Raw genomic sequence first — 72,089 nt, 5'->3', positions numbered from 1 at the left:
CAGATGTAGAGGTGTATGCTAAAGGCTAAGTCCCTTTCCCAGAATGGGTATCAATGAAGAATTCTAAATATAGCCACCTCAGAGAGCGAAAAGAAAACTGAAAAGAAAAAGAAAAGGGAGAAGGAATAAACAAGTGCTTTCTGAAGAAGCTGATCTCAGTCAGATGCTCCCTCCAGCCTGCAGACTCAGTCAAGCACAGACAACCCAACAAATTTATCCAGTCCAGATCTCGGTCCATAAAATAAAAGAGACTCTATTTGGTAACTACTTTTCCTGATTATTAACTCCAGCCTTGTTGTTGCCAGTTGGAGCTTCACTCTTACTTGCCCTGCCCTCTTATAAAGTCTACCTGAGAGAGGAAACCTCCTCTCCTTGTGGACTCCTCTGCCTTTAATTTTCCTCCTCGGCTAAGTTTTCTCCACCCCTTACTTGGATTGATCAGTCAACCACTTTCCTGTAATTTTTTCAGGGTCTGAACCTCTTGAAATGGAATTTCCCTACATTCCTCACAGGGACTAGCAGGGAATCCAAATGACACAGGGTAGACTGGAAAGTTGGAAAAGATCTTCCAGAAGAAGGCAATGGCAACCACTTCCCTAAATTTGCTGAAAAAATAGCACAAAGGGAGCTCAACTTTATGGCATCATTCTCTTTATGGAATAGCAGTTATCATTTACATTTTCCTTATTGCCCTGGTGTGATGCTGTGCTGGGAGCACTGTGCACTTAACAAGATGAGTGATGTACATGTATTCTGCTTATTCATACATGGCTCCCAAACCTACAATGGGAGATTTATCTACTTATCATTGTAACTGTGATGCTTTCCAATGAACAAGGACAGAAAAAGTGTATTATTCAAGGGAGAGCTTTAAGGAATTCTAGATCATTCTCCTTTCCATATTTTCTCACCACTGGAGGTCACTATAATCTTAATGTTTTGACTTGTCAGGTCCATGGCAGGAAGACACTAAATGCTTGAAGTACTAAATGCTTGAAGCTTGTACTCAGAAAGGGAATGAGAGATTTGTCTACTGGAACTGGCTATTAGTAGCTTCTGATCTCCTATACTTTATTTTTTACTACTGTTTTATCGACTAACAAAGCTTTTAAATATACTCTGCTCTGGGTTCCTATCTAGCTACTGTATATTATACTGATATTGCCTTGCAATTATGTACATTATTTATTTATTTTATTTATTTATTCAGTTTATATAGCCACCCGTCTCAGACCAGTGACTCTGGGTGGCTAACAATAATAAAACAATAAAACAATAAAAACAATACAGAAAATTAAATATAAATACAGCCAAGAGATCTTAAAAACCATCAATGTCAGCACAACCATGAAATGGGGCCCTTCGCACAATCAGGGCCCCAGGCCCAGGCACAAAGCCAAGTCATCAAGGCCTTCCAAAAAGCCAAAAGGGTCAAAGCCATCCTAATCTCAGGAGGGAGGATGTTCCAGAGGGCAGGCACCATAGCTGATATTTCTTGGCTGACGGGACCCAGAGCACGCCCATCCTGCTGGACTGGATTGGACGGATAGAAACAACTTGGAAAAGATGGTCCTTCAGGTAAACCAGTAACATTATCCCACTGAATCCACTGTTTCTTGAGTACACTGGGTTGATTTTAGGCAGGGAGCTGGGAAGGTCAGCAGATGACAGCCTACTCAGTCTTCTTTTTCCAAAAAGAAAGCTTTAGTTATACCGAAAATGCAAGAATATGACCATATAGTGCAGTTGACTGTATATTAATAACTGGAAGTTGACAATCAAAAGTTTTCTAACTATTATATCTGTTTCAAAACACGTTTCTGTTACATTATGGCATGGTTAATGTAAAATAAGGTTTTGCCAAAAGGTAATTTCTGGTGATAACAGACACACAAAGTGTGGGATGTTGATCATCTGTAGCATCTGTCCAGGGTATGAGGAGAATGCTATATCATAAGTATGCTTGATAAATCTGAAGAAGCTACAAATTGCTGGCTTTCCACATGACTTAATTTCAACAGTAAAAGCCATATGAAAAACTCACCCATTTTCTCATCACATACATTTATCCAACTCAATTGATATTTTTAGGAAGCCAGTCTCAGGACGACCATTTCTAAAAGCTGAAATAACCTAATTTAAGTCTCGTGATTCCTATACACTTCACATAAATCAGAGATAATGTTAAGAAGTGCTGTAGCTTGTAGAACACAAAACCAGAATGAAATGTTATGGGACCAAGTACAGATCTCCTGCATGTCATGTCAGCATTTAGAAGCCATACAGCTAGAGTTAGAGACTGTAGTTAAATAAGAATGAATATTCTTCTGTGAGGAGAGAACAAAGCATCATAAAGTGATCAAGCAATCATAGAGAAACATCCTGTTCTGATGGGACTAATTAACAAATTCCTACATCTTATTTTTATTCAGCAGACAAGTGGCTGACACATAGCAAGCATGATATGTAACAGGAAACGGATGCCAAGCCTCAAGAAATGCAAGGAACATAACTTTCTTTTGATGGGCAGGCACAGATGCTGAAACCTGTGTACAAATCCTCTTTCTAGCAAATTGTCATTAACCAAATAAAAATGCATCCATGCCTCGTGAACCTTTCAGATTGTTTTAAGTTATTTAAAATTTCATTAGCCAAGATGCCAATTAATAGCATTGTATTGACATGCATTCAAAAGTAAACTCCTCCAGATTAGTGTTAGGCTGGAGCCAGGTTTTATGATTTGATGATCCTTGTATCACCATGTATGGCTAAGCATAGAAGCCCTGTCTGAGAAACAGTACTGAAGTTACAGACTTCCTTGCGATGTTGGACAGAATTAACACTCTGTGAAGCATTTTACTAGTTTAAGTCATGCATTTCTTAGCTGCCTTTCATAATCACTTTCTTCCATGATAGTTTACAGTATAAAACATGCAATACCAATATTACAAATTCATAGAATGATACTGTATATCAGTTCTAAGCTTTCTGTTGAAAATCAGCCAGCTACAATAAAATAGTTTAAAACTAGGCATGCCCCAGACTTATTAAGTAATAGCAAGTGTAATACACTCGTTATTAAAACTCAGAGAAAATATATAAGCTTTCAAAGATCTCTTTAAAACGTGGTACATCTTTGCAGAGAATTCCATCAAGTAAGGGGTCTTCATCTATAGCCTACACTTTTGTTGTTTATTCGTTTAGTTGCTTCCGACTCTTCGTGACTTCATGGACCAGCCCACGCCAGAGCTTCCTGTCGGTCGTTGTCCCCCAGGGACAAGTCCGTCACCAGCCTACACTTTAATGATTGTTTAAACTACAGAATGTTTTTTTTCAGATAAATTCAAAACCTCAACCTTATAGCTGCTTAAGTAACCACAAGTAACCTATTAAACTTATTTATGAGTAAATATGCAGATCTGTTGTTCAGTGGTAAAAAAGACACTCTCAAGGAGACCTCAGCACATGAAATCTGCACCCATGCAATCTTTGGGGATGCTTTTTGGGGTCAGCCAGTATAGGCTAGTGATAGTTGTTAATCATGCAGATGGTCCTAAGTATGGACCCCAATATCTTCCAAAAGGGCTGTGAAAGATTTTCCCCTGAAATGTTGGAGCAGTGCTGCCACTCAGTATAGACAACACACTGAACAGAGAGACAGAAGTCTAACTCCAGGGAGTCTCCTAAGATTGTCCTGTAGACATTAGCAATTGGACCAAAGCAAACTTATTTACATTGAATCAAATTACTTTATGTCGCTGTATCTGACATGCTAGATTGCTCAGACTAATTATTCTGCACAGTACAACAATTTTATGGAGAAAGCTTAGCACCTACTATGTGGACTGAAAGCATGAAAATACAAAGCATATTGATATTTTGCATTTAGTGTAACATTAACAATAGGAGGATATTAGCTATGGTATTACTAAAACATCCTGCTTTTCTTGAGCTTCCTTTAGTCAAGGTTCAAATGCTGTGATCAATGGAGGCAGACTCAGCACCAAAGGTGGCAATAAGGAAGTCCTATGTATGTAAGTAGAGCTCTTTTGCTCCAAAGGCAAACTTCTCAAATGTGGCCTCTCCATGGTGAGAGAGGTCAGGTTCCAAGCCATTCCCCTGTCTGCAGCAATTGAGGGTGAACAGGAAAAGGAAAAGAGAGTAATCACATCTGAAGAGCTCCTTATGACTCAGGCTAGTAGCCTTCCATGCCTTCACTGTATTTATGCCATTTCCCACGTACCAATCAAGCAAGCTGTGCGATGGCCTTGTGTCAGCCCTTCAAGGTAGACCATGTCAGGAAACAGACTCCACAAGAAATACTAGAACTCTACATTATTGATGTAAGCTATAATAACAGAATCTTGAAAGCCTGACAGCATTTCTTTCCCTCCTTCTTATACTAAAAATAGTCAAGGTGGAGCTATCTTGAGTTTCTTTCTCACCCTTTCCTGTATTTCAGGGCTAAGCTCATGTTTTCCTAATGGCTGGCACATATCTTCTTCAAGGATATTTCCATATTCCTTTACACTCAGTGATAAGCACAAAGCAGCTGCTGAAGCCCACACAGAAGGAAAAGAAAAACAGATGCAAAGAGATGCAAAAAGGTGCAGTTCAAGGACAGACATCAAACTTACACTCAATCAATACCATGGGATAAACATTAGGATTTAACAATCAAAAACAACCTTGATCAAGCAGAATAGAATACAATATAATGGGATGCCTCCATTCCTTTCACTAATGCCCAAACTATAAAGATCAGTCTTTCAAAAGGATATTAATTGTAAGCCATTTAGATTAACATCCAAGGCCACAGTCAAAATTATAGATGCTGGGCATAATATTCTTAAAACAACAAGATAGTAACATGAATTATTTCACTTACTTCTACTACTGAGAATCCTCTGGCTGTCCCTGTTAAATGGAACATCTGCCTAAAACTCTGGCCTCTTTATAGGTCACAATGACCATCAATTTGAATTAGGCTCAGAAAAGAAGAAACACTGGAAAAATGCCTATCATTCAAAATATAAATCTTTGTTTTCTAGCTCAGTGAGGAACTCCACAATTTTACCTGGTATAACAAGATCCTTTTAGAATGCTTTTTAATAGCTGTCTTTGGGCTTAAAAACCAGATAAGTATGATCATGGAATGATTTTAGAGAAATAATGTTACTAAATGTTTAATTAATAGCAAGAGATTAACTTTTATGTGCTTTTATATCTGTGTTGGAAAAGGTCGGAAGTCACCTGTCTTTTATGTTTTTCTGTCTATTCTTGCACTGTTCTAGTTTGTCTTGTTTCTTTTTTAGACTTGTATTCTGTCTGTTCTATATTCTGTATTTTGTGTTTTAATTATATTCTGAAGAATTAATAAAGCTTTATGAAAAAAAATAGAATGATAGCATATAAAAACAGATGGGTATACATCCCCTTGTGTCTCAGAATGAGATCACTTCCACAACTGGATATAACTGGATGCTTTCACTGAGTAACTGTCTGTAGGGCAATATTTTCAATGCTTATAATTTAATAGAATTATATATTTTATTATGTAGAAACCAGTTGTATGGAATCCAGGACTGATTACCTACTTACTTACTTACTTACTTACTTACTTACTTACTTACTTACTTACAGAATTTCTATGCCACTGACTTTGTAAAGACTCCTGGCAGTTTACAACCATGTAAAATCATAATGCCATAAAACAGTCTCCACAACACACACACACACAGCCCTCCTTTAACAACCAAACACCTTAATGCAGCTTCCCTGAATTTTCTTCCCTTGCAGCTTTTTGTTCTGCAGAAAGGCAACATATGGGAAAGGAGGCAGAAAAAGCTCAGAAGGTTATAAGTGGAAGATGATGAAAATGTCTGGACTCTCCATAAAATACCCAGGTACAGAGATTTCACAAAAGCCTCATCAGAATACACCCTTAGGGATCAATAAACAGATCCTCAAGGATCTAACCTAGACCCTGTGAGTAATATTAAACCAAACATTAAGTCCTCCTGCATCGCCTCCCAGAGATGTTAACTCAGAGCCAACAGGATTATGTAAGGAGCAGATGAGTATTGCAACAGAGCTGGTTAGTGATTGCAATAGCTGGAAGAAGTGCCCTTGTCTGCCCTCTGTCACCTCTTCAGGAAAGGCCACTTATAAAAGTAGTTGCTGGCTGGATTTACAGCTTCTCCCAATGGGGCAGCCAGTGTGGAAAGATCATCAGGCAGAGAGAGATCCAGACTCAGTTCTTCATACTGCCATGTCTTTTATGGGTATCGTTGAGCTGGAACTTCTATCACAGTTCTGTAACATACCTCTCAGAATTTTCTGAAGGACTCTGGGTGTGTGTGCACATGATAGCCTCATTTGTCTGTGATAAGATGGTGGCTTGCTGCTCTGATGGACTAAATGACTGCTTCCTTATAAGCAAGCTAGCCAGAGACATAAAAGAACCCAGAGAGACAAAGGGAGGCGAAATTTGATCTCCACTTCCTATTTGCCTCACAGTGAAGATGGATCACCTACTATTTTGGGAGGGCAGGAATGAATAATATTGTGGTCAGCCTCCCTCCCTCAGGATGCCAGGAGGGCAGCCTCCACCTGAGCTTTCTTGCTCTGCATCAAAAGTGGTGCAAGCAGGGAAGAGTGGATGGCCTAAAATGCTTCATTCCATCTTATGCAAATGTATCCATTCCAATTGGCTGGTGTGTGTTCTGATGGGTGTGCCCCTCCCATCCCCACTCTCTGCCTTCAACGGCTATTTCATATTAGGCTTCTGGGCTGCCTGCGATGAAAGTCTGGACTTTTGTGGGCTTCCCCGCCCCGCCTTGGCACAGGAATAGCAAAATGCTGCCAATTTCTTTGTGACATGCCCAATTTCCCCTTCTAGCCCAAGGGAGAGGAAGAACTCTACCACTGTTTTACATTTTGGGTTTTTTTTCCTACCAGTCCTCAAAAGACATGGCCATAAGAGAGAAAGCAATTGGCACTTATTTTCCTGGCCTGGGTGGGAGGGAAAAGGAAGCAGGAGAATCCACCAATCAGGAACCTTGTTCATGGTGGTCCAGATAGAACACCTGGCTGTCTTGGCAGCCAAGTGAAAGAAGAGGATGAAATCTGGGAAAGGATTTCTTAAACTGGCTTCACTTCCAGCTATTTAATGCATGAGAGAGAAGTGGCTGAAGACTGCAGTGCAGAAAAGCCAGAGAGAGAGAAATTGAGAGATGTACCTGAAGGTGGATAGAGGTAGAAGAAGAAAAGAAAAAGAAACCAGAAACAAAACAAAAGGAAGCCTTTGTGTCAAATGAAACAATCATTCTGTAAATAAGTAAAAAGAGGTTTTGTTGATGTATCTGTTTCTCAACCTTAGCAACTTTAAGATTTGTGGACTTCAATAGCCAGAATTCCCCAGCCAGCATGGTTGGCTGGGGAATTCTAGGAGTTGAAGTCCACATATCTCAAAATTGCCAAGGTTGTGAAACACTGATGTACTGTATCTGTTTAAAAGGAAGCAACATATACCCTACATTAACTTTGTTATTGTTAATTAATTAGTTGCTCACAATTAATGTGGCACCTTCATAGGGCATCTCCATTGAAGCAATTCAGTAGTGTAAATGAGAGAAGCAAAAATAAAAATACTGCCCCCCATCTAAGACACTGTGCTACTGGAAACTAACCAGTAAGATGAGATACAATATCAGTGTAAGTTATTATTGGGGTGAGGCAGGTTGCAGCAAGGTTCTAAGTTGCATTTATTTGTCCTCTAAATAAACTTAGAAAAAATTCTGCCACTTCTGAGCAAATAAACTCACTCTTTTGCCATGCTTCCCCAGGTGGTTGTGGAGATGAAGAATATATAGGAGGTCCTTATACATATTGTACAAATTTCACTTAAAAGCAAACTTGCTTCCAGCTATCAGATGCCTAGAACTGCAGAACCATAGTTGAAAGCCTTCCGTTGTTGTGAGTATTTCTCAATGGCATTACAGCAACTTAACAGTTGTCTTGGAAGAACTTATAGATAACTCAGCCATAGTTTGTACAATGTATATAGTAGGTAATTAGAAATAATGCACACAGAGAAACACATACCTCTTTATCCGTTGTGAAACTTTTCACTGTTTCCAAACTATGAAAGAACTTCATTCTGTTCTCTCCACTGTTGTAACATTGTGGGTTCATGTCGTCTAGCTGGTTAAATCGATAGAACTCAGATTGGTATTCAAATATATGTTTATTCATTGTAGTTTTATGAATCAGTGTAGAAGCATCTCTCGCAATTTCTCTTGTTTATTGTCTGTAAAAAGGGAAACAAATAGAAAATATTGGAAATGAGATAAATGCTTTTTTTGCAACCCTCAGAAAAACAGCTGCTGAATGATTTATTTGTTTATTTATTTATTCAATTTATATTGCCGCCCATCTCAAACTAGTGACTCTGGGCAGCTAACAACAATAATAATGTAATGTCCAGGCTACCAAATGGGACACCTCCATTGAAGCAACAGGACTGGCTACCAATTGCCTAACAAGCCAGGTTCAGGGTTTCACTTATGTGATGTTGTTGTTGTTTATTCGTTTAGTCGCTTCCGACTCTTCGTGACTTCATGGACCAGCCCACGCCAGAGCTTCCTGTCGGTCGTCAACACCCCCAGCTCCCACAGGGACGAATCCGTCACCTCTAGAATATCATCCATCCATCTTGCCCTTGGTCGGCCCCTCTTCCTTTTGCCCTCCACTCTCCCCAGCATCAGCATCTTCTCCAGGGTGTCCTGTCTTCTCATTATGTGGCTAAAATATTTCAGTTTTGCCTTTAATATCATTCCCTCAAGTGAGCAGTCTGGCTTGATTTCCTGGAGGATGGACTGGTTTGATCTTCTTGCAGTCCAAGGTACTCTCAGAATTTTCCTCCAACACCACAGTTCAAAAGCATCGATCTTCCTTCTCTCAGCCTTCCTTATGGTCCAGCTCTCGCAGCCATATGTTACTACGGGGAACACCATTGCTTTAACTATGCGGACCTTTGTTGTCAGTGTGATGTCTCTGCTCTTAACTATTTTATCGAGATTGATCATTGCTCTTCTCCCAAGGATTAAGCATTTTCTGATTTCCTGACTGCAGTCAGCATCTGCAGTAATCTTCACACCTAGAAATACAAAGTCTTTCACTGCTTCTACATTTTCTCCCTCTATTTGCCAGTTATCAATCAAGCTGGTTGCCATAATCTTGGTTTTTTTGAGGTTTAGCTGCAAGCCAGCTTTTGCACTTTCTTCTTTCACCTTCATCATAAGGCTCCTCAGTTATATCACTTATGCGATATAAGGTCCTAAACAACCTTCGGATTAGAATGCCTGATAGATAGCCTTTGCTGTTATGGTTGATCACAGAAATCACTGGGAGAGGTGTCCAACAGACCCACAGATTAGTCTCCCCAGTGAAATTCACTATTCTTACATCTTTTAGATATCTATTGAGGACCTCTCTCTTCATTCAGGCTTTCCCTGTACAGATGTGGCATGAATGTGTTTTGTTTCTGGTTTTATTCCCTCCTCTTTTTTCAAAACTGTATATGGTTTCTATATTGTTTTGAATTAATTGTTTTGATTGCACAATTTATATTTTGTAAATTGCTCCAAGATGCTTGAAGCATCCTAAAAATAAATTAAATAATAATTTTATTTAACTTCTTTGATTCCTTCCATTCCTTTCTCCTTACCCTCTATTGGACTAGGTAGGGTGGTTACTGAATGATTTCATAACTGCTAAATCCTTGAAACTAAGATAATGTGCCATGGAGAACCTCTTTAGAAAGAAATATTAATATGACCAGACAGATTACAGTGATGAGGTGAAAGAAAAGAAAAATTGGCCAAGGTGCACTGAGCTGGATTAGCCAAATATGGAAGAGAAACAAAACATCTGGAATAAGGGATCCTCTATGGAATAGACTTAGCATGAAACATGGATTTTCAAAGATTGCATGTTGAATTCCCAACCACTTCAACAGTAAATAACTGCCCGGAGTTGCTGGGAGTCAGGTGGCATATACATTTAATAAATTGTTGTTGTTGTTGTTAAATAATATTTTCAAAAATGTGTTAATCTAAATTATAATATTCTCTCTGTAGTGAATTGATTTTGGATTTTGGATTGCAGTAACAATAACAACAATAATATCCCAAATGTGTGTTAGTGCACTGCATGTATCTCCTAGTTAATGCTATGCAGATAAAAATATGTTGGCTTGCAAGACAGTCTCTGGATAAGAGATCATAGAAAAGTCTGGCCATGCCTGGGTAAAACTGGTCCTTTGTGGCATCCTGGCCAGTGCTGTCTTCTAATAATGAGAATGCTGCATACAGCAAGGGTGCAACTAAGGCTGATAACCTAGTTTGCATCTTCCCTATTTTATTAAAAAGAATTATGTTAAACAAACCATGATGAGCAGAGAGGTCGCTAGGCCCATCAAGAGTGGATCTTGAAGGAAAGAGGGCAGGGAAGAAAGGGCAATAAATGAAAGATAGTAGAATAAAAGTAAGATGACCAGTAAGAGAAAGGATAAGCTCCGTATGAAAAAGTAATAAAAGGTAGATCAAACTCTTAAAGAATGAATGAACATGAGGAAAAAGGATGTGGAAGTTGCTTGGAATAGAGTAGAGAAAATATGTCAGAGTGTAACAGAACTGTATGAAGTTACCCTAATGAGAAGTATGAAAAAGAATGCTTGGTGGAATAATGAAGTGTTGTATAGGCATTGCAAGGACGGAAAGATACTGAGAGGTGTAGTGAATTGTCTTGGTGTAAAACGAGATTTAACTAAACCTTCTTTTCTTATGATGTCTTTAATTTTTTGGCTTACTATTTCTTACTAATGTTTTTGCACTTTGCATAGTAGTGCTTATCCTGACACAGAATAGTGTGATGGGTATATATGTAAGTTTGCATGCAATAACAATTACTCTAAACATGTCTTCATTGCATATATATCTCCTTATTTCTTCTGAGATTCAACATACTGTGTATACTCCACCCAGCCTGTCTCCCCATGCACAGGCATGTGCACACACATGTTTTTCTCCCACCAATCTTAAATTATCTGAGATGTAGTAAGCTCAGCTAAGTGCAGGGACTGTCCCAAGGCCACTGAAAGAGCTTCATAGCTAAATGGGAATTTAATTTAATTTATTCAATTTAGATGCTACCTGATTCCAAACCAACTTTGGGCAGTGTACAATAAAACCAACAGACTAAAAATACAAAACAATAATTATGAAAGAAATAGAAAGAACCGATAGTAAGAAATAACAAGAACTGATGCCAGATCCAGCTAACACTACCCACACACAACCCAGCAGGGATGCCAGCCAGCCTAATCAGAGGCCAGGGAGAACAGCCAGGTCTTGGGCTTTCCAGAATGCCAGCAGGGTGGGAACCATATGGATAATAGTGAATCTCATTCCAGAGGGCAGATGACATGACAGAAAAGGCACACTTCCTGGTTCCCAATAAATGGCATTAATTGTCATTTATCACACCAACCTTGGAGCTCACCAACACTGTCAGATTGAACTGGCTGGGCTGATATCATGGGAATTAGATGGTCCCTCAGGTAACCTTTGTAGGTTATGCGCAGCTCCTCCGCTGTGTTAAGCTCTGCTCCAATTCAGTTGGTCCTAGCTGTCCACTAATTGGCTTCAAAGTCCACTTCAGCTGCTCCAGAATACAGTGGCCCAGTGATCAGCCTCAGTATCCCCATGTGATACTTCTGCTTTGCGAGCTGTATTGGTTATATATCTTATGTCATGTAGGGCTTTGTAGGTCATAATCAGCACCTTGAATCCAGTCTGGAAAACTATTGGTAACCAGTACAGCTTGCAAAGCACATGGGGATACTGAGGCATGCCAATCACTGGGCCACTGTATTCTGGAGCAGCTGAAGTGGACTTTGAAGCCAGTTAGTGGACAGCTAGGACCAACTGAATTGGAGCAGAGCTTAACACAGTGGAGGAGCTGTGCACACAGAAAAAGAATATTATCTTAAATAGCTTCAATGAGCATGTCAGAGAAACACAGGTTATTGATCTTACACACTCAGCCCTCCCAAGCCTAAAGAATCACATGCTTAGACATAGTAGGTTTAAAAGTAAAGTAAAAAGAGACTTACTGACTTTTATTCTTGGCTCTGTTACATCCATCTTTGGTGGGAAAATGATGTTCCTTGTTTCTTCTGTTCTTTAACTATACTTAGTGATCTCTTAGCCCTATAACTGCTAAGAGCTGCATGGAAGAAAGGGCTAGGCACATGCCTTTAGGCCCAAGATGGAGACAGAGGAGAGCAGCATGCTTGCTGCCTCCTCAGTAGGTGGAAGACGGAGGAAGAGAGAAAGAGGAAGTGGGAATGGCAACAAAAAGCTTCCTCAAAAGCACAGACAGCTTGCATCCTAGAGCAACCATCCATACGCTAATGAGGCATGCTGGATTTGCCAGGATCTCCAACAGTCTTCAGGGGCAGCCCCACATAGAGTGCATTACAATAGTCAAGCCATGAATTGACTAGGGCATGAGTGACCATCTGAAGAAAAGGGTCAACTGGGGCACCAGATGAAGCTGTGCAAAGGTCTTCCTGGCCACAGCTGCTACCTGCTTGTCAAGCAGGAGATGTGAATCCAGGAATATCACCAGAATACCCCTTTTCTTGAATGAGGAAGTGTGACCCCATCCAAGGTTAAAGATGCACTATCCCAAGGTCTAGGTGGCCCTAACATTCACAGCTGCTCAGCCTTGGTAGAATTGAGTCAGAGATGGGTTCTCCTCATCCAAACCCGCACAGCCTCCAGGCACTGGGGCAGAACCTTGACAGCCTCACTTGGCTGGCCTGGGGTTAAATATATAATTGGGTATCATCAGCATATTGATGATACTAAACCCCAAACTGGTAGATGACCTCACCCAGAGGTTTAATGTAGATGTTGAATAAAAGGGAAGATAGAGTTGAACACTTGAGATTCCACAAAGGAGGGGCTTAGGGAACAACCTCTCCCCACCAACTAACACCAACTGAAGGAAGGACGAGAACTACTGTAGAGCGGTGTCCATATCCCCAACCCCAGAGTCAGCTCAGAAGGATACCATGGTCAATGGTATCAAAAGCTGTAGAGATCAAGGAGCCCAAGGATGGATGCATCACCTCTACCCTGCCTCTGCTACAGGTCATCTACAGTTGTGTCTAAGCTAAATCCATGCTAAATCCTGGCCTGAAACCTGACTGAAACAGGTCTAGATAATCTGCTCCCTCCTGGGTTCTCATCCACGGCAGACTGACCACCTCCTCAACCACATTCCCTAAAAAGGGAAGATTGGAGGCAGGACAATAGTGGACAACACCTCTAAAAGTGTTGGGTCCAAGGACAGCCTCTTGAGGTATGGCTGTACTATTGCCTCCTTCCAGGCAAGAGGTACCATCCCCTCCCTCAAAGAGGCTCTCACCACAGCATGGACACAATCACAGGTCACCACTCTGACTGCTTTCATAACCCAGGATGAGGCTCGGTCCAATAAACAGGTGGCCAAACTGACAGCATAGAGAACCCTGTCCACTTGAATTGAGGCCTCCATAATTCTCTACACCAGCATCCTAACCACCACACCACAATGGCTGTTTCAGCTCTTTACTTTAGAGAGGAACCATCTGCAGCATCAATTTGGGCAAAGCGGTTATTTCTTCACTGCTCCAGTCCAGCACTTTTCACCACATTTAGGCTGAATGGTAGGTAGGCAATTAAGAAAAAACAGGCAGTTCTAATACAATACGTACATGCATTTAACTTCCACTTACAATAAAAGTTATATAAATTATGATTTACATTCCATGAATCTTATTCTTTATAGAATACACACAAAATAGAGTAACATCTCCAAGCCTCTCACAGCCCAAGGGGTAGCTCGGGAAGGCGGTAGTGGGCATGTCCTTGTCTCTAGCATCTACTCTCCTGGAGCCCCTTAACCAAGTTGTACCCTCCAGAATAACAGAGAATAAATCTTAGCCCTCTTCTGTGTGCCACTTTATATTTGACAATATATCCCCTTTCATTCTTCTCAAGTAAAAATTACTCAACTCTTGAATTTTCCATTTTCCTAACCATCTTCATTCTCCTGCTGGATTTAATTATATCCTGATTGATGTTTGGCACCAGAACTGACCATGAGATGAGATGCATCAGTGAAGAACAAGACAAAGGTATTATTTCTCATGACTTGTAAGCAGGGGAAAACTCAATTAACCCTTTTAGCAATTTTACAGCACTGTCAACTCAACTTCAGTTTAAGATTTGACTATCATCTTAAAATTGCAGCCAATCACATTTGTTTTTGCTTTCACACGTTGCATCTGCTGAGGAATATATTTTTTGAAACTGTAAAATTACTATAACCCAGGAAATAATTTGCTGTCCTGTCATGACCCCTGAAACCGGTTAAACCCAAGATGCTGTTTTCTTCTCAGTGTTTCTCAAATCATGCTGGCTGAGGAATTCTGGGAGTTGAAGTCCACACATCTTAAAGTTCCCAAGTTTGAGAAACACTGCTCTAACTAACGCAGGGTCATTTTTGCAGCCAATTTCGCCACCTTCGTTTCTGTGTGTGTAACGTTTCTCTCGCCCCAGCAAATGATTTCATTGGGAAAACAGGCTGTGTGTGTTAAAAGTCCACACAAGCTATCGTATTTCCTTCCTTGAAATATAGAGGTAAAGAAATATCCCCGCGCCTTTCTAAAGTTCTAGCAAAAGAGAAAGTTAACGTGCTGCATTCAGAGCAATTTTGGAGCCGGGCGGAAGAACTACAATTCCCGAAAGCCTGCAGGTCTGCAAGCGGCCCGCCAATGAAGGGGGCGGTGACTTTGCGGCTCTTCCTTCTTGGACATGTGGGGTTTGTTTGGAGTCCAGCAGCAGGCTTTTCCTTGACTATGCTTTTTTCGTCGGGGAGAGTCTAGGGGGCATTGCTCAAAGGAGACACTTTCCCCAAAAAGAAGAAGCGGCCAATTAGTGTCGATTTAGGGATCCCATTGCCCGCCCTCCTCCTGCCGGGAAATGGAAGGAGGTGTTGCGCAGGAAGAGCCGCTGGTGAGCTGCCCGGTTTGCCTGGTGGAACTCTCAGCTGCGCGCATCAACTCACACCTGGACACCTGTTTGCAACAGCAGGGCGAAGGGAAAGACTTTCCCGCCAAAGAGGTTGGAGGCAGGAGCAACAGCGGCCCAAAGCCCACAGCAGGGATGGCGCTGCCTCCACTGGTTCAGCAGCCCTGCCCTAAGAAAATGCGGCTCTCCAAATCTCTGGAGCGGAGGAACAGAGAAGAGGAGCCGGGAAGTGACCTCGGTTCAGCCCCTGTGTTTTCCCTTTTCCACAGAGGCAGAAACTCTGGAGGAGCCCAAGCCGGGGCGACCCGGGGCGCTGCTGCCTCCCCAGATCGGGGAAAGGGGGAAGAGCGGCGGGTGGAGAATCCAGGGCGAGCCGCGGATGCCTCGGGGTCGCTGCTGAGTGGAGAGAGCCTGGCCCAAAAACTGGAAGGGAAGCCCCTGGCCGATAAACTGCGGCCAAGCCAGCTGGGAGATTATGTGGGGCAGGACCAGGTGTTGGGGAAAGAAACGCTCTTGCGGTCCTTGCTGGAGGCTCACGAAATCCCCTCGCTCATTCTGTGGGGACCCCCGGGCTGTGGCAAGGTGAGTGGTACTAAAGGGCGGCTCTTTATCTACCTGTTTCCTTCCCTAATTCCCTCCCCCAGGACAGCCCAGCATAGCTCGTGGCCCTAACCTTTGCTCACATGCTGGAAGGCAGCATGGGCTGGCCAGAGTGACTTTTCACTGTTGGGGTGAAATGCTAAAATACATGCAGTCTTATGGGGAAATGCTTCAGCCTATCAAAGAGCACCCAGTCAGATAGTCTCAGCTCACCCTCACATGCCTAGGATTAGGTGGCACAGAGTTTCAGGGAAGGGGTCTGCCCAGCTTCAGTTGCACTTCTGTTTAAAGTAAACCATCCTTCCATGTCACAGGAAGCAAGTCTGCACCCTGGTTTCCTCCAAGCATTTTAAGGCCCAGTGGATTGGACGGTGAAGGGGTGGAGATTATACATACACTTCTGGGAGTGTATGTATAACTTTCTGGATCCTAAGTTGTACTTCCACTTTGGGGCAGAGGGATATTTGCAAGAATTGGGGGTTCTTAAGCTGTGTCTGCTGGCTGGGGAATTCTGGGAATTGAGGTCCATACATCTGAAAGTTGCCAAGGTTGAGAAACTGCTTTAGCATGATCACTGACAAGGGATTCTAAGAGGTGTGATCAGCAACATGTGGAGGACTTTTGGTCTCTTCTGCCTAGATAAAATTCTGAGGTGGTGTGGCAACAGACTTCCAAAATCTCTGCAGTGGTCCTTCATATAACCTGCTATATTTACTTATAAGCACTAAAGAAAGCAATCTGAACTTAAGGCATCTATGTATAAATTATATGCTCTGTCAATGAGCTGCAGTTTCTGCTACCAATATACTCAGAATTGTCGATATCGTGAAATATGTAATGACTCTGGAAGAATGTTATCCTCCTGAGGGGAAGACAAATTTATTCTGATTAGGTGAGAAGATAGTGTCAGATTCCTTGGCAAGTGCCTAGCAAAGTTATTTGTTTATGCTCTTTTAAATGCATTTAAAATTATCTTTAATGAGGATTAGAATTTTCAGTTTTGTCTGAGTATCTTTTTGAAAAAGGATTGGTTTCCACAACAAGATATGCTTCACCTAAGTTTTTAAACAAGCAGTAATTGGCTAGGTTTATAAAACCTGCTAAACCAAACACATCATGTCATGGCTTAATACCATGTGGGTTAAGCTTCAAAAGTTTAAGTAACACCAGTTTAAACTATATCAGTCTTTTCTAAAGATTACGTTAGCCTTTCCCATCCTGTTGCCCTCTGGATTAATTAGGTCCATAAATCCCAGAATTAACAATTAGTGTTGGCCATATTGGTGGAAATTATTGGAACTGAAGCATCAGCTCATCAGAAGCCATCCAGTTGGAGAAACATGTGCTAAATTAGCCAAGGAGTGGTTCTATAAGACATAATATACAGGCCAATAATATATACCTTACGATTAAGAATAAATTGGGGTCTTAAATAGTGTAAATCCGTCTATATCAGAAGCTGGGGAAGGGCTTATTTCCAGTTAAATGTATATGGGATTGTAATCTTAATATTTAAAAAAAGAATTGTTAAGAAAACATGTATTTGCCCTTATTTTGATATGATTCATACAATATGATGTCTAATTCTATATATTAGTTAAGGTAAACTCCATTAAAGTCAAGGGAACTTTTAAAGGTGTGTAATGTCAGGCCTAGAAGCCAGTCTTCAGATTAGACCAAAAAAAACAAAAAACCCAACCACAAATAGATGCCCATATTCTTGCTGTCTTCCTGTGTGAGTGAGTATCATGTTCATCTATTTTGTGCAGAGTTAACATATATTTAGAATGAAATCTATGGAGAAAAACAATGGTCCATAAATCAATTTCTAAAATACTTAACATAATATGGGACTCTTATTTGTTTTATAAGATTGTATGAACATAGTTGCAATTTCTCCAATGGTTTAAGATCAAATTAAAACATTTAAATAATGTTAACCTTCCAGAGTAAAGGAAATATTGAATAATTCATTAGTAATCCTTGGAAAATGTGTGGAAGAATTATCTATGTTTATCATTCAGCATGTGTCCAGTTTAATTATTCTCTAATATTATGCCTAACTAATAGAGAGCCAGTTTGGGCTAGTGGTTAAGGCTCCAGGCTAGAAACCAGGAGACTGAGTTCTAGTCCTGCCTTAGGCAGGAAAGCTGGCTGGGTGACCTTGGGCCAGTAAGTCCATGATGTCAGGCTCGGGAGACAAGCTGGCCAGTTAATTCATGTTGTAACCAATGGATCAACATTCGGTTGATCTGAAAAAAACCGGACCCTGCACTTGCAGGAAAAACACTAGGAAGAACAGAAGAATAAGAAAATTATGCCTAACTAATGAGAATCAATGTCTGAATGAGAGATAAAATCATTCCCTGCAGTAACAAACTTAGTTAATTGCTTGCTTGTCAGTTTTGGAAGCAAAACATTCAGAATAAATAATGTCTTATGCACATATGTAATGGCATGTGGGAATGACCTTGGGAGACAGGAGGAAGAACCACAGACAACTGTCACGCAAAAGGTATCTCGGCCCACAGAAACAGAAGGGGAGCGGGAAGTGTTTCAGAAGCATTTCTGGAAAGTAAAAGAGGGGAGAAATGCTTTCAGATTTGCAAGGTTCTATTACTGTAACCTTACAATAAAGGTAGTATTAGTACTCATGGTTTGTGCTTCTTGTCTGGACTACCTCAAAGGGCTGACATCAATCTTGCAAGTCTGAAAGTATTCCTTCCCTCCTTTCTTTTTACTCTCCAGAAAACTAGGGAGGGCCCCTTCTGAGATGCTTCCCATGCCCCTTTTCTTTCTGTGAGCTGAGATAACTTTTGCATGATTGTTGTCTCCCAAGGTCATTCCTATATACTATTAGAATGTATTTGCAAAACACTTTGTTTAGAAAAAAAATACATGATTCTTTTCTATTTTAAAGGCCATGAAAGCTTCCAGGAGGTATATGCTAATAACACATCCAAAATGCTAGCGTTGCTGTTGGGTAGGCATCAGTATATTCCTATCCTCAATTGAAAGATATAACCAACTGAGACCTTATTACATTATAGATTTGGATAATAGTCCATTATCCAAAGTTGGAGGTGGTGGGGAAACAAGGTGATAAAGCTGGGAAAAAGCTCACTTTCAATTCTGCAAAGTTCATATAAATAATTGACTTAAGGAGCCTGATGCTGTGCAGCCCTATAACAGCAGGATGAGCTGAGGAAGACAGTAACTGAATCATGGAATATGCAAAATTCAATTTTCAAAAACCCAGAAGGAAGAACAGAGAGGGCATTAGTCCAGCTGAGTCTTTGAAAAGCCTGTATCAGCGTGTCCCAGCTTGTAGCCCCCCTCCCTCCCATTTTCCAGGGACTATTACTGGCTGAGAATTGTGGCTGTAGCATAGCATAGCATAGCAGAAGGGCAGCATTTTGTGGAAGCACCTTATTGAGTAAGCATTGTTTCTTCTACATGCCTTCCTCCTACCAAGAATTCCTCAAGGATTTCTAGGAACATAACAAGATGATTCTATTGCACTTTTTATTCGTAACTTGAACTATTCCTATAAACAATTATTTAGGAAGTTGACCCCTTTGAACTATTCTCCAATATGTATTTCAGAAAGTCCTGGCATAAACTCACGCATGTCAGTTAGATTCCAAATCCTGAATAGTTTTCTTGTTTTTTTTTTAAAGCAGTAGGTTACATCCCCACATTGAAAAAAAAATATTGATACTCTTGCACTTCCCTCTGTTATGTTATAACTTAATGGTATCACGGCTTAAATAACTAGGTGTTTTTAAAATACAATAAATAACATAAGAATAAATCAATCTATTGTTTAATAGCATTTCACAGCTTTGTGCATTAGCAAAGCTTTCATAAACCATTCACTGATGAAGTGGGAAAATGCCCAGAATTGCATTCTTGTGATTTTCATACTGTGATACACAGTTAACAATATACGGTTGGCCTACCATAAGTGGCCTGCAAAAATCTGGTTGACCACTAGATGCAGCAACTAGAATTAACTGGATTAATAAAACTCAAGTTTTGGCTGTCATCTAGAGGTCATTTGAATGTCTGCAGTCCACACACACGCACACACATGTCCATTCAATCGTGTCTGATTCTCAGAGACTGCCTGGACAAGTCCCTGCAGTTTTCTTGGCAAGGTTTTTCAGAAGTGGTTTGCCATTGCCTCCTTCCTAGGGCTGAAAGAAAGTGACTGGATCAAGGTCACCCCACTGGCTTCATGCCTACGGCAGGACTAGAACTCACCGTCTCCCAGAAGTATCTCTCTAGCCACTCAGACCCCTACTGAATGTCTGCCATGTAGGTCTCAAGGGAGCAGTGTGGGCTAAAGGACCCATTTATCTGAATTCAGCAGAATTGATAAACCCCTGAATGTGAGTATATCTGACCTCACACAGTAAGAACCAGTGTGCATCAGTCTTGACTGCTGATTAAAAAGAAAGGGAAGTTTCCATGGCTGCAAATGGTCCAGCTGCTTAAACATAAGCTTGCAACCTGAGTAAGTCGCCCTTTGATTTATGACCCTTTAATGTACAAGATTTAGGTTTTTGCTTGTCTGCCATGGAGCGCCCAGTTTTATCTGAGAGAGACATCCACTGCTGTAACCCAAGCACAGAGCAGCTTCAGCATTGGAAATGAACTTGGAAGCTGGCACATCAAAAACCTGGTATTTGCAGAGAGCTAACCTTGTTTATGTAAATATGCTGATGAGCAGAGATGGAAAAGGGATAATTAAGTGAATGTTTGGCATATTACTTAGAAACTGACTTGAAGATGACACAGCAGCTGTCCTTGGTTTTATATGTGCAATCTTATGCTGCATTAATGTAAGTAATCGATGATGGGAATGTGTTAACTTCAAAGTAACATGCTGTCTTTGCAATTGGTGTTACGTTTCAGCGAGCTTATTTTTACCACTTAGCTTACCTTGTGTTTTATTCTAAACCTCATCATGAGAAGGCAAAAGCACTTCAGATTCTGCTTTTGTATGTGTGTGCAAGTGTGTGTGTGCAATATATAAGTATATTTATTTTATTATATTTTGCTTGGCAGATTGATTGAATTTTATGCCCTTTCTGTATAGCCCTTCTCCCATGCCTGCCATAGACAAAGAGAGGTGATAAGGTCATATTGGCTTTTCTGAGGCTAAATGAATGGCCTTGCATTATAATGCCCATGCAAGGCATGGAACACTTTTTTCTTATACACGTACAGGAAAATGATGATGCTCCTGCCTGTAGCCACCACTGGCTGTGTTGGGTTTTAAAATACAGAATTGGAAATTCAGCTGTGCAGCATTTTGTTTTGCTTTCTGAAGGGTTGTATAGAGAGGGTTGTTTTGTCTCTAGAATGTAACTTAGCTCAGTTTATGTACTGGCATGATCCAGGGATTATTTGTATGGTTTATTCTAGAATTCACAGTATGAATTCAGTGCTTTTTTTGTAATCTGCTCCAGATATAGTAAATAAGGACAATAGTAGCACAGACACACAGAAACATCACTTTTTGGAAGGCCTATAGAATATTTCTGTGATCAAATCCCATTCCAAAGTAAAGACATTTTTTTTTTTTTTTTTAAACAGATTTATAAGGCCACCCAACTCACACACAGTGACTCCGGGTGGCTTACAGATTATTTTGGTAGTAATAAGCATTCTTATCACAATCAGCTTTTGATGACTGTGGGAAAGAAAACCAGTAGTTTTTATGAAAGCACAATTGCTAGTATATAACTGTTTTATCAGCTTCCAAATTGGCATGTCCTATAATGTATCACAAATAAAAAGTGTTGTATCAGCGTGAGGTTGTCACAGAAGGACTTATAGCTCTTGGGTGGATAGAGGGGGAGGTGTCTTTTAACCACTTCATTGTATATTTTAAGTACCAGGGAGTGTGGTGCCTTGTCCTTAATAGGGGAGTGCATAACTTAGCATCTGAGCTGCCCTACTTCCCAGTCACAGAAGGTAAAGAAAGGTGCAGACAAACCCATCCTTTGTCAGACTGACTCTTCAGCAAAAATAGTTTATTAAGAGCTTTAGTACTGGTAGAGAGCCCTTGCAAGACACCATTTGTGAAAAGTACTGTTCATTTAGGATCATCTTATGTGTGAAATAATCAACTGTAAATGTTTCTCACATTGTTGATCAGTGCTTGATTTATTGAGGAAGGGTGATAGAGTGTGATTTAGCAAGGGTTAGAAGTTCTTTCAGATAAGAGCTTCTGTAGCAGAATATGCACTATAAGCTAAGAAGCATCCATTAAAAGTTGTATTCAATTAAAATACGTCTTAGCTGAATCCTACGATTTCCAACCTGGAAGTTCAATATAGAATGGAATGGTACTCAGTGTATTGCTCACAAATCCTGTTTTTATTGTTAAGGCAGAATGACTCTGGAAACTATGCATACTGTATGCTCATATATCATGTGCAAACAGGACTTTCATTGGAGAGTACAGCCTGATCCTCTGTCATAATAGATTTTGGATGAAATTACATTGCCTTTGAAGGAGTGGGTGCAGACTGGTGCTCAGATGATGTCTGTGGCCCAATAGGCATTTTTCCAACTTTAGCTAATAGACCACCTACAATCATCTCTGGAGCATGCTGACTTTGCCAGAGTAACCCCTGACTTTGTCACCTCTCAGATTACTGTAACACCATCTGTGTGGAGCTGTTCTACAACAACCTGATAAAGCTACAGTTGATCCCAAATAGAACAATTAGAATTGTGACAGCCCCTAAAAGATCAGAGCATACAGCCTCACTCTTCTGTCCATTGCATGGCTCATCAGTTCATCCCTGGGTATAATTTGAAGTGTTGGTTATGACCTTTAAAGACCTAACTGGATTGAGATCTAAGAAAAATAACACCTGCTGCTACATGAATGTCTCAGGCTATAAGAACAGTGAGAAAGATTTCCATCCAAATTCCTACCCCCTTTAACACCAGCAGATATCCACAGGAGTGGACCTTTCCAGACATTGCTTTGAATGTAATCTTTGTTGTAAACCGCCCAGAGTCCCCCTTTTGGGGGGAGATGGGCAGTGGCTAAATTTAATCAGTCAATAAATAAATTGCTTCCATTTTGTGGAATACTGTACTGCTTGAAACTCACTCAGAGTCAACTTTTTTCCTGGGATATGCTAACTCTGTAATTTTCGAACTGTGATTTAAAATGGTAGTTGTGTTTTTAATTTTAAATTCTTTGTTATTATTAGCTGCCCTGAGTGCTTTATAAGTTAAAGTGGGGGATGGAATTAAACACTTTAAATATACGAATGATTCCCCAACTATGTTTTATTTGTAACATGGATATGATCACTATTGAGAGGTAGTGTGGCATAGTAGCTAGAGTGTCAGAGTAGGAAGGGGAAAACTTGGGTTCAATCCTATGAAGCTCATTGAGTAATCTTGAATAAGTTGCATAACTCTTCCTTACAGAATGGTGATTAAGCTGAAAATTTGGGGAGAGAGCAATGAGGACTATTTTGAATACCTCAATGGTCAGGCATTTAATACATGTGATGTGCTTTTAGTAGTTAGAAAATGCAAGCTGTAATGCTAAATATTGTCCCTTTAGTGATCTTGACTTTTGTTTTGGAAATGAGTACCTGCTGCTGATAGAACAGGATACACAGCAATGCAGGTTTTGAGTGTAGTGCTTAACACCCTTAATTTAGCATGGCAGCCCTCCGTTCAGTTTGCCTCTATTCTACAGAATGGCTTTTCCAGCTGGTTGCCTGGGAATGTTGGCAATGAAGCTGTGAAATGAATGCAGCACTCCTCTGTGGACTGTTCAGCCCCACCTTTTTCCAAACTGGCAGCAAGCCTATGTAATAAATGAAGTTCCCCGGCCCCTGTCCCCCTCTCCCTGAATTGCTGCCTCGCCAAGAGAACTAAAAGCATGAAGCAGCTGTTGGCCACAGGATTGCTGCAGTTGACCAATGATTACTAAAAGATAGGTCATGGCTTGCTTTCTGAGCAAGTGACTACATTGCCAGCAGCAAGAGTTGAGATCTAAATGGTGTGCATATCATAGTAAGATAATTAGATGATGTTGGTTCCAGGATTATGGATGTAGAAGACCACATCTGGAGTGTATCATAGTGGAGAAGGCTGGTCTTGGACTCAGTGCAAGAATACCCTTTTCTTAGATTTAAATAGTACTGAATATCATATTAGAACAAAGACTTTATTTCTGCTCTGTGTCTTCCAATGAACATTTGCATTTTTAATAATGGACTGAGGGAGAAAGAATGATACGACCTACTACTTTTAAAAATATTTTCAAAGTAATCAAATACGCCAAAATTGTGCTTTGGCTTGGGAGGCTGCATAGAATAAAAGTGTTACTTGATTTAGATAATGCCTTGTACCAGGGTTTATATTACACAATCTCCTACATATGATTACACAAAACTAAATTTGCAAATACTTTTCCTTGCACATGAAATTTTATCATGGTGGAATTGAGAATGCTAGCTGTTATACAATACTGTAAAAGTCCTCTCTACTTACAATCTATTTATGTGCCTTTAAAAAAACTCAATTTTTAAAAAATCGGATCTTACACCTGTTACTTTAATTAAGACTGCAGTAATATGCAGATACGTGAGAGTAAGCCCTTCAGAACACAGTGGGATGTACAAGTAAGCTCATGTGCAATAGGATTGGGTTATATTTTACCACAAGGGTGAAAAATTCCACCCCAGAACTTCGGTTCTGGAAACATATACTATACAGAATTAGCAACTACTTGAAAGCCTGGACAGAAATAGTTGGTTGCAAGGCTTATTTGAACTAAAAAAAAAAAAAACCTTGCTTGTTTTGTCATTTTGGTTACAAAATAAAGGTATTTTAGCCCTAAGGAAATGCAGCCTAGTTGTAGATTGTTTTGTTCTTTTCTTTTCTTTTCTTTTCCTTTCTGCCTGATGTTCCAGTGAACTGATTGTGGCGTTTTTTGTGGTCTAATTATAAGGCACCGCTGAAGAAAAATGAAAGGGCAAAGGAATTTTAGAATAGCGGTCTTTGTAAAATTGGATTCACATACTGTATTGCATTAAGCCATTACAAGGTTTGACTGATTTGGCTTAGTGTGGTGTATAAAACCATAGTTTATAGGTTGATGGCTGTGTCAGCTCAGAACATAGTGGCTTATTTAACAAGTTATGATTAAGTAAACCATACTTCAGCTTGATGTGGGAGCCCAGCCTAAAATTATTAAGTGTTTTCTGAGTGCTTTTGTATTCTGTATGTTCGGGATATACCTGTGCCTGAACAACAATTTATTTGTAAGGTCAACATTTAGTTATGTTATTAAATGATAAGGACACTTCTTATGATTCACTTGGGTCTGTATAGATCTGGAAGCTATCGCAACATCAATACAAGCATGTTGGGTAGATAGGGAGAGGGGAAAAGCTGGAAGCTATGAGTTTTGTATGTAGAACTTCAAGCAATACTTTGGTCTAAAAACTGTAGTTAATGGAATTAATATTTTTGTACACTGGACAAAAGGGTTGCAGGAAGAGTGAATTCAATTATGACTCCTCACATCAAGTTTGTAAACTACCAACTAGAAGCAACCTTTCACAGTTGAGCCAGAAAATGTCTTTCTCTTTTCCCAGATGCAGCCTGGGGTCGGTCCCCATATGCATGGGCCTCACTAGATTTCACATCACTTGATGCTTCTCAGCTGAATATATAAATGGAGTCCATTGATAAGCATCTGTTGGTAAACTTCTACGATACTTCACCTTCTCTGCAGTAGCTTGTTCACAGACATTATTACCTGATCCTACAGACATTAAGGGAAGAGAACATACGGGTCAACTGGTGTTTATTCTATAGAAGTGATAGAGGATAACGTAATACCTAGGGACATGTTTCTCATGCCTTTTACTTTAACCCAGTGTTTTTCAACCTTGGCAACTTTAAGACGTGTGGACTTCAACTCCCATGCTGGCTGGGGAATTCTGGGAGCTGAAGTCCAGACATCTTAACATTGCTAAGATTGAGAAACACTGCTATAACCATAACTTTCATACTTTTCATACAAATCTGTCTTCAGGTTAACCAAAAGAACTAAGAGAGGACAACAGAAGTAAGCAAGAAAAAGAGAGATTGCTACAGGGAAGCACTCCTTATTATCACTTGAGTAGCAGAAGCTTTGCCTAGTAGCAGATTATGTTCAGTGCACCTGCTGTAGTAATCTTGATCCTTGGTGAATTTTTATGAGCAGGGTTTAGGCTTGATACCATCGGCCAGCACCAACTGTTGAAGATCTTTTCCCTTCACGCTTCTGGGTCAGAGCATCTTACCGTTTTTTTGTGACACAGTTCCAAGGGGGAAAAATGATTTCGTGTTCTTACTGGTACTCTAAATACAATTATTAAGAGTTCCTCTTGTGGGTGGGGGGGAGAGATGGGCAGTAGCAAAAATTTGAGATAAATAAATAAATTACACTCAATAAAGAAGCCCTTTCCAGATTTAAAAAGTCTGTCTATCAATTTATTTGAACTAACACTGTAACATTTGGTTTATCCATCAAGCGGCTCAATCCATACAGATCAGTGACATGATCTATTTGTAATTTTTGCAGAAGTATTTATAAAAACTACGGTTATCAATTATTTTGTCAGGGGAAAGATTGTATTAAGCCACGGTTTGCTTTTATCATGGCTTGTAGAATGAGTGTTTTCATTTTTACATCCTAAGGTAAAGGTAAAGGTTTCCCTTGACGTAAAGTCCAGTCGTGTCCGACTCTAGGGGGCGGTGCTTATCTCCGTTTCAAAGCCTTGGAGCCGGCGTTGTCCATAGGACACTTCCGGGTCATGTGGCCAGCATGACTCACGGAACGCCGTTACCTTCCCGCCGAAGCGGTACCAATTAATCTACTCACATTTGCATGTTTTCGAACTGCTTGGTGTGCAGGAGCTGGGACGAGCAACGGGAGCTCACCCCGCCGCGCAGTTTCGAACCGCCGACCTTCCGATCGACAGCTCAGCGGTTTAACCCGCAGCGCCACCGCCACCCAACTCACCTCATAGGGTTGTTTTACATCCTACTGAATCATAAACTATAGTTAATAAAACACAATGGCTGAGTCCATTTACTGCATTAAGCCAAGTAACAAATAGCATTATGTCTTAGTGCAATATGTGAATCCCACCAATGTCTAGCATGAACCATAAAAGAATAGCCACCTCTCATTTGGATTAATGTGCTCTACATGGGCCTGCCCTTGAAGAGCATTCAGAAGCTGCAGCTGGTCCAGGACACTGTGGTGTGAGCAGATTTTGGTGTGTCTTGAGATACTCATATAACACAGCTGTCAGTGAGCTGTACTGGCTCCAGTAGGCTTCCAGCTCCAATTCAAGGTCCTGGTTACTCCCTATAAAGCCCTACATGGTATAGGACCATGCTACCACCTGTCCCCCATTATTTCTACCTGGCTTACAGGTCTAGCAGGAAGGCCATGCTCTGGGTCTGTTCCATTAAACATTGCTATCCTGGAGTCATGCCATTCTGTGGCTGCACCTACCCTGTGGAACACCATCCATCCCAAGATTCGGATGGTACTGACCTGTTAGCCTTCCATAAGGCATTGTAGACCTTGCTCTTCCCCCAGGCATTTGGGCCGGGAACTTAGGTGAGCTTTTTGTGTTGGGAGTTATTGTTTTAACCAGGGTGTCATTATTTTGTTATGATGGATTTAATCTTTGTATGCAGCCCAGAGTCGCTACTATGAGATGGGTGGCTTTAAAAATCATTTAAATAAATAAATATATAATGTTTTCTGTTTCATATTTAGGATTCAGCATTCCTAAACCAATGTGGCATCCAAGTCAAATAGGTTTTGATTTCATTAGTACTGTATTACAGAGGGCCGGTTTGGTCTAGTGGTTAAGGCACCAGGCTAGAAACGAGGAGACTGTGAGTTCTAGTCCTGCCTTAGGCATGAAAGCTGGCTGGGTGACTTTGAGCCAGTCACTCTCTCTCAGCCCAACTCACCTCATAGGGTTGTTGTTGTGGGGAAAATAGGAGGAGGAAGGAGTATTAAGGTTAGAGTTAGGTATGTTTGCTGTCTTGAGTTATTTATAAAAGCAGTAAAGGCAGGATAAAAATTCTAATAAATAAACCATATTGGACTAGATTTGATCAGGAAACCAATAGCTGCAAATGCCTCTGCTGTTTATTGTCAGAAGGAAAAATCACAGTGGTTTCACTCTTGAAACTACTGACAGGAAAGCTACATCTTTTAACATAACTAAACATGTGTATATATAAATAAAATTAAATTTGGTACAAAAGAGGAAGAGAAAACTTGGCTTCATGGAATGTAAACTTGTATTACTAATATATGCTTAGACCTCCCAGTTCTCCCTGGGGGCTGCTTCCAGAGCTCTGTAAATGAATGGTTCTGCTCTTGAAGTAGTCCATCTCTCTTAGTCCCTCATCCTGGAACTAAACTTCCCTTTTGCCTTGAAATGGGGAAAACCCAAACAATTGGAGCTTCCTTGCTTTGCATCCGAATGGGATTCAATTTGTGGGAAAACTAAAGTATTAAGAGTGGATGAAGCAACCCAGGTTTGTTTTAAATCACATATACACATGCACACATATGCACACTGGCTAAGTTCACATAAAGCCACAGTTGTTTAATCTTAGCTTATAGAAAAGGCCACAGTAGCTGGGCTTATATGTCACATTAAGCCAAAACCTAACAACCAATTTTATGACTACGTTTGCCATTTTATTTAACTCCCAGTTCAGTTACAATGTGATGAATGAAGCTCTAGATTGGGTTCACACAACTTGAAATCATTTACTTTAACCCGGGTTTGTTGAACAAGCATGGTTCAAAGCATTAACTAAGATTTGTAAACAGTAATGATTTGCTGGATTTAAACATCACTTTACTAAGGATGCAAAGGCCCATTATATAACTTCTTATTTGGTAGTACTGAGACAATTCTGATTTATTTACTACCCCTGTCAGCTACTCCTGTCAGACCATGATGATTCAGTGTCCTTGAATGTGGCAAAATTTTGTTACACTGTCTGTAAAACTCATCATGCTTTGATTACCTTGATGATGTAGTTAAAATATTTGTATTTTATTTTATTTGAAACATAAGCTATTCATTTACTTTGTTAATCTGCAGAATTCTGATCAGTGACTGCAATAAAGAACTATGTTGCACTTAAATATCATATAAACCCAAAACCAAACAAACCAAATTATGGTTTAATGTGATGTCTGACTTCACCTGGTTTAGAAGCAAGGATTTGATGTAGCTACTAACAGTGGAACATACAAAGCTGCTATAAACCTAGATAGCTTAGCTTAATGTGCCTGGAGATGTTGGGAAACGTAATTCAACATATCTGAGGAAGACCATGGCAGGGAAGGCTTGATTATGTCAACTGGCAGCAGCTCTAGAAGGAATCTGGAGCTGCCAGGAATTGACCTTGCCTCCTTCCCCAAGCAAAGAATGTACAGCATTCCCAAGTGATGGATGGCCCTTCTGGAAAGTGTTTGCTCTGCTGGTTACTTCTCTACTTGTCCTCCTGCCATTTTATCATGTCTCCCTCTGTGTTGCTGCATAAAAGGAAAGTCAGGTCCTCCTTGATTTTCAGGGTAGGGAGCAGGAGGAATTTTGCAGACATCCTCCCAGAGAGGTGGAAGGGTAAAATAAGGGGAATGTGGTGAAAACAAGGATGATGATGCAAGGTATGAAATCAGGTGTGTGGGTTTTTTTAAGTGCTTCTGAGCCTGGAGAGAATCGCTCGGGATGGCTAAATGGCAGGGGGGCTTTCTGGGGCTGCAACCTCTTTGCAATGCTCCATTTGTGGAGCACACTACTCTACCAAACACAAAGCTTCCCCCCCGCCCCCGCTTCTGGGCAATGGGAAACAGGCTTGCTTTCTTCTCTAACCATCCTTGCAGTCCATTGCCCAACGGAAATTCTAAAAGTCCAAAGTAAATCCCAACATTTCCAGGCACATCCGGAAAACACCTCTGCCTGAAACCCTGGAGCTGTTCCAAGCCAGCACAACCAGTGTAGGGCTAAGTGAAGTATACAGCTGTTTCCCAAATCCTACCCACATTTTGTTTCTATTTGCTGGGCAGAGTTCTCCTCCTCCTGTCATTATTTTACTTTTGTGCTAGAAGAGTAAGAGAACCTACTGAGTATGCTGTTGCTTTTCTGGGATTTTTTGCAAGATGACTTGAGTGGACATTATTGAATGGGGCAGCCACTGACTTCCCTTTAGGAAAGAAACCTCCATCAGAGTCCCTTGACTGGAAAATGTTAGGATGCATTGAATGTTTCAACTTTCTGAGTGTTAGCCTTGCTTCTGGCAGGCAATAAGAAGAAGAAAGGGTTGGGGCTGAAAATGAACGACTACAATCCCTGCTTTGACATTTTGCTTCTGCTGTAAACCCACTGTAGGTCTATAGGCAAATTATTGTGTTTCATCCTCCACCCTTCTGCAATATAGAGAAACACTAATGTTTGCAGACTTGTAGTAAGTCTGTGCAAGTACTGTATGGTGTATTTGAAACCCTTTATGCACTTAGGAGCACTATAGAAATGTTACGTATTCTGTTTTGTAAAAGCCTTTTCTTTCTGCATAGAAAGAGGTTGCTTCAAGACAAAAGATAGTTTAGGGTTTTTTTATCAGATGAGACCACCAGTCTGGTGCTAGTAAAATCTGTACTTAGCATTAACGAACTAACAAAAAAAGTGTGTGTGTTTTTGGAAGCATTTTTATTGTTTATAATGTACTTTTACAATACACAGTAATGTGTTAGGTGTTATGCTGGCTAAATAATTAGCAAATGATTACCCACTTTAGAATCCAACTTCGTTTTGCAGATGTGGGTACTAGTCCACAAGAAGGGCACTAAATTGTCTTTGTGTCTGAACGTGTAGGTTGCTGTAGACTGTAAAAATATTCAGTAAATTGGCAGGCAATATACAAGCCTAATGGCTGTGGGATGGAAATCACAAGAACAAGGACCCATAAAAGACCAGAAGTAATCACTGTTGTAATCTGTTGTGTCCTATCAAGAAAGCAAAGCAATGAGGATAACATAATCCCCCTTTAATAAATTCAAAGTTTATCTGCAGCCAGTGAATTAGATTTATTATATTTCTTAAGGCCAATTGATAGCTGAAAGAAATAGCTAAAAACAGTACATCCCCTCTTCAGATTAACATACTCAGTGAAATAATATGAATCTGTTGTCTAAAGAAAGAAACCTCTAGAACCCTACTGAGCATGTCCAAGGGCTAAAATAGCTCTTAGGAACCTAGCCAGGGGTGGAAGATCTGTTTCCCTTCCCACTCTACCTCCCATCTGGATGATAATTCTTTTTTTTTTTTTAGCTTTAAATAGGTCTTTCCATTGGAATGAAAGGAATAATTAAAAGAAAACATATACAACCATTCTCTTGTTTTTATCCCAATTTTTTCCTCATGTCCATATGTTTTAACTAGTTATTTTCTGTTTCCAGAGCAAAATCAGCATGCTAACCTGTTTTCTTCATTTCAGACAACCTTGGCACATATCATAGCAAATAGCAGTAAGAAGAATGGAGCACGGTTTGTGACACTATCAGCGACAAGTGCCAAAACCAGTGATGTCCGAGATGTAATTTTCCAAGCCCAAAATGAAAAGAGACTCTGCAAGAGGAAGACTATCCTATTTATAGATGAGATACATCGTTTCAATAAGTCCCAACAGGTATTAATTTTTCTGTATGCAGTCAGAAACTGTATTACAGTGAAGTTTTTAAGTGAATGTGCTTGAGCTTGGTTTAACTATGGCAGTTGAGATACATCTTTCCTTAAGGGACTCTGGAAATGTATTTAGAGAGTTGTCCAATTTTATCCTGTTTGCCTTCTGAAGCAGAACAAAATAAGAGTGTGTGCCTGGCCCAAGGTCACTTAGTAAGTAGAGCTTCATGCCAAGGTCTCCCCAGTTCAAGTCCCTACACTTGATCTGTTATATCATGCTGGCATAACATGTGTTTACATGCATTTTGTCTTGAGAAACCCAGTTTTTAACTACCATTAAAAATCAATTCTGAGATTTCTTTGCTTACCATATTGAGATTTGATATTACTGACTTATTTAGAAAGCAAGTTTAGGATTGAGAATTTGGCAATCACTTCCATATTTAACATACTTTCCTATCCTACCAGCAAAGAGCAGAAACATCTTTTCCTAATCAAACGAGGTTATGGAGGGACAGTCAGAGCATTAAAGCCATCTTTACTCGGTTTTTTCATGATTTGGCTTATATTGTTACTTTTTAGAATTTTAGTTTTACAACTGAAAAAGAATGCTGGGACTTTTCGGAGATGAATTGATTATGTGCCATCAAGTCGTTGTCAACTCTTAGTGAGCACATAATAGATTGGAGATGAATATCTATTAAAAATTATATTAAGCGTATGTGGAGTGGATTGCCATGAAATTAGACTATGGTGAATTTTCCAGACATTCATTGTGTTATATAATATCAAAATGTACTTGGTGCTTTATGTTCTTTGAATAATCCTTTTGGAAATCAGGGAGACTGATTGAAACTTACCATTATACCTTAATTTCTCCAAAACAAGGAAACCAAAGTTACAGCAACACATTGCTTTCAGTAGCCTGCACAGCAACAACACAACTTGTGGCATCATAGAAATGAACCCATTTATAATGAATGATCCACTTTATTAGATGCATATGCACAAAAGCTAAAGTTGTATGACTTTTTGCTGTTTTTGCGACAAAAAGCTTAACATGCTTTCCACACAAGAAACTCTTAATTTTTAGCTTGGTATAGTAATGGGAATAGAAGTGGTTGTCTGCAATGTAAACTATTAACAAAGTTGTTACCTTACTAAGCACATGAGCTGTCAATATACTCACATGGGATGTCTGCAGTTGTCATTGATTGGGACCAATTGTTTCTGTTTTCCTCCCATGTCCAGGACACTTTTCTTCCTCACGTTGAGTGTGGAATCATAACCCTGATTGGGGCAACCACAGAAAATCCTTCCTTCCAGGTCAATTCAGCTCTTCTGAGTCGCTGCCGTGTTATTGTTCTTGAGAAGCTCTCGGTTGAAGCAATGGAAGCTATTCTGATGCGAGCTATCAAGTCCTTAGGGATCCAGATTCTGAGCCAAGATGAGAAACCCACCAGCTCTATGAATGGCAACAACAGCAAAGGCTCTGAGTAAGTATGCTTCGTAGACTGCAACGTGTTAACATACACCACCCAAGGAATCCAGTGACAGACTGCCAAAGCAGAAGGGAGGAAGAACTTATGGAGTGGGGAGGAGAAGAGAATGCAAAAAGTAAACTCTTTTAATAGCAAAGGAAAGGGGTATGTGTTGAATATAAGTAGTAGGAAAGATCAGTGAAAAGCCAAAGTAAAAATTTGATCCTAATTACTGTAACATCTGCTTTGGTCATTGGATGTTTACATTTGACAGCAGCTGTGTATTGTCTTTAGGTTTCTAATCTAATTTCTGTGCAGCAATTTTTGTTCATTGCAAGTTTATCACAATACACCAGAATGCTGGCCAGTTCAGCCCTCTCTACTTTGCTTTGATGCTGTTGATCAGAAATGCCTTTATATCCTGGATACTTCATTAAAAGTAAACAGTGAAATAAAAATTACTGTTTCCCATAAGGACACACTGCCCATCCCAAAATGCCATCAGACAATTCAGATAAATGTTTAAAAGCGGTTCAAAAATCGTTTTCAGGTAAAAATATGAAGCCTACCTCATGTGAGATTTTTGCTTTATCTTACGTTATTCCAGGAGTTTGTAAGTCTAAATATTAAAATAAATGCTACTTTAGATTGGATACAATATACTTAGGAACACAGCTACATTTAATAAATTATCTACTACAACTTCCTCAGTCTAAAAACAGTATTGGTTTTGTCTAGTGAAGTGGGGTCAGGAGCGCGAGCAACCCGGCATAAATGTCTATTCCTAGCTTTAAATGCGGATTTCATAGAGCATTTTATATATATATCTCACTATATTTATATATATGTCTCACTGCTTCAGCTAATTCTGTCGATTTCGTGGCGCTTAAGCACTAGTAATTTTCTCTTGGTCAGTACCTTTGTCTTCACGGTAGTCACTATATTAGATAATGTTAATATTGTCTTAATTAAGTCACATAATGAAGCCTTTTGGGGGGGGAAAAACTTCATTCAGTTTTTGTCTCATAATTAAGAAAAAACAGTATGCTTCTAACTAGATTGCATGATTTAGGGAAACAGAGAGGAATCTTGCCTCTTTATTTAGGATATTGCGTTTGTAAAACTTTCATGCTGCAGCAGGATATAAACTGTGGGTTAAGGGGTGGAGAAGAAGTAACATTGCTTTCCAGGCTTAATATAATGTCACAGCTGCGTTTAGAGCAACTCTTTGGCTGAGTTTGGGAGGCTTTTGTTTCTGAATGGAATGTAGATAATAGAAACTATTTTTCCTCCTCCTGTTCAGGTTTTGTGTTTCACTACCCATTTTGTGCATGTGTGTATTTCTGGGCAGATGCTAAATAAATATTATTTAAATTGGTCATGCCCAGCCTTCAGGCTTTGGGGATCAGTGACCCTTTTTACTAGCTTACAGTTAGAGTTCAGTGTAGAAGACATACATTTTTTTCCATCTCCTTTCTCAAAAGAAAGGCATTTTAGTGAGCTGGTCGCTGCTATGTGGTACTTCAAGCTGATTGAAACCAGCATACTTTATGTCCATGTATATTTATGTCACCTCAGCTACACCAGTTGGATAAACATGAATAAACTGAAGCACGGAAACATTAAGAGGCTTACTCAAGGTTATATAATCAATAAAAGACAGTGGTTAAAAAAGGACAAGACTTGAAAAGTACTGTCTATATGATAGAATGGTTATTTCAGAGCCACGTGACTTTGTTATACAATTTTGTGGTATTTAAAAGTCTATCAGGTAACGCCAATTATGCGGGACTATCCTGTTAGATTATCCGCTTACCTGGTAAGGTTTACACGGAAGGACTTTTTGAACTGGTACTTGGCCTTCAAGCATCACAAGCAGCACCTTGGAATGAAGCTATGGAAAGTTGGCTGCCATATTGTTGCTATTATATCTAAAGGAGTTCTCATTTGTAGCCACTGCATGTTACTGTAAGGTGTATAATGTTGTCTGCATTTATAATTTAATGCCAAATCATCTCTTGGCTCTTGTAGATACGTAGAATGGTCTTCAAAGAGTTTTCATATTTTTCTAAATGTTAATTTTATTGTGGTTTAAACTTTGTTGTTGATGTGTTGGAATCTGGCAAGCCCCCACTCTCCTAGTCTTTCAGAAGCCTTGAAAAGCTGGCTCTTCCCTCAGGCATTGGGATATGGTGAGGTTGGATCCCAGCAATTACAATTGTGGATTAGTTAGGGAGTGTTGGTTGGGGCAACATTTTGTTTCTTTTTTTGTATGTTGGTTTACTGTTCAGATGGGTTTTATTATGATTTTGTGAGTCACCCAGAGTTGTGGTGCATAAGGTGGGAAGCCAAACAACCCAGATAGATCGATCGATAGAGCATTTAATAGCAGTCAAAATATCTGAGTAGTATTCAGTGAATTCATTCCCTATCCTTTTCTCAGAAAACCAAACAGAAACAATTCTGCTATACATAATCCCAAATGTTGTGATGAAAATAAATTATGTGAATAAAACCAATCTACATAGATTCAGTTCTTTTTTAATGTGCTTCATTCTCAAGAGTCATGATTTAAAAACACTGGGGTGTTTCAGATGAATATGAAATAAATAATTGTAGGGAACTGGGGCAACAGTTTTATGAAGTTAGGAAGAAGAAGAACACTTTAAGACTTCTTTCCAGGACATGTTCTCAGTATTTTAATTTTATTTACTGATGTTACAATGTATTGGGATATTTTACTAGATTTTTTTGAGCACTGTGATTTTATTGTTGTCTGGATTTATATTATAAACAGCCTCAGGCTGATTTGACTGGGAGCAAGTTGGTTAGAAATGCAAGAAATAAAGAAGATATGGCCAGAAGTTCGATTTCTAAACCTCCACAGCAGACTAATATCAGTGATCTCTCTGCAGTTACAAAGACTAGAAAACTCTGTGCTGTAAACTTACCTTGTGGTAAGCACCCAACTCTCATACTGTTGTGCCCATAGATGCACACTGTATTGTCTGTAATGTATATGTCACAATCAACATTCACTGTGCAGTGCCCATCTCAGAATATGATGGGATAGAAAAGAATAAGAGGAAGGAAGGATACACACATTGAAGACGTCTTATAATGAAATGAGTCAGACATGACAAAGCCAAAAATAATGCAATATTTTTGTATGTAGCCAGGCTGTTAAAAAAGTGTGTGGGAAGTTCATTTTTCCTGGACAATTCGCGGTGAGATTTTTTTTTTTGTCTGTGTGTTAATGAGGCCAATCTGCCAACTAGTTATGTGTAGTGGACATGACAGAATAGAAACAATTAGAGGTGAAGTCATTTATATAGAGGAGAGACTGAGTTCTAGGGAATTGCAGCCCTAATTCTAGAGTGGGCCCAAATAACTATTTTTTATGTTAAAGCCCATTGTGGATAAAAACTCAGATTTAAGTTCAGTGGTTGATTTGGGGCAAATAGTTCTCTCATAGGGCAGAGCTACACCTGTCTGTGGTGGGTATTTGTTTTCAGCACAGATCTCCTCTAGACAAGCAGAAATGCTTCATGATCTGCCTCCTGAAGCTCTTCCTTCCTGGCTAGTTTCTGAATTCAGACAGGAGAAACGGTGTTACAGGAAAATGGTAGAAGTGGTAGGTACAGAAAGAGCATGACATTCAATTCTTTTGCAATAGAAATCATTACTCTTCATCTGTTGGCTATCAGGATATTGCAAAAGCCCTGGACCAAATATTATCTGACATACAGTAGTTTTATCCTTAGGCTAACTTATCTCATAGAATTGTTGTGAAGTTAAAGTGAATCCCTTATATTCTTATCTGAACTTCCTAGAGAATATGATGCAAATACCCAATTAGGAACAGAGATGTACTTTGTCCCCCCGTTTTATTCTGAATGTCATTGTGGCTACATACTAGCATAAAATGGTACTATACACTAGACTAAAAATAATTATTTGTATTGCTCAGCAGAGTGTCAAGACAGGCATAAACACTGATTGTTTCAGTGGCAATCTTTAACACATCTCTACTCATTGAAAAATTTATTCATTTAGACAAATACTAACCATGTCCCAGATGATGCATCCATTAATTGGTGCATTAGCTGTGTTTTTCCTGTCCTTTTAGTTGACATTCCACTCAGAGGTCAGCCAGTGCTAGGTCCTGGGGTGTCCTCTCTGCCTGTGTGTGTATATTTTTGTCTCAAGGTATCACTGGTTACAAGGTATAAACATCAAGACTTGGTGATCAAGACGTCCTATGTTTAATTTTGGAGACTGGCAAAAATACGCAATAGTGCAAGTGTAAGCTGAGAGTGGGGAAGATCTCATCAGAGGCTAGGAAATAGATTAGGTTGCAATTGTTACTTCACATAGGTAGAAAGAGCAGATGTACAGTTTGAAATGATAAGAAAAGGCAATAAAGCTTCATATTTATGTTATGTTTGTTGAGAAAGTTCTCTTAAGTTTTAGAACTTTTGAAAATTTGCATCACGTAGGGTTGCCTCATACTTTATTTATTTTTAACCTGCATTTTATAGTACGGAATCAGCAACCCAGATATACATAGATTTATATTACCATATGCAAACAATGAGCAACTTTTCTTCTAGAGGGAGCTGGGAAATGGTGTACATGATTTCTAGATTGAGGTCAACAAGTTAACATCTACAAGATAGTATGGATAGAACGTTCCTTTAGATTGTTCTGCCTCTACATCTGTATTAATGATGCATTTGCATGCACATTGTTTTTCGCTTTATTATGTATACTGAACATTTTTCAAACTTCCCTGCAGAACATATGCCAACCAGAGAGAGGCATCAAAATTCAGAGGCTAAGCTTGTTCTTTCCTGTGAATAAGTTTCCAGATGTATTCCTTAAAATCTCCAGTTTACAAGCATCTCCGTTACTGACTTCCGAACAACACTGAGGTTTTGGTGTGGCCTTTTACAATTGCCCGTGATTCCTGATCCTCCAAGCTCTCCCAGTTGTCTATCTCTCCTTGATTTCCAAAGTTGCAGCCACTAATGTTCCTGTAAGGTTCAACAACCATAAAGTCATCCTTCCAGGCCCAGCAATCATAGAAGGCAACACAGTGCAAAATTCAGATCATCAGATTCTTTTAGCTCTTATGTGTACATAATGTACATAATGTCTCTCTACAAGAGACAGAGCTTAGAATCTCATTGTAACTTGTGCTGTTAAGTTCACTTAAGTATTTGGACAAGTACAAAAGCTTGAAAAATAATTTTGCCAATCAGTGCAGCTGCTACTGTGTTATGGTTTCATACACATTTTGAGTCCAGAGAGATGGAGATCTCTTTTGCTTTTATTTGCTTATTTTTTTTTGCAAGAACTTTTAAGTTCAGACTTTTAACTGACTTGTTTCTTTTTTTAACTTTTTAAAAATTTGGCTTTAATTTCAGACGAGTACTGTGACCTGATCTGTACTTGCTCAGCTCACTTTGCTTTTAAAAATAACCTTTTAGTCAGCTTCGGCTCATTTACAAACATAGTGGCATCTATGAGAACCAGCAAATGGACAACAGCCTAATAATCTGCAGAAGCACTATGAAGCAAGCAGGAAAAATTCAGTCCAACAAAGTGCTGTTGTGTTTATACCATGGGAGTTGCTATAATTTTTCCTAAATCACTTGGGAAGATATAGGACACCTGCTTCAGTAGGCTTGATATAAAATTTGACCTTGATCCTTGGTGTGGTAGCTTCTCACCTTATCCTCGTAAATGGTCTTCCCCAATTTATCTCTCTCCAGATGCATCAGGACTGCAGCTACTGTATTTCCTGGCCAGCCATGATTTAAGACTATTTTGTATGTTGTCAGGGATGAGAGCAGTGGATAGGTCTGCTCTTAGTTACTGATAACTTCTTAGCATATTCTTCTATCACAGAGATCTCAGTGGTGATATAGAGAATTGTCTTTATCTGGCATATAGGAGAAAAGATACATGAAGTTATACTAGGTAATTTGGCTGTTCTGCAGGATGAGTCAAACAGAGCTGCATGGAGCTGGATCATCTTACAAGAAACACGTAAGTGGTAAAATACCCTCCCACAATGATCTTCTGGCAAAGGCTGTGCATTACCAGGTGACATATATATTTAATATAGTTATTTGTATTTGAGAATAGAAATACAAATACCTTTTGTCATGTTCACTGTTTCAACGTACACTGTACATTGTAACATTTCACATGCCATGGCGCTGATGCGCGTTTCTGTTTGGGAGGGAGCTGCTGTGAAACCTTGTACCAAGCTCTCTATCTGTGTTCATTACAATGGAATGTGTTTGAGTTATGTTCTCTCTTCAAGGACTTTTCCCGTGGACCAGCAGAAGCCGTTAGGAGCACCTGGGATTGTGAGCTTGGGAAGATTCTACGGGGGGAGGGATCTCATTTGCACCGAGGGTTTTTAGTTTGCATTTGGCGCGCTTTTATCATTCTCAGCTTTCTTTGTGATCCTGCATACTATTCTTTAATAAATCAGATATCTTTGAATTTCTGCTCATGAGTCTTATAGTGTTTTAGAATAGGCATTCATTACACCTTTACAAATACAAATACCTGTGAGAATACGAAGGTGAAATATAAGTGTACTAAATTAGGTGGCTTGCAAATAATACTTTTAAAATTATGCGCCATACACACACACACACATATATACCCACACACACGACATATACACAAACCAAGTGATCCTTCCCACAGAGCATATGGTAGTAGATGTTTTGTGTTGGGAGAGGAGGGGAACAATCCTGCTGGAGCAGGTTTTCTGGTCTTTGCCTACTTGCCCCCCACAGTACATTTGATGGAAGATAGTCCTATGTATGTGGCAAGTAAGGACAGGGTGCAGATAAAGTTATGGAGTTATCCCTCTTGTTGGCCTCAGTCCTGCAGAGAGAGATTAATATGGAGCATTCACATACACAGTCTTTTCCCCAAATTTGCATCTGATGTGTTGGAGTCAAAAATAGATTAGAATGTTTGGTTGTCCTTTCATGTTATATTCACTAGGAAGATACCTAGTTGTATCTGTAGAACTCACAAACTAAATACGTTGAGGCGTTTTGACATACAAATGTAAAGGAAACATAGTAAAAATGAGGAACAGAACTAAAACAGAACTAAACTGAACTGAACTAATAAACAGAAGTAAGGAAAAATCATTCAGATGATAATTGGCTAGCAAACAGCTGTGCCACCATATAACATAAAGTAACACAGCATAGTATATAGGACTTGACAACTTTATAGAAGGCTGATCTATCAGGATGGATATGGCAAGTAGATTTGCAGCGGTGGAGGGCAGCTGTGTGATCCCAGGAAAAGAAGCAGTTGCTTCAGGGAGTTACAAAGTATATGAGGGCTTCCTCTTGCTCCAGAGCACTTTTTGCCTTTGAATTCAAAGCTCTTAACAGCCCTGGAATATTCCTGCTATTTTATCATTGTATTACTTGTGTGGTAAGCCACCTCGAAAGTGGGCATTCTATAAAGAACTGAATTCAGGTAATCCTCGCTTAACAACCACAGTTGGGACTGGCAACTCTGTTGCCAAGCAACATGGTTGTTAAGCAAGACATCATATGACCTCAATGGGCTTACAACCTCACTTGCACCTTGGTTGTTAAGCAAATCACCCGTGATCGTTAAGGGAGACATCGTGTGACCACAACTTGCAATTTTACTGCTGGCTTCTCCATTGACACTGTGACAGTCATAAACACTGGCCAGTTGTGGAGCACGCAGTCTCAATCGCATGACTACAGGGACTGGTGATAAAGTTACTTTTTAGCAACTTTGAATGGTTGCTAAACAGGGCAGTCATTAAGTGAGGGCTACCTCACTTAATAAAATTTAAGAATATCCTACTTGTCCATGCAAATGCTTATTCATGTACAGAATTGGGATTTTGTTCTGGTAAAGTACTATGTGATGAGGTAATTCTTTGCTCCTAAAGGGGACTTCTAGGGGGTGTGAAAACAAAAGGTGGGCAGAAAAGAGAATGAAAACACAGCAAGGACAAGAGTATTCAAGTCGCGAATTTTATTTTTCATTTATTTGATTTGATATCCTGCCTTTATTTTGTGCAACTCAAGATGGTATACAATACATAATGCCACCTCCTCCTGTTTTCCCCCACAACAACCCTGTGACTTGGGGGGGTTGGTTTGAGAGAAAGGGACTGACCCAAAGTCCTCCAGGTGGCTTCCGTGCCTAGAACTCCGAGGCTCTGAGTTTGTATTCTAGCACCATAACCTTTACGTCAGACTGGTGTAGTGCTGCATCCCAACCAACAGCTCTCGGTGGTGGTGGTCCATTGAAATTCTTCCACAAATGAAGTGCAGAACTGCTGGCAATGCTGGGTTCACTTGCAGGGCCAGCACTAAAGATGTTACCCCTGTTGTGGGATTAGATTTTGTGCTGCTCTGAATATCAGCGACTTTGTCTGCAAACTGCCTAGCAAAGAATTCACAGCAGCCTGGAGGAAGCGAGAAGGGAGCAGAAAGTCTTAAACAAGGCCACTGGATGGCAGTCTACAAACACAGTAACAATGGAGAAATATTGACACTTTGCATCCTTTACCACCACAATGTAAGCCTTGTGTTTGTTCATATTCACTGCTAGTCTTTCACCAGTGTTGCTCTAAGTGTCTCCGCTGCTGCTTCATCTCCCACGGCTCGTCAATTAATCAAGAAGCATCCCTGGATCAGCATACAGAGAGAGACTGCTCAGCAGGACCCTGTTGTCTCTGTCAGTGCCTCTTTATTCATTGTTTCTATATTCTAGAGAGCTACTAGGCACTTGAACTGGCCAGCAGATTGTTGGGAAACTCCCAAGTGCCCACTCAAAACACACAGAATCCAGAAGGCAGCTGGCATGGCCCTTCTTAATCAGTTCTTCCTCCCTGCAGAGGTCAGTGGTGCCCACTACTCTTACAATGACCAAACAATGTTCTGACGGTGACAAAGGGCTAAAGTCCTCCAACTTCAGATCCCATTCCGACCGTAATCTTTACAAATCTTCCTATTTTACTCACTGCCATTGAAAGTTTTAGGATGATTGTTTTATTTTCTTGACGGTCAATTTTGTATTTGAATGATTTATTATAAAACAAACTTAAGAGAACATGGTTATTGGGTAGCATAATTTACACTGATGTTTCCGCTCCTTCTAACAGGCTAAACAGTTTGATCTCCTCACTGTGCATTTCTTTGTGTATAGGGAAAGAGGGTAAGCCAAACTTCCATCGTGTAACTACAGCCTGATATTTACTTACTGTTTAGCTTTTTGCCTCAGTTCAGATTTAACTGAATAAGTAATGCAACTAATGGTGTAAGTTCTGTTTCAGCTCAGGACAAAATATGCTTCAGGTTGCTATTTTTAGCATGGGTTTGGAATGACTCTCTAATCAGGTCTGAATGTGACTGTGTATAGATTAAAGCTTACTAACTCTGTATCTTCTGTTTGTTGTCAAATGGCAAAGAAAGACTCAGAAGAATGTTTAACATGACTACATTATATATTTTTCACACTCTGATGCCAAAGCCTAGGGGACTGATTACATACTCTTGGTAAAGTCTCTGTAATAGTTGGAATAATGAGGATAAAGCCTCAGTCTATTTAGCTCTCAGTGTCCAGGATAAAAAAACATGGCTTTATGAACAAACAATGTGTAATGAACTCAGATGTGCCATCCTGATGAGAAGCAATAAGTTACATTTTTATTTCAGGTTATGTGTATGCATCGAAGGAAGAGCAATAAGCACTCTTGCCTACCTTTGTGATGGTGATGCAAGAACTGGGTTGAACGGGCTCCAGATGGCTGTCCAGGCAAGGTTAACTAACCCCTCCCATCAGAATAATAACCATGAGTGTTTGGCTAAAGGAGTGGTCATCACAGAAGATCATGTGAAGGAAGGCCTCCAACGATCCCACATTTTGTATGATCGAGCCGGTGAGTGGCAAATATAACAGCCTTTATGGTGGTACTGGGAAGGAATCCAGATACTCGTGACAACTGTGCACTTTTGTAGAATTGCTTTTGTATATATTTTCTCTATCAAGGGAATCATAACTTTTATTTATTCATTTAGATGCCCCTCTTATCTCTGAGCAGTGAACAAAGTTTCGAAACAGAAACCACAATATAAATGAGCATTAAAACATACAAGAAACAATTTTAAAAAATGGCAGCTGAGGATGAAAACCATGAAATCACATCAACTCCCCTGGGCTTCACTAACTTCCCACCCCCATGCCTTGGCAAACACCCAGGGTTTCAGTGCTTTCTGGAAGGCCAGCAGGGTCCAGTCCAATCTCGTCTCAGGCAATAAGTTGTTCCAAAGGGCAGGGTCCATGACAGAAAAGGCACGCTTCCAGGGTCCCTCAAGATGGCATTCTTTGAGACGATGTAAAGCACCCTCTTCCTGACAGATCTGACAGGGTGGGTAGAGACCACTGGAAAGAGGGGGTCCTTCAAGTATCCTGACCCCACAAAGGGCTTTTCAGGAGGGTATCAAGAAAAGCAACGAAGAGTGCAGTTTAAGATGCTTGTTGTTTTAGGCTTTTTTCCCTCTACATGTAATTTAGTAAGTGACTGGTGGGGGGAATGCTATGGCCTGATTAGGTTATTACTCAAAACCTCCAAAGAAACTGGGTGAAACTGTAAATAAGAAACAGAAATATTAAGAAAGCTATCTTTCCGTCGGTTTTATAGATATCAATAATTTACTTCAATGTGTCTTAGGTAAAGGTAAAGGTTTCCCTTGACGTAAAGTCCAGTCGTGTCCGACTCTAGGGGGCGGTGCTCATCTCCGTTTCAAAGCCTTGGAGCCGGCGTTGTCCATAGGACACTTCCGGGTCATGTGGCCAGCATGACTCACGGAACGCCGAATGTGTCTTATGTAACAGAATATTTTCAAATGGTATTATGGTACCAGTTAAGTTGCAGCATCGTTTGGAGACAATCATTCACACTTTAAAAAAAAGGAATTGAATATTTTAAACGCAGACACGATGAGCTGCTTAAAAACCCAAAATGGTTTGTTACAGCTTTTCAAACTTGAAATGAAAACGACACTGAAGCCTCTTCTTGCATTGGATTGGCCAGAAAAGCACACATAATAGCTGACTTACTAATAAAGCCTTGCACAGTTGCCATGGCTGAATGCCTGCTGGACGGAAAGACAGTAAAAAAAATCACGGCAGTGCCACTTTCCAATGATACAGTAACTTGTCAAATTAAAGATTTTGTTGCAGACATGAAGTTAATGCCTCATCTGCAGAACTGCACTTTTGCCTTCCAGTTGGGTGAATCTACAGGCGTGGCTGGACTTGCTACTCTGCTTGTATTTGTCCGATATCAGCACCAACTAATAATAAAAGAAGATACTCTTTTATGTGAGTGCTTGGCAACAAACACAAGGGGTGCTGAAATCTTCAAAATGTTGAATAACGTTTTGGAATCTCATTGTTTATCCTGGAACAACCATGTTGACATTTGCACTGATGGTGCAAAAGCAACGGTGGGCAAAACCGCTGGTGCCTTAGCGTGAATCAAGGCAGTGGCAGCAAAAACTGTACTAATAGTCATAGTATTCTTCACCGCCATGTACTTGCGGTTAAAAAAAAAAAAGCCAGTTTCACTTAAGAATGTCATTCATGAAATAGTAAAAATTATTAGTGGGGGGCCAGGCAGGTTTATTATCAAAACACTCTTTATTAAATAACTATTTACAATAATAAGTCCTTAAAGTCAAGAGGTAGACTGGTTCTGATCAAGACCAGCCGGGTAACAACAGGGGAATTGGCAAGGTTGCAGGAAGAGACTGTGGTAACACAGCGAAGCTGAATTTGCTGACGGGAGCTGGAAAGCTGGAAGAACCTAGGGCGTGTGGCACTACTGGAACTTGAGACGATTGTCTGCGATCTGGAACACCACTTGAACTAGGCTGGCACCAGGAAGCTGGGCAAGACCGAACTGGAACCACTGGACGAGGCTTGGCTCTAGAGGCAGGACTGGACTGGACTTGGTGACTCAGGCTGGACTGGAGACTCTGGGCTGGAGACTCGGAACAAGGCTGATAACTCAAAGCAAAGCTGGAAAACTGGAAGTTCAAAGCAAGGCTGGAAGCGCGCCTGGAACATGCAGAATGGCGACAAAGAGGTCTGAAGCTGGACGCGAGGCTGAGGTTGCAGGGTTCAGCAGGGAGAAGATCCTCTGTGGCAGCAGTTGCAGGATACAAGTCCTCTCCAATAGGAAACACTGGTGCTGATTCCCCTCCAGCTACAGACAAGGTTTCCGATGCAGGTAAGGACTCTTCTGCGAGCTCGAAGGATCTGTTGTGTCTGGCAGCTTGCTCTTCGCGCATCTGCCTTTTATGCTGATCCTTTGCACGCCTATTTCCTTCTGCAGCCAATCGGGCTGCCTTTTTTGCACGCTTTTCTGCACGTCGTTTTCGAGCACAGATGGGAGGATTCAAATCCTCCGAAGACTGGCCAATCAGCATCTGCGACATTTCCCACACTGCTGAGTCATTTCTGGGTTTTGCTTTCTGGGTTTCTGCCTGGTAAGTTTCTGTTTCCCCTTCTGACTCAGAAAGAGTTTCATTTTCTGAGTCAGAGGGTGGTTGGAACCTCACAGGAAGCACTTCTGCTGCATTCTGAAGTATGATGGTTGTCTCAAGGAAAAGTCTTGTGTGATTGTTTGAGCTGTGAGCTAAACTAATCACTTTTTTAATGGAACACCATTTTTCTTGGAAGAACAATATACAAACTGTGGTTATTCAGACTTGATATTTGGCAGACATTTTCTCAAAAATCAACAAAGTGAAACAACTGACAGTAATTGTTGCCAATGATAAAATTTGAGCTTTCAAGTAAAAATTACAATTTTGGAAAACTTGTATTTGCCACCATGAGCTTCAGGGCTTCCCTATACTTAGACTTTCCTGATAAGATCAGTGGTAATATTAACAAATGTAATTTTTTGATATTGTATAATGAAATGTGTCAACGTTTGGAAGATCTGCATAACTCAGTGAACCAATATTTTCAAAAGGACCAATGCTAGATATTACAAAATGAGATATGGGTAAAAAGGCTATTCCCTTTTGGCTTAAAATTTGTGGGGAGATAAGTATCATCACTAAACAAAGAACTGGATGTATCCCAGGGTTAGGCTTGCTGCATTTATGTACAGCACCAAACCTCAAGCTTAAAAATAAGGAACTTACCTAATTTTAGCTAAAATAATAATTGCTGAACATTGGAAAACTCTAGAAAATGTAACAGTTGAAATGTGGATTAACAGGCTCTTCAATTGCTACATTAGAAAAAATTACAAAGTTAAAATAATGAGACATCAGAGGCAGGAACCAAAATTTTATCAATTTTGGATGGATTTTATGGCTTACCTCAATAGCAATAGATTATAATATAGTAATATTTTACATTTACAGTAAATTTGTAAATGTACAGTACCTGTCTATTTACATTTTAGTAGATTTGTTTGTATTTCTGTATCTTTTTTTCCCTCTGTGCATTTTGAATTTATGTTAATTTAGTTACCTAATACTGTTTGTTAATCATAGTGCAATAAAAACAAATTTTTAAGAAAAGTCCATTCCAAATACAAGATAGAGCACTGGATTTTAATGTAACAGAATACTGTACAAAAAGTTTTCAGATATGGTTTTAGAGTCCACATTGCAACTTTTTTTTTAATACGAATTTTATTTATTTCATAAGAATTTTATTCACGTTAGAACTAATCTTTAAGAAACTGCCTCTTGTTTAGTTGTGGTGTATTAGAATATTCAGAAGAAGAATACCCACCGTTACTCTCAAAGCAAGTTACAGTTTTTAAAATGAATGCATACAGTAAATCTGGGAGCAAGTCCGTAAGATAATAAAGTCCCAGTTTAAATGCAGTGTATAGTTATAGCTCAATATTGAACATTGGCTTTGATGACACAAGATCTATGTTCGGTCCCTGCCACTTCCCAGGCTTCCAGGGCTTCAGAAACTCTTGCCTGATGCCCTAAAGCAGAGGTCAGTAATCTACATCCTATGGGCTGAAATCATCCGGCGCATATATTTCTTTCTCAAAAAGAAATATGTATACCTGGCCCATGAGAGAGTGGCCATCCATTTGGCTGTTCTTGGGAGTACTCGCTACCTCCTTGGGCAGCCATTTTGACAATGGCTTTGCCAGTCACTTTGTGCAGGGGGAGCAAAAAGGTCCCCACCTGGTGCTGGTGAAAGCAAGCTGAGAGATGGAGGAGGAGGAGGAGAAAATGGTGTGGCATGGCCTCTGTCCCCTCTGCAGAAGAAGGGTGCCAGCTCTGCCCTAAAGAGTCATTGTTATCAGTATCAGTAATACTGGCCTAGGTCTACCCATGATCAGCAGGTGGTTTCACACATTGCCCTAATCTGCAGTTTGCCGGGTCAGCCACAGAATCTAGTTTTAGATCCAGTGGTAAGACATAAACATGGTTTACAATTCACAGTGGCTAAAACTAAGTACACTAGTCAGTATAATGCTGCTCCCTGTGTTTCTATGTGTGGAAGAAACCAACTGGATCATTCCCATGATCCCAAAAGACATTTGCTTGATTCAGTTGGCCTGATTCTTACTGGCTTTTCTGCAGAGTCCCTGCACCTGTTCCAGTAAAAGGTACAAGAATAGGAAGAGGCCACGCAGCTCTGCAACCGTAAACTAATGAAAGGAGATTGGCAGTGAATGTAACCCATGTTATGATCTCAAAGGGAACAGCATTTGAGGGGATAGGATAACACATAGTAGTTCTCCCTACATCAGTGTGGCAGTGGAATAAAATGGCTTTATTTGTGGCTGTGAATAACATGGTATTTTGTAAGTTTCCCCTAGAACACTTTCAGCAGTGTATTGACATTTCTTTTAAAAATGATACAACGATGCTAACAGTATCTGTGTAGACTTTACTTCAATCTGAATGATTGAAATCGTTTTGTGATTTTTTTATGTTCGACAATTTGCATATAACTGCATATAAGGATTCTTAATTTGATACCACCTCCTGCTAAATTCGTGCCTTGACCTCATTTTGTATCACAAACTCTGGTCTTTGTAGTGAGCTTGAAATTGTAGATTGTGCTTTGAGGATTAGGCTTGTCTGCTTGCATTAAATTAGTTATGTGCTAGAATTTAATTATATGATGAGGATATTTCTAACTTTCTCAGTACTAAGCTTTAGTCTGTTGCTAGCTTTTCTTACCTATATTTTGTAAAACTTGTTGGACTATCTCCAGTGGCACACAGAGTGAGCCTTATGGTAAGGGAAATACATACTACTTTAAGCTTTGTGCAAAATGCAACTCTAACAAATAAAAGGGGCATACGTTACTACAAAACTACAATATTTCCCTTTTCGTTCAAACTTGCAGCAGCAATTAATCCATTTCCAAGTGTAGAACCTTACAGAATTTGGCCAATAGTCTATCTTGTCCTGTTTCTGGCAGTGCCCTTGGACAGAAACTAAAATATATATGGCCATTGCTGTTACTTCTAAGTACTGAACTCTTGGTTATATCCTTGTCATATAGATTATTCTCTTTATATTAAGATGTGGCCATATGTGTACTGTTCAGGTTTTAAAATCTGCACTGATTACTACATGTTGCAATCACCAGTCACTGGCCTTTTTTTTTTCCCACTGAGCACTGTAAACTGAATTGGTTTGGTTTAGAATAATGGTAGCATATACCATGAAAGTGAAAAAAGATATCCTTAATTAGAAATACAGAAGCCAATGTAATCAGTGACTCATCCAAAATGTCTGAATCAGAGAAATGAATAGTAGACTCCACTTAGATAAGCTCTCAGAAAAGCTAATTAATATCCCAAAGTAAAAGTCCAATAGACTTGTTGGGGTGGGACCAAAACTATCAGAGCACAAACTTTCCAAAAGGAAGTTCCGTAATTTCGTCTCTCAGCATCTCTAGATAGAATGTATGTTTGACAGCAAGAATTCTCTTGAGTGTTCCAGTTGGAGAACCAGTGCAAACAGTTATGGGTTAAATGAATTAATGGCCTGGAATTGTTCAAGACAACTTGAATATTTAGTTATATAAATATTTTATATAAATATAAATATTTATACCAGCCTTTTCAAGCACAGGGCCTTTCAGGTATGTTGGACTGAATATTCCTCTAGTTCCCACCAGCATGGCCAGAGAAGTTGAAGACATCCACTGGGAAGGGCTGTGATACATTTCTAAGCGTTGCAGCTTTTGAGTTATAAATGAGCTTTAAGTGCAGTCTGATTTACAGAAATTAACAGTTAAAGCTTTTAGGGCATACATTTCAACATTATCCAGAAATAATTTCTCTTTTACTCGCTCTTTGGCAACTCTAATTCTTCCTGTTGTCTCTGTTCTTGAACTATTCCTCCAGTTACCTTTGCTGCTATAAAGAAGAATCTCGTAATCTGCTGTTATTTTTATTTTTCCCTAGGCCCCATAGATTGTTTTAGGTTACTTTTCTCCTTTGGATACTATTTAATTATTTCATAAGACACTGTTGCAGGTCACAACTTTCTTCATTCCATGCATAGTTTGGGACTTTTAGAGACGAATATTTAATGGCAGTTATAATAATATTGGTGTAACCGTATTTATATATCATTAGGGCTAACTTTCCCCCTAATTTTCCATTTCTAATACTTTCAAAACATCTAAGGGGTTAAAAACACTGCACAAAAGGATGCCACCTGAAAAGAACTGGTTGTGCTTGCCTTTTGAAACATTTAAAGGCCACCTTGGTGGGAGGAGACCGGGTGACGCCATTCCCAAGAATGTGACAAGACCCTCAGCTGCTTTGTTTAAGTTGAAACCTTAGCGCGGTGGACAGGCAGCATAGACAGGCTGTTTATATTGACCTGATACCAATTGGCTCTTTGTGCGGAACGCTACTAAAAACAGCTGTCAGTTAGCCTTGTGTGTTGTGGAAGAGGCCACTCTTGTGAGTTATGCCTAGATCCGCCTTCAGGAAATCCCACAGAAGAGGGATGTGGACGTACACTTTCGCTAATGAAAATGTAAAAGGGTTTGCCTTGAAATTCAAAGGGAGAATGATGCAGTCCTGAATATTGTAATGCATTATGTTACCAGTATAACATAATGTAAAACATTTGATATAATGTCCCAGAAGAAGCAGTTGAGGCTGGGAACAAAAAACGTGCAGCAGGGTTTTTGTACACAGTTACTTTGAAGAATGGAACTTTTATCTGTCTTTAAAGGTAATACAGGCAGATTGTAATAAATATATGCATCTGAAAAAATTAGGCATTTAAATTGCACTGCCTCTGCTACACAGAAGTGTTGGATGATCCAAGCATTGTGTTGCTTTTGGTCTGTTTCTCAACAGGTGAAGAGCATTATAACTGCATCTCTGCGCTCCACAAATCTATGCGTGGCTCTGACGAAAATGCTTCCCTTTACTGGCTTGCTCGAATGCTTGAAGGGGGTGAGGATCCACTGTATGTAGCAAGAAGGTTGGTAAGATTTGCAAGTGAGGATATAGGTGAGTAGCTCAAGAGGATGCGGGTTTCTTTGGGCATTTTCATCCAGCTAGCTCCTGGACCCTCACAACCACTGTAGTAGTTTTGTCCCCCATGTTGCCAACCAGCTTTACCTCCATCAGGCCAAGATAAAAGCACAAATAACAGCAACCAGCTCCCTACCCCATTCTCATTCTTACAAGGTAGGGGAAGTGGGAAAACCTGCCTCCAGAGCAACAACAAAGGAGCAGGCGATGGTGGCAAAATAGTTTTTGAGACATTTGCTCTGGAGCAGGAGCTTGGCCAGAAGTCAGTCAGCTCAGTTTTGCAAGACCCAGGATGTTATGGGAAGCCAGGTAAGTGAACCCCCCAGGTATGGAAAAACCTGTGCAAAGCCAACCTTGCTGTCAGACAAAGTGAACCAATAGCTTTAGGCTGCTGGTAGTGGAAAGCAGTGGTGGCAACCATCAGCTGTTTCCCTCTATTGGAAAAAGAGCTGTGTATGCCAACAAACTAGCTGTAAATACAGAGCTGTGTTTGTCATATAATTGGTCGTCCAGTCTTCTGGTGGATACTAGCCCTCGCTGGTGTTAAAGTCCACCTGCCAGTCCAATTGAATGTTCTGCATAGGGAAGGGAAACAATTATGTCCTTCACCACAGACAGCAACGTATCTTTGACCACCCCGATGTCATGGATCAGACATGAGCTTCTTGTTTTGGTAGGTTCTCACCCCCACAATGTATTCTCATAAGACCAATTTTATACACATTAATTGCTTATCCATGTGTTATCACCAAGTAACCTATTGTCCTTGGTCACTGTAGGCGCACTTGTGGCTAATTCAAAATAAAAATTGGGAGTCTGTTTATTAAACAAACCTGCCCCTTACCTGAGGTTTCCAGGTGGTTCAGTCTGCAACTCCCCATGGATGGCAGTACTAGCTTAGAATTTTGAGAATTGCAATACTAACATATCAGGAGAGGTTCAGGCTGTAACAGGCTACATTATACCTTCAGAAGCTATCTGACTGTTTAATGGATACCACTGTGAAAAGGGTATTTGATTTATTGAAACTGATATGCTTGCTCCTGCATCAGTTAATGAATCTTCAAACATACTGGACAGAGGGATGGCTCCCAAATTATGTTGTGCTTGCCTAGTATAGGGTTTTAGATATACCTAAATATTCAGACAAATATGGAGATCTCCAATATCAAAATCAGTTGGCTAGCTGATATTCCAGTGGCTAACTTGAATGTCCCTAAGGTGACAAAAATCATTGCAGCCTGGGTCCCTGCATATTGCAGTATAGTTTCTTCCAGATATAGACCAGGCAGACTCAGGTTAAAGTCTCTATTTGACTACTCGACCATGAAGCTCCCTAGACGACTTTGGACTATTCTCTTTATGCATTCTGCCTCACAAAGTTGAGTTGGCTGGCTTCTTTCTTCATTGTATTTACTGCTTGATACATCAGCCAAAGCCTTTATATAGTGTTTAACTTACATTAAATATCCTGGTTCCATTATTTTGGGAGCCTTTGGACAAGATGTCCACTTTCACCATTGATCCCAAATTGAGGGAAAGAGGTCAAAGTGAACAAACTTTATCTGTTCTCCTGTGATTGTTCACTTGTGACACTTGGCTTGAAAAGAATAAAACTGGGGTACAGTGTTCCATTTGAAACCAGAGCCTGGCTTGCAATGATTATTGGCTGAAAATATATTTTTTTCTCAGTTACTCTGGTGCCCCCCATATGTACTGATAGCTTTCCATCTAGCTGCCTTCTAGCTTATCCCCTGAATTGCTTTGTTCCTTCGGTTACAAGCAAGCAGCAATGGCTGTGAGCCAATGATTTGAGCTTATAGACTTTCAGCAAGATATTGCTTCTTTGTTGAGTGGAATTAGAGACTGGGTCGTTTGTCCTAAAGAGAAACCTATTTTCATATCTTCTCTCTTTGATATTAATGATACAGAGGAGAGTATTTATGATAGCAAGTTTTAATATGTTGCCATTGGCAGTTATACAGGACAAATATATCCTGTTTGTTTGTTTGTTTGTTTATTAATCAAATTTATCACTGCCCATCTCCCAAAAGGGACTCTGGGCGGTTTACAATAAAACATAAATAAAAATATAAAACTGTAAAACACTATAATACATAATAAAATAAATATAATAAAAACCTTGATGGCTGGAAGTTCTTTATGATTTGCAGGCAGAACAGGGTCCTTCTAAGAAACTAACCATCCCCAGGAATGGCTACTCTCTCTCCCACCCCAGGCATAATTACAGAACCAGGTCTTTAGCTGTTTCCTAAAGTCCAGGAGGGAGGGAGCCAATCTCACTTCTGGGGGAACGATATTCCAAAGGGTAGGGGCTGTTGCAGAGAAGGCCTGCCTCCTGGACCCCGCCAGATGGAATTCTCTTGCAGACGGGGTGCATAGCATGCCCTCTCTGCACAACCGGGTGGGACGGGTTGATGTGATGGGGAGGAGACGGTCCCTTAGGTAACCTGGACCCGTGCCATAGGAGGGGCCGCGGGCCGGATCTTTTGCTCCCTATGAACACCGACTGGGACCGACCCTGGAGGAAGGAGGTGAACCAGCGCAGAACCATGCCACCCACCCACAACTCCCTGAGTCGGTCCAGAAGGATACCATGGTTGATGGTATCGAAAGCCGCTGAGAGGTCAAGAAGAGCCAGGATGGATGCACTGCCTCCATCCCGCTCCCACCAGAGGTCATCCATAAGTGCGACCAATGCCGTTTCCGTCCCATAACCGGGCCTGAAACCTGACTGAAAGGGGTCTAGATAATCCATTTTATCCAGAATCCTCTGGGGCTGCAAAGCCACCACTTTCTCAGCCACCTTCCCCAAAAGGGGAGTGGGAGACGGGGCAAAAATTGTCCGGTATAGTAGGGTCCAGCGATGGTTTCTTGAGGAGGGGGTGCACCAGCACTTTCTTAAAGGCTGCTGGGAACACCCCCTCTCTCAAGGATGTGTTTACCATCGCCTGGACCCAGCCACATGTCACCTCCCATGCTGCTTTCACCAGCCAAGAGGGGCATGGGTCTAATTGGGACATGGTAGCATTTACAGTCTGAAGGATCCTGTCCACTTCCTTGGGTTCAACAGGATCGAACTGGTCCCAGATAACCTGGTAAGTACATTCCCTGGGTATCTCCTCTGACTCTGTCTCATGCTTGGAGTCCAACTTGGTCCGGATCCGAGCGATTTTTATCCTGCAGGTGCCCCGAAAATTCCTCCACATGGCCCTGTAGATGGATTTCTGACTCCCCTTTCCCTAAAAGGGATCTGGTAATCTTAAAACAGGGCTGCCGGGCGGCATTCTGCAGACACAATAAGAGCGGAGAAGTACTGGCGCTTCGCCACTCTTACTGCCACAAGGTAGGCCTTAATCGCGGCTCTAGCTTGTGTTTGGTCAGGTTCAGTTTTTGTCTTCCTCCAGCGGCGCTCTAGGCGTTATCAAATTTCTAGGCTGCTCACTCAGAAAAACAACCATCCATGAAGCAAGTGTCCAAGGGAGCAACAGACCATCCTTCTACATCCCCCTTCCCCCATCTTAAAGGGTCTAGCCCAACCATCCTAACCCAAGGTCTAGGAGAAAATCTAGGGTTTTAAAGATCATTTGAAGGCAGGGGCCATTTGAATCTCTAAAGGGCAGGTGCAGCAACATAAGGCCTGCCTCTTGGGTCCCTCTAGATGACTTTGCTTAATCAATGAGACCTGAAGCAAGCCAACACTTTCAGAGCATGCAGGACAGGCAGTCCCTCATATAGACAGGTCCTATGCCATGTAGGGCTTTAATTGAGTCGACTTGACTTGATGTATTATATTATTGATTAGAATATAAAATTCCATTATAGGATTGGCAGATCCTTTGGCCTTACCTCAAGCTGTGGCTGCTTATCAAGGATGCCACTTTATTGGAATGCCAGAGTGTGAGGTAATGTAATTTATAACGATCAACATTAGAACTACTAAATGTTACTCTTTCCTACTACTGTACTTTTGTTTCCTTCTATTGTATATAATTACTAAGTTATATAACTAATAATGTAACCTTGTGCCTTTTTCCTTGGAATATACACCAATGAATTCCATGTAGGATGTACAGTACAAAACCTAACATTCTGGGAATGGAATGTTGCAGAAAACCGCGGAAACAGTCATTCCTCTGGTTCATGGCAGTCATGATCTTCTGGGGATGATCTGGCAGTTTCTCAAAAGTTAATATTCTGTAACCAGAAGCAGTTTGTGGTATTCCAGGACTGAACCAGGTCCAGATCATCACAATCCACACCATCACAATGGTGTGGTCCAGAAAAGGAACAGAATATTCCAAAGAACTATGGAATGTTCCATTCCTGGAATGTTAAGTTTTGCACATTCAGTGGCATTTGCTTTGTTTGTTTGTTTATGCATGGTTACATACTGCAGACATCGGCCACTTCTTCCTGCCACTCTGTCAATTCCATATTTTTCAACAAAATGTAATAATCGTACTATCCTATGTTTCCTCCAAGAGTTTAGTGCAACATACAGTAGATTTCCCTTCCTTCTCTGATTTTCCCCTTCTTTTTGTTGTGTAGGTCTTACTGGCACAGTGTGTAGTCTATTTTGCCAGAGCACCAAAGTCTGTCGAAGTATACAGAGCTTACAGTAATGTGAAAGCATGCCTGAGAGACCACCAAGGGCCACTTCCACCTGTTCCTTTACATTTGCGGAATGCACCAACCAGGCTTATGAAAGGTTTAGATTATGGTAAAGATTATAAATATAATCCTATGTACAAGGATCCTGTAGAACAAGAATATCTACCTGAAGAGTTGAAAGGGATCAATTTTTATACACAAAGCAGAATTTGATGGAACAGCCTGTATTTTCTTTTCCCTGTCACACGTAATTCATATTAATCTTGTAATATTTTTCTTAAAAGTTAACTTCAGTTTTAAGAATGCCATATTTTTCTGGGCTAGCCATTCTGAACTGGTAGCCTCAAAGTGGGATGCCTACCTTTTTGTATTTATATAATATGAATATTAATTACATCATTATTTTTGGCATAGTTGAACCCATTTTAGGGATATTCTGCTATTCAGATTCAAGGCAAAACGTTGCTCAGGATAAGTATGGATATGCTCACTGATGTTGTCAAAAGAAGCCACACTTTCTCTATACTAATTGTGTAGTCCCAGGAAAATACATGTTGCAGTTAAGGAACTGCTCCTTTTCCACCTGAAATCCAAATAGCTGCACATTCCTAAACCATTTTGTACTACAAAGAAAATTTTATTGTAAGTTTTATGCAAAATGTAAGAACTGTTTTGAAAACCTTGGATAAAATACAAATATATTCAGTATGCAGATATATAGGTGAAGAACAACTAAAATCACTGGATTTAAACAAGGGTATAAAGGACATTATTTAAAAAAATATTAAAAATGGTATTAGGCTTTTTCAACAGGACTAATAGAAGTATAGATTTAATACTCCCAGTGCAATCTGTAGAACTTAAAAGGGCCTAATTTTGACATATGTCCTTGCTTGGAACTTGATTTATTCCAGTCTGTGAAAAGGGGCTTCACAAGAAAAAGACTGCATTTGCACCTTAAGATGAAAAAAAAAACACTTATAAAATTGAAATGTAGCTTGCCAAATTGTTTTTGAAACTCTGTAAATAAAATTAATTTAAAAATCAGTGGGTCCGTTTTGTTAAAGGATTTTGGTTATTGTAATATTTTAGGTACTCTGTTTGGTATGCAGTCTTAAAGTAAGTTCATGACATTTCATTTTGGTAGCCCAAAGCTCCATATGTCTGTAGTTGTGAGTGACGGGGGGTGGGCTGGGAAGGGGAAGTAGACAGAAACGAACAAGTGATTGAAGTGATTCATTGGCAGCTTATCTCATAAATGGCAACTTAGCCCAGATGTCAAGACATTCCGGGAAGAAGTTTTTCAAGTTAGAAATGAACAGTCCTGTTAAAGCTTCCCAAGATTCTGTATTTACCCCAGAATAGCATTAAAGCAAGGAGGAATTGTTCTTGTTTCCTAATCTTGCCCAACAATCTAAGTGGAGTTTGGCAATAGTGAAAGTTGATTTTTTGTTGTAGATGCTGCACTGACTGCTTAGGAACCCTGTGGAAATTTGGCAGAACACAGCCTTGATTTTCAGCAAGTCATGAGCTGGAGTGAGAAACATCACACTGGTGCAGCAAGAACAGGGTGGGTCTGATACTGAGACCATGGCCACCATTTCTAGGCAGCTTCCTGTGAACGTTCTCCTACATCTTAGTCTGGCTCAAATAATGTTGCTGTTGGTTTAATAGCAAAACTGATATTGTAACACTAATGCAACCAAAGTTGACCTAAAGCTGTCTCACGCTTGGGGCAGATATGAGATAAGGGTAATGTGATTGTACCATGGTTAGCTGCACATGAGGAAGGGCCTTCAGTCTGAAGTTTAATGTGACTCAATGTGTAATTTTTTAAAAAGTCACACTTTCCATTTTGAAATGGTGCTGTAGACGCTATGTCAGTCTGTTGGGGAACATAGCTTTTGGGGGAGCATAGTTTTTTAATTGGTTAAAAATCCTGCTGCATTAAAATAACAATAGCATTTGTTAACATACCATGATTACATTATAATGCCTTCAGAATATTTAATGAGGGCAGCAGAAATGTACCCTGTACCACCATTAAAAATTATTGAATTACATAGTTAGTGGCTAAAGGAACAGAAGATCTGTGAGGAAACTGATCACATGTCTGAATTTAATTTCATCTTATTTCAATAAGCCATGGGTGAAACTCTGCACTGTTTTTTCAGATTTGGAGGACGTGAACATGGAGTTAAGTCTTAAAAACTGTTCTTGCCAAATGAAGGGGAAGCACATAATCTCTGGAGAAAGAGGCAACCTGCGTCTGAATATCTCAATGAATAGTTGATCGCATCTCCCATATCATCCTCCGGCTGGGTTGCGCCCAGAATTTCCAACCAGCATGGCCATTTATTCCATTCAAATTTCCTTACCTACTTCTAGAATTATAGCTAGTCTCTCTCTCAAAGCAAGTTACCATTAAAAAAAAAAAATCACATGCAGTATTTTTTTAAAAGTCTCAAAACAGTATAGTAAAGCTGGGAACAAGTCCAGAAGATAATAAAGTCCCAGTTTAAATACAGCTTACAATCAGAACTCAGTTTGTATCTGAGTACCTGCTTTGCTGGCAGAGGATCCTACATTTGGCCCCTCTGACCTCCCAGCTTTTCAAAAGCCCCTCTGGGTGCTTTTCCATGCAGTAAGACCTTAATTAGCCACACAACAAAGCTGCAGGAAGCTGCCATTCCCTACCTTGCTTCACTTTGAGCAGCTTTAGCCCGCTCAAGCTTTCCTGCATCAGCAGTTCCAGCTGCAATGCCTACAAGGATGTCTGCACATCCTCAGCCACCAAGCATTTTCTCAGCCTTCTTTGAACAATGAGAGCTGAAAAAATGGTGTTAGCTAATGGCCCAAGCCACCATTGGCCCTAAAATAGCAATAAGCTGAAAAAGCAGGAAGGAAAAGGCAGAGTTTTCCATGATTTCACCCCATCAAGTATCTCTTGGATGGAAATGTTCTTAACCTTTTTTCTTCCCTCCATCCCAACACTATGTATTTCACAGAACAGGAAATTCCATCAGCTGCATTTATCTTCTAGCAATTTTGTTGCAGGTAAAACAGCTGTTTAGAAAGACAAATCAAGCTTCTTAGGTGTGAGAGGTTCCCCCCACCTTTTTTTTCGCCCAGCCTAAATTCAAACATGGAGTAGAGAAGGAATGTGTCTGCTTCTTCAGGCAGAATCCCAAAAATTCCCAACGTGCTGGAAATTTTGGGAGTTTTCTCACCTGGAGGGCACCAAGTTAGGGAAGCCTTGGCTAAGTAAAATAACAACACAGTACTTGTATTTGTCTAGGGAAAACAGATACTGTATGCAAATAAGGGACTTTATGGCAATAGTGACCTGTGGGGAGGGTGTTTTGCTCTTGACATTCAACTGGCTTATTGTTATTCTGTTTCAGGTTAGCACTTGCTGGCTTGTTCAGGGCATTTCTTGACATTTCTTGAGTTTAGTCTGTCTTAGTTTTCTGGGGAGGGCAGAATTACTGCTTCATTGGTTGGTTTGTATAACATCCTGTTTTAGTGAGGGAATCTTTTGAGACTGTTAAATGTCTTAACCTTTCCCTTCGGGAACAGAAAGATGAGGCTGATTGACTTTCTTTCCTTCTTTCCTCTCTTGGAAAATAAAAGGGTGTCTGAGGAATGAAAAGAGCAGATGCTTACTAAGAACATCTGCAAGTATCTTTTCATTTTGAGGAACATGTAGAGTTATCTAATGAAAAAAATATCTGTTATTTGGCTCCCCATTTTTTTAAGCAGGCAGGAAATGGGAGAAATCCATGTCTGTTGGCTGGAAAATATTGGCATCTAAGGAAGAGGAGACCTAAGTCAGAGCAGGCAGATTCCTACTAAGAGCTGACAGCTGGGAATCTTGTGATATCTTGCCCAGCTAAATGGCATCATGTATTCCTGTTTTTGTCCCTAGACTGTATTCAACTCTATCAGTAAATAACAAAGATCTGTGGAGAGAACATTAAGGCTCCTTCAGACATTTGGAGACTGGCAGAAATTCAAACCTTATTGAGGCCCCCTCGTTCTGTACTTTTCTCACGGAAAACACATTTTGATGAAGCTTTGGTCTTATCACTTCCATGGCTTTTTCAGAAATTAAGAGCTATCTGGAAATTAAAAGCATGGCAGTCAAGCACACCTGAAAGTCCTAGATTAGAGATGGCTGTCCATTATAGCAAAGCATCATATAAAACTTGTTAATAGCCTCAAGAGCACAAGAAAATCCAAGATGGAAAACATCTGGAGAAACCCAACTTGTTCATGCCTATTCCCCCAAGCAGGCAAAGAAATGTGTGTTCTGCAGGAGGCTGAAAGGTGGCTTTGTGATTCATTATACTCTTCATGGAGAAGCAAATCTACCAAGGAATAATATAGTTTTTGTTCGATTATGACGGATCAAAAATAGGAAAGGATGGTCAGCAATAAAATCCTCTTCCCTGGGCAGACAAAGTAACATAATCGTAGCAGCAGTAGCTGCTGCTGCTTCAGTGCCCACTTCGTTTACTTCTATAAATGACTTGTGAACAATTTTAGACACATGCAGGTCCTGGGCTCCTGACATTCCAGACAAATTTGCCTTGCCACTGTCAAACACATCTAAAAGCCCCAATGCTGTTAAGTAATATTTAAGATCATAGCTTTCCTCCAGCTTAAATTTAGGTAGATGTACATAGATGTCAACGTCAGAAGGCATATTTTTCGGCTGGGTCCACTCTTGCAGTTTCTCCAAACTAAGCTGCTTCTCCAGCTAAAACAGCAAGGAAAGAGAAGTAATTACTTGTATTATTGTGGCACAGTATTTCCATTTCAGCAGACAGAAACGCCTTGCTGAAAAGCAGGACACCACTGACTTCTACATGAATGAATTAGCAAAGCCAGGGAGCACATTTCTATGTCCCACACTTGGAGTTTCTCTATCTGTGGGAGACAAAAAATATGGCAGTAGACTGAGTACATGGCTAGCCGGTTTCTGCCCCATGCCAAACTATTTACAGCTTTAACTGATATTCAAATGAAAAAAAAAGTAAATTAATGCAAAGCTTATAACACAGACATTATTAGGAAAAATATAACATAGAAATATTTTTAAAAGATGTATTTTCAGGCAAACCATGGTTGTCCTGTCCAAATACAACATAAAAAGCATTTATTTTATAGATGCTTTCTATTTAAATCTAATTCAAATCTAATCTGTTTTCAAATCTTTCTCCTGAGATGATTAGGGACTTCATAGTGTCTGGCACAAAAATGCAGGAGACTCAACTAAAGATTTTCTGGGGATCCCCAGAATAATGCAGCCTCTCTTCCGAACCCCAACAATGTATGTGCAGCCACTCAATGCATAATGTAAACCTTGTCTGTGTGTATTGAGTGATCCTACCAACTACTGTATTCACATTGTATTTAGAATAATTTGTGTTTGTATATAGAAATAGGAAGAAAACAACAGAATCACCTGTTCCAGGCCTGTGGAATTATCCTCAATATCATCAGGCAGAAGGATTATCATGCTAAATTCTTCTCCCTGGTATGGGAGTTCCAGCACACGGCACTTGCATTCAGGGATATAACCAAAAGGAAGTTTCTCTTTCATGAACATCATCTTCACGTTCTTCTTTTCTGTCTGGATTATTTTAAGAATATTACACTGAAGAGCTTATAAAAACAACAAAGAAGTAACAACTTCTGCATGTATATGCTGAAGCTGATGGAACTAATTCTGGGAGGGCATGCAGAAGAAGTGGATCTTTGCAAAACTGTATTAATACATATAGCTATTCTTTGAAATCATACACATCCTATTAAGCTAAATGAAATTCACTTCCAGGTAAGGGTAAATAGAACACCTAAACTAACTTAAAAACTAAACCAAGGAAAAACCAACCTATGGTAAAAAAAAAAAAAATTACTATATCATTTTTAGCTGTTTTCCTTCATATATTAGAGCTGACAAATAGGCAAATGACCCACTAAATTCAGTAAACTATTTCAAAATGGAATTATGTTTAACTTATGGGAAAGCTGAGATTCATATCGCTACATGTGATTAGGTCCAAAGGTACTGATATAAGCCATTAAAACATGACTATCCATGGGTAAATTAGGCTTATGTGTTCAGTGCTATCATAAAGGCTTGGTGATGCATCCTGATAGCGTTTATTGCCACACATGCTTAAACAACAAGCCGCTGTTACAGAAGAGAGACAGTATGAAAAAACAATTCATTTACCTTATTTAGTCTAAAAGGCTTGTCTTTAGTTTCTTCTTCTTTAAATGCCTCTGCCCAGCTGCCTTTAAAGTAGATAGCATTCACCAAAACCAGTCTGGTTACTTCGCTGATGGAGCTTTCAGATAACAACTCAGGGATTTTACCTTGATAGAGAAATTACAGTGTTAATTAGCTGTGCAAAGAGTTGAGCTCTAGATAAAATTATCAGATCAATGAGACTAATTTAGATGCACTCTCTTAATGTACATTTCCCCTCTGCAGTCACACTCCTAAATAATTTTTTTAAAAAGATCCTAAAGTAGCAAAAGTCGCTGTGAATGGCACGGATTGGCCACTCTCTGTCATGTGCATAAAGCGCCACATCTCCAGCATTACTTCTTCAATTTAAAATAAAATCCTCTTTTTAATCAATATGTTAGTCAAAACATTCAGTGTTCTTCAATTGTTCAAAAGACAGAACAGGGGCGGGGGGGACTTGAGGAAGACCAACACCAAAAGCTAAACGAGCTTCCAGGTAACCTATAGGGAACTGAACAGAAAACAAGATTCAGTTACTATTCCGTGGGGCTTCTTTTTATATTACAACTGCATATGACTCCATTTTTGGTTTTATGTTCCTTCATGCAGCAGCTTTTTAATGTTTTCAGATCAGGAGAGAAAAATCCCACAGGTATTAATCTTCATTCTTTTGCAGATGCCTGTTTTCCCACCACAGGTTCCATATCAGCAAGATATATGAAGTTGCAGAATAATTTGAGAGGGTTAGAACACTGATAACACTCACATATACATACTTGGCTACAGAAAGTAAGGTATCCATAAAGCGTGGCCTCTTTTATAGCATATATTATTTTTAACTTTTCTGTGCATTTTGCTCAGCGCAAAGCTGTTCTTACATTTGCGAAATCTTGTGCAAAGTCCTAGAGCACATACTGTTTGTTTTCTACCTTTTTCTTCAAAATGTTCCACTCTGACCCATTCTCCTCATCTAAAACTCTCAGCATGCCACAGCTACTTAACATCCTAGCCCATCATCAAGATAGGTTCCCCCCAGAAAGCTTTCTTAAATTCTGTAAAAAGCTGGGGGTTCCCCTTTAGAAATGGTTCTGTCTGGGCTATCAAGTGAACATAATTCAACTCCTGAGCTTTCTGTTTAGAGAATAGGTAAAACTGTTTGCCAAAGCATCCGTCAGATACTAAACGACATGTTTATCATGTTTCATTTAATAATATTTGCAGAGCAATTCAGACCATCATCATTCAGAAGTCAGTCCAGGGTAAATGAGCAGGGGACTTGCTCCAACAGCTGGTATGTAGTATTACGGACTCTACTGTACAGGTGAAGCTGACTTGCTAAATCAGAACTAGGTAACTCTCCAATAAAAGAAAATTCTTACACTATGAATGAAGTGGGGTTAATTGGTCTTAACTGCTGGAATATGCAACAGGATGAAATGCTCAATTGCTGGTACAATTGGGTAGCCTAATAAGGCCATGATGCTACATGATTATATCAGAAATTTATGCAGAGAATGAAGGAGAAACTAACCAAAGAAATAGTTTGACCTAACAAAGTGTCTCTGGCTAGCACTGAAACTGTGGCCTGATGAAGAACTGCTTAAAACATAATAGTTTACAGCTTGCAGACCAGAGAAGTAAAACTAGTAGCTGGTCTTGTAGGCAACAGCTACTAGAATGGGGAAATAGACCCCTAGAAGTGCTAAAGCATGCTGGGTAAACAGAATCAAGGCTGATACTAAAAAGGGGGAAATCAGGTTACTAGGGAGCAGGATTTAGTTGTTAAGGGATGCTGTTTTTGTTCACGTAAAGAAGATCACAATATAAGCTTTCTCCTTGCCCCCTATTAGTGGGCAAAACCTTGTATTCTCTGCAGCTGCAAAGCAGTGTCTGTGAACTCCACTCATTGAAAAGGTAAAGGGCTTGCTTTGTTCCCCTTCAAAGGGTGTCAGAAGTGGGATGAGCAGAACACTGGAGTGAATATCCCGCCCCCCACGCACTAAGTATCTCCACTCTCTCCCTTGGGAACCTGGGGATAGGAAAGGGTGTTTACCTCCCCACCATCTTGTGTCTCTGGTTCAGAGGGGTACCTCCACCCCATCCCTGATGTGTCTCAGGTTCATCTGGTGTGTCAGGGAGGGCCTGGTCCAACAGGAGTAAAGGATTGGTAGAGCTCCAGGAGGTAAGGAAAAAAGGGGGTGAGTGTTCAGTATGAGTGACTGGTCTTTCTGGCGATCTGCAGTGGACCAAAGCTGTGTAGCATCTCCTCCTTAGCTGCCCCTGCCTACAGACTAGGTGAAAGCCTCAGACCACATAGTGCCACAACGCAAGGGAGATGGGGAATGGCAGGCGTGCTCCCATCATCTGCAAAAGGATGCAAGTTGCATTATGCAGACCCATTAATATGGGATGTCCACTTTCTAAACATCTCTCAGGGGATACTCTGGTGGCAGGGACAGTCTGGAACACTCTTTTACTGCTTCCTGTATGTTGTTCTGAAACTTGAGTTTTCATCAAACTCGTTACACCTGTCCAAAATACTTCTTACCAAATTATGGGCTACTGACTCGATCCTTTATTAACTGCTGCACAAAAAGAACCCATTTTGCAATATTAACTATTGCATACTATTATTTTGTTTTCTCTTTCATTTATTCCTGAAATTGGTATTTTATGGCAGCATTATGGCAAATAAAAGTATGGGTTTGACTATTGTCCCCAAGGAAAGACAAAACTATAGTTCTTATTTTTTTTAAAAAACTCACCTTCGGTCTGCTGTTCAACCCACTGGTTAATTTCTTTTCTTGCCTTGTCTGGAGCATTTGAGAAGTCCACTGTGGATAATTCAGCTCCGTACAAATTCTGAGTGCTAGTCAAGAAATCCTAGCAAAATTATAAATCATCATCATCATCATCCCCAATGAACTAGAGATCCAATTAATCTTCCTTTTCCTGCTAGACAGCCTTTCCTTTCACTGTTCATCTATTTATGCTCCAGAATCTTAGTTTTCTAACAGTGCATTTAAGCATGTAATAAGCGCTGATTAATCAGCATAATGAAGGCATCTCTTTCTAAAAGGTTGACATAGTCTATATTGAAGTTCTCCAATTTCATTGTCATGATAACTGTGTTTAGGCTGAAAAACACAACTAACCTGAAGAGAAAGAGTGAACTATTCTGAGTGGGGTCTTGAATCTAGGCCTCCCCAGCTCTACTGCAGTACTTTAACCATGACACCAGATTATGAGTCTCATAATTTATGAGACTGAAATGTACCTTGAACAAAAAGGTACATTCTTCAAAAGGTCTTTGAAGAAAGTCTATTCTTCTGAAAAGAGGTGTATACTATACAATTTGTAGTCTAATTGGAAAATCTGGATCCATCTAATGATGTTAGCCACAGTACTTCTATATCTCGCAAGAAATATAACTATGTGTGGATGAATGAGAGAGAAAAGTAATTAACTCATTGTATGAGCTTCATTATACTTTATTGCTCAATAAACTGCATATTTCATAGAAGACCTAATTAAAAGGGATTAAAGATTCACTTAAAGCAAAGAACAACTGTACTGATGAACATCATAGTCTAATAAAATTTGAAATTGACCTATAAGGCCACTCTGATGACCCATAAGTTGATGTTCATTTATTTAGCAATCTACTCACAGACAAAAAGGTGTAAGTTTTCTCTCCATACAACCTATTAGCAAGCTTCAGAATATAGGGTGCATTGCTCCGGTTAAGCTTAGTATTGAGCGTGCATAATATTGAATGAAAGTCTTCAACACCATCAGCATGAAGTATCTGCATGGAAAAGATAAGTCCTAACTTAGTACCAATAAGACCAGTGAAATTAAGGTTAGTTCAAAAATATTTTTGCCTAGGAACAATGGAGACATTTCAGAAACCTACAGTTTCTCCAGTAGAAAGGCACATGCAAACACACTGATGCACTCACTGGGCTATTCTCTGTATTTTTAGGTTTCATTTTAAAAATTCACATATCTAAGACTAATACTACGGGTTGCACATATGCAAGGGAAAAATTGTGGATTTATCAAATCCTGAACCTGTTTACTGAATAGTCTATCTTGGGGAAGTGACAAAACAGGTGGCTTTATTCAAACTGACTTGAGGATATCAGTTACAGAATCAGAACAGACTACAAAACAAACCGCTAATGGATAAAGAGAAAGTTGCATGTTAGTCTCATTTTCATAACCAATTGCTTTTCAATAAAGCAGAGCAAGAGGGTGGAGAATGTTTCTTTTGAATGCAATGGAGGGCAACCTAACATTTCTTTCATTTCCCCTTTGCTCACATGTGTGAAGGGCTGACACTGTTGTCACTTGATGACCAAAATATTAATTCCCCATGGAGATTGAAAAGTTTGTGCAGAAAGTGCTATTGCTTTTATTTATCACAGCCTATTTGCATGCTTGAAAAATTCAGCATAGCAGCCAATAGTATGAATCCAGAAGCTGAGTTTACTTAGGGCGTGGGAGAAAAAAGGGCATTACTTCATTGCATTTTTAGTACATCAATTTTGTTCCTACGCCCTTGTCAGTGGATTCCGTACAGGCTGGGAAACTATCTGTGGAAAATCTAAACCAGGGGTTTTCAAACTTTTCAGGGTGTGTAACCTGTGAGTTAAAAATAAAATTCCCAGAACCTTTGATCAAGAGATAGAAAATCGTTTAAATTTTTTTTTTTTGCCCTTACTCCTGGAAATTGTTTGTTCAAAAGAACACAATGTGAAAAACTGTGGACTATAACATGAAAGAAGAAACATTACTGACATTAATAACTTTATGAAAGTCGCAACTAAGTCCAATGATACACTTAATATATTTTAACATCCTGTTAAATCCAAATGTAACTTCCCTGTACTAGGAATGGTGTTTCAAATACACAATACTTAAAATACTACTGTCCATACAAAAGATCCACAATTCCTCGTAGAAGCTACACTATACACGTCAGAAAAGTATCTGCTGACCTTTTTGAATTGCGTGGCTGTGTTACCCCCGGCCCCTAAGTAGATCATGCCCAGGGCGGAAGATACGCCGATCGGAGAAAAGAAAATGTTGTCGGTTGGGTGGTCTTCGTTCAACTTTTGAAAAAGATCCAGAGCAAACTGCGAGTTTGCATTAGCCAGTTTATCCATAGTGACCACCGGAAACTTGAAGACGAAAGAAAGAAAATTACTTCTGAGGCATCTTTGAAATCATAACACCAGCAGAAAGAGCAATGGCGGTCAGAAAACAGGCACAAGCTTTAAACGGCAAGAAGCGACGGCCGCAGGGACTTCCTTACCTGCCAAGGGGAGACCAGTGGCGTTGCTGCAGGTGCGTTGGGTGCGCAGAGCGCTACTCCAGCGCAGGTCTTAAGCTGTGACGTTGCGGGAAGGGGAGCGCCGGGGCGGCAGCGCCCTTGGACTCTGATCTTCGCCGGCTGGTAAGGAAGGGTGGTGCGAACGGGGCCGGCTTCGAGGGTTGGAAGGCGTGAGAGCGAGTGAGGAGAGTCGGAGGAAGTGTTGGGCTGCTCTGAGTTTGCCTACATCCGAAGACAGTCCCTCAAGCATAGGCGCCTCAGCTGCAGAAGTTTCGCTCCCCCTCAAAAAAGAAAGAAAAAAGAAGCTGGGACTGTCGGGAGGAGCAGAAGACACCAACGTGAGAGAGAACTCGCTCATAGGGCCTCCAATTGTGGAAAATATATGTAGCCTTCTTGTTAGGGAAAACACCCTGCCCAATATATTTTCAGAAATTGCCCTGATACCTCTAAAGCAGTGTTTGCCAACCTTAGCAACTCTAAGATGTGAGAAACACTGCTCTAAAGCAACCCACACAGGCTGCTTCTCAACCACCAACTGTTAGAGAGATGGATTGTAGATACACTGGCCATATTTTCTTGGAAAAAATAAAGGACAAACCTGAAAAGGGGGCAAATCTGAAAGATGTTCCCAAGGATTAAAAAAAAAAGTTTATAACTTTGCTTTACAAAGGAAAATTCAAGAGCAAAAACAAAATAAATCTAAAGGATAGCTTTCTGAAATAAAGGACTGTCGTTTACAATAAAGGATGTATGATCACTGTAATTATAGACTGCTATCTATATTCTTCCAACCACTTTGCAGCAAATAGTTTAAAAAACCTAACATCCAAGATCTAGAATCTGGGAAATCCAAGGGGCATCATTTAGCCTGGGAAGTAAAAAAGAAAGCATCAGCGGCAGGCCATTTCCTGACTGATGCTAGGAAAACCACATGAATGAGCTCAAATCAAGGAAGATGATTTATTCACCTTTATTCATCTTTCCTTTATCCACACAGTCACCTGGAGTCAAAAACTGATTTGAAGGCACCAAAATAAACAAACATCTATCAATCTATTTTTTTTTTTTGTGGTGCAAGATGGCAGAACTGATTAATAAAATCTGGAAAACAGTGAATATCTTTCTATCCTTCACAAATGTTACATAAAGAATGTTGTGGCTTGGATTAAAAACAGCAGCATAGAGAAAACACAAATGAACAAGATACACATAACTCCCATATATAGAGGGAGTATATTTTGATATTGCAACTATATGAATTTACCTACTCTTTCAAGCTATTGCCACTGATGGCTATCCCAACATTTAGCACCAGGTTCTGGGCCTGAAATGAACTGAACTGAAAATTGAGCCCTGTCTTTTGAATCTCTGCCAGAGAAAGGCATATTACTAGCAGTCTTACTAGTTGCCCTGACCACATCAACTACTGGTGGAATTATATTGAGATTTAATTTAATGTAATCAATGTAAGCTTCTGTGATTTTTTGCATCTTTCCAAAATAGGGAAAAATACTGGTCACCCCTGTGATACTAATTATACTAATTGAAGCAAATATTTGTAGCTCAGGGTTGAACTGTGGAGTCCTTGGTGCTCTCTGAGCCTTGTTGTTTTCTTGCAGACATTTCATTGCCAGACTAGGCAACATCTTCAGTGCAAAGAGGGAGTGGGCCTTGCTCTCTGTTTATATACTGTGGTTTGCCCTGCTTGTGTTGGTGGGGGTGTTGTTCTCTCCTTGGGAGTTCTTTGATTGGGGTGTTGTTTGCTGCTTGGTTGATTGCCTGAGTTAATAGTTCCTTGATTAGGGTGTACTGTGCTGTTTGATAGTTCATCTGGTGTTAATCCTAGTGTTGATTTTTGCATATCTAGGTGTTGATTGCTGGAAAGGGAGTGTACTGGTCTTTTGGCTTTTCTATTGTCTCTTTTCTTCAGCAAAGGATCGTTACCTTGTCGTGGTGCTGGAGCTTGAGCACCTCAATGATGCCATGAGCTAAACCGTGAAGGGCCACCCAAGACGGGAAAGTCATGACAGAGAGGTCAGACTAAACGCGATCCCTGGGGAAGGTAATGGCAACCCACCCCAGTATTCTTGCCGTGAAACCTAAATGGATCAGTACAACCACAGATATGTCGGCATACCATCGGAAGATGAGACCTCCAGGTCGGAAGGTGGTCAAAATGCTACTGGGGAGGAACAGAGGATGAGTTCAACTAGCCCCAGACGTGATGACGCAGCTAGCTCAAAGCCGAAAGGATGGCTAGCGGCCGACGGTGCTGGTGGTGAACGGCGAATCCGATGTTCTAAGGATCAACACACCATTGGAACCTGGAACGTAAGATCTATGAGCCAGGGCAAATTGGATGTGGTTATTGGTGAGATGTCAAGATTAAAGATAGACGTTCTGGGCATCAGTGAACTGAAATGGACTGGAATGGGCCACTTCACATCAAATGACCACCAGATCTACTACTGTGGACAAGAGGACCACAGAAGAAATGGAGTAGCCTTCATAATTAATAGTAAAGTGGCTAAAGCAGTGCTCGGATACAATCCAAAAAACGATAGAATGATCTCAATTTGAATTCAGGGCAAGCCATCTAACATCACAGTGATCCAAATATATGCCCCAACCACAGATGCTGAAGAAGCTGAAGTAGAGCAGTTCTATGAGGATCTGCAGCACCTACTGGATGACACACCTAAAAGAGATGTTATTTTCATCACGGGAGACTGGAATGCTAAGGTGGGCAGTCAAATGACACCTGGAATTACAGGTAAGCATGGCCTGGGAGAACAAAACGAAGCAGGACACAGGCTGATAGAATTTTGCCAAGATAACTCAATGTGCATAACAAACACCCTCTTCCAGCAACCTAACAGACGGCTTTATACATGGACTTCACCAGATGGACAACACCGAAATCAGATTGACTACATCCTTTGCAGCCATATATACAGTAGGTAAAAACAAGACCTGGAGCTGACTGTAGTTCAGATCACGAACTTCTTGCACAATTTAGGATCAGACTAAAGAGATTAGGGAAGACCCACAGATCAGCTAGATATGAGCTCACTAACATTCCTAAGGAATATGCAGTGGAGGTGATTTCCTGGAGGATGGACTGGTTTGATCTTCTTGCAGTCCAAGGCACTCTCAGAATTTTCCTCCAACACCACAGTTCAAAAGCATCGATCTTCCTTCTCTCAGCCTTCCTTATGGTCCAGCTCTCGCAGCCATATGTTACTACAGGGAACACCATTGCTTTAACTATGCGGACCTTTGTTGTCAGTGTGAGGTCTCTGGTCTTAACTATTTTATCAAGATTTGTCATTGCTCTTCTCCCAAGGATTAAGCGTCTTCTGATTTCCTGACTGCAGTCAGAATCTGCAGTAATCTTCGCACCTAGAAATACAAAGTCTTTCACTGCCTCTATGTTTTCTCCCTCTATTTGCCAGTTATCAATCAAGCTGGTTGCCATAATCTTGGTTTTTTTGAGGTTTAGCTGCAAGCGAGCTTTTGCAATTTCTTCTTTCACTTTCATCATAAGGCTCCTCAGTTCCTCTTCGCTTTCAGCCATCGAAGTGGTATCATCTGCATATCTGAGATTGTTAATGTTTCTTCCAGCAATTTTAACTCCAGCCTTGGATTCCTCAAGCCCAGCATGTCGCATGATGTGTTCTGCGTACAAGTTGAATAGGTAGGGTGAGAGTATACAGCCCTGCCGTACTCCTTTCCCAATCTTAAACCAGTCCGTTGTTCCGTGGTCTGTTCTTACTGTTGCTACTTGGTCGTTATACAGATTCTTCAGGAGGCAGACAAGATGTCTTGGTATCCCCATACCGCTAAGAACTTGCCACAATTTGTTATGGTCCACACAGTCAAAGGCTTTAGAATAGTCAATAAAACAGAAATAGATGTTTTTCTGAAACACCCTGGCTTTTTCCATTATCCATCGGATATTGGCAATTTGGTCCCTAGTTCCTCTGCCTTTTCTAAACCCAGCTTGTACATCTGGCAATTCTCGCTCCATGAATTGCTGAAGTCTACCTTGCAGGATCTTGAGCATTACCTTACTGGCATATGAAATGAGGGCCACTGTTCAATAGTTTGAACATTCTTTAGTGTTTCCCTTTTTTGGTATGGGGATGTAAGTTGATTTTTTCCACTCTGATGGCCATTCTTGTGTTTTCCAAATTTGCTGGCATATAGCATGCATTACCTTGACAGCATCATCTCGCAAGATTTTGAACAGTTCAGCTGGGATGCCGTCGTCTCCTGCTACCTTGTTATTAGCAATGCTTCTTAAGGCCCATTCAACCTCACTCTTCAGGATGTCTGGCTCTAGCTCACTGACCACACTGTCAAAGCTATCCCTGATATTGTTATCCTTCCTATACAGGTCTTCTGTATATTCTTGCCACCTTTTCTTGATCTCTTCTTCTTCTGTTAGGTCCTTGCCATCTTTGTTTTTGATCATACCCATTTTGGCCTGGAATTTACCTCCAATGTTTCTAATTTTCTGGAAGAGGTCTCTTCTCCTTCCTATTCTATTGTCTTCTTCCACTTCCATGCATTGTTGGTTTAAAAATAATTCCTTATCTCTTCTGGCTAACCTCTGGAATTTTGCATTTAATTGGGCATATCTCCCCCTATCACTGTTGCCTTTTGCTTTCCTTCTTTCTTGGGCTACTTCTAGTTTCTCAGCAGACAGCTACTTTGCCTTCTTGGTTTTCTCTTTCTTTGGGATGTATTTTGTTGCCACCTCCTGAACTATGTTGCAGACTTCTGTCCATAGTTCTTCCAGGACCCTATCTACTATGTCCAGTCGCTTAAATCTATTCTTCACCTCCACTGCATATTCCTTAGGAATATTAGTGAGCTCATATCTAGCTGATCTGTGGGTCTTCCCTAATCTCTTTAGTCTGATCCTAAATTGTGGAAGAAGAAGTTCGTGATCTGAACTACAGTCAGCTCCAGGTCTTGTTTTTACCGACTGTATAGATGTCCGCCACCTTTGGCTGCAAAGGATGTAGTCAATCTGAATTTGATGTTGTCCATCTGGTGAAGTCCATGTATAAAGCTGTCTCTTAGGTTGTTGGAAGAGAGTGTTTGTTATGCAGAGTGAGTGGCAAAATTCTATCAGCCTATGTCCTGCTTTGTTTTGTTCTCCCAGGCCATGCTTACCTGTAATTCCAGGTGTCATTTGACTGCCCATCTTAGCATTCCAGTCTCCCGTGATGAAAATACTG

General features: G+C 40.2%; 2 protein-coding genes across 3 annotated transcripts; one reads left to right on the top strand and one right to left on the bottom strand.

The window, feature by feature from the left end:
• The first annotated feature begins 14,975 nt into the window (after positions 1 to 14,975).
• WRNIP1 (WRN helicase interacting protein 1) lies at positions 14,976 to 56,284 on the top strand. 2 transcript variants are annotated; one of them, XM_063298810.1, is made up of 7 exons: positions 14,976 to 15,728; positions 31,332 to 31,523; positions 32,768 to 33,012; positions 42,750 to 42,973; positions 50,426 to 50,581; positions 54,452 to 54,531; positions 55,178 to 56,284. In XM_063298810.1, the coding sequence occupies exons 1-7, from the start codon at positions 15,099 to 15,101 to the stop codon at positions 55,451 to 55,453; spliced, it is 1,803 nt and encodes a 600-aa protein (XP_063154880.1). In that variant the 5' UTR covers positions 14,976 to 15,098; the 3' UTR covers positions 55,454 to 56,284. The 2 variants fall into 2 exon arrangements, 1 of the variants encoding a protein (XP_063154880.1); XR_010067623.1 differs by lacking the exon at positions 55,178 to 56,284 and having other exon boundaries at positions 50,426 to 52,226.
• Positions 56,285 to 59,570: 3,286 nt separating this feature from the next.
• On the bottom strand, positions 59,571 to 66,925 carry LOC134493959 (leukocyte elastase inhibitor-like). The gene is made up of 7 exons (XM_063298809.1): positions 66,823 to 66,925; positions 66,506 to 66,688; positions 65,173 to 65,310; positions 64,268 to 64,385; positions 61,485 to 61,627; positions 60,711 to 60,878; positions 59,571 to 60,002 (listed from the first exon to the last, which is right to left on the bottom strand). Exons 2-7 carry the CDS (start codon positions 66,671 to 66,673, stop codon positions 59,595 to 59,597), a joined length of 1,143 nt encoding a protein of 380 aa, XP_063154879.1. The 5' UTR covers positions 66,674 to 66,688; positions 66,823 to 66,925; the 3' UTR covers positions 59,571 to 59,594.
• Positions 66,926 to 72,089: the final 5,164 nt, after the last annotated feature.

The sequence above is a fragment of the Candoia aspera genome, chromosome 3, assembly GCF_035149785.1.
Source record: "Candoia aspera isolate rCanAsp1 chromosome 3, rCanAsp1.hap2, whole genome shotgun sequence".
Classification (NCBI taxonomy): Eukaryota; Metazoa; Chordata; class Lepidosauria; order Squamata; family Boidae; genus Candoia; species Candoia aspera.
The sequence above is the reverse complement of the archived record's forward strand: the minus strand, read 5'-3'. Positions and strand labels throughout refer to the sequence as shown.

Excerpts from the sequence above, each read along its gene's own strand:
- WRNIP1 (XM_063298810.1), top strand. The coding sequence starts at position 15,099 with ATGGAAGGAGGTGTTGCGCAGGAAGAGCCGCTGGTGAGCTGCCCGGTT. Across the intron at positions 42,974-50,425 it reads CATTTTGTATGATCGAGCCG|GTGAAGAGCATTATAACTGC; the intron begins GTGAGTGGCAAA and ends GTTTCTCAACAG. Across the intron at positions 50,582-54,451 it reads ATTTGCAAGTGAGGATATAG|GATTGGCAGATCCTTTGGCC; the intron begins GTGAGTAGCTCA and ends ATTCCATTATAG.
- LOC134493959 (XM_063298809.1), bottom strand. The coding sequence starts at position 66,673 with ATGGATAAACTGGCTAATGCAAACTCGCAGTTTGCTCTGGATCTTTTT. Across the intron at positions 65,311-66,505 it reads CAGCCACGCAATTCAAAAAG|ATACTTCATGCTGATGGTGT; the intron begins GTCAGCAGATAC and ends TTTTCCATGCAG. Across the intron at positions 60,879-61,484 it reads AGCCTTTTAGACTAAATAAG|ACAGAAAAGAAGAACGTGAA; the intron begins GTAAATGAATTG and ends AAAATAATCCAG.